General features: G+C 27.2%; 2 protein-coding genes across 2 annotated transcripts in view; both read left to right on the top strand.

Annotated features, from left to right (window-relative positions):
- Positions 1–13322: 13322 nt before the first annotated feature.
- LOC135931681 (broad substrate specificity ATP-binding cassette transporter ABCG2-like) lies at positions 13323–52764 on the top strand. Its single transcript, XM_065468948.1, has 17 exons — positions 13323–13450; positions 13489–13548; positions 13592–13709; positions 13749–13901; positions 20643–20800; positions 21948–22099; positions 22234–22311; positions 22784–22908; positions 23601–23837; positions 31891–31956; positions 32000–32085; positions 32514–32603; positions 32656–32780; positions 39643–39797; positions 51547–51636; positions 51778–51878; positions 52562–52764. The coding sequence occupies exons 2-17, from the start codon at positions 13520–13522 to the stop codon at positions 52707–52709; spliced, it is 1911 nt and encodes a 636-aa protein (XP_065325020.1). The 5' UTR covers positions 13323–13450; positions 13489–13519; the 3' UTR covers positions 52710–52764.
- Positions 52765–69987: 17223 nt separating this feature from the next.
- Positions 69988–72089, top strand: part of LOC135922573 (atrial natriuretic peptide receptor 1-like) — a 16300-nt gene continuing 14198 nt past the window's right edge. Inside the window, exons 1-4 of the mRNA XM_065456976.1 lie at positions 69988–70744; positions 70801–70967; positions 71017–71151; positions 71200–71335. Of these exons, the coding sequence (XP_065313048.1) occupies positions 69988–70744; positions 70801–70967; positions 71017–71151; positions 71200–71335 (1195 nt within the window). The remainder of the gene's footprint in view (positions 70745–70800; positions 70968–71016; positions 71152–71199; positions 71336–72089) is intronic.

The raw sequence follows: 72089 nt of genomic DNA, 5'->3' as shown, positions 1-72089 counted from the left end.
AATCATCTCTCAAACCTTTCCTATCCTACAAAAATAGTTGGTTTGGTAGAATAAATCGATCATTATCGGACATAGATTTATCTTGGGAATTCATAAAACGCGCTTCGTTAGATAGAAAAACTTACAAATCGTATTAAGACTTATTTACGAACATTTGACGAATAATTGCTAAGAATGTAACAAGTAAAGATGATTAAATTAAATTTAGTTTAGTATATTATTTAAAAATACAATTTCATATATTACTTTGATATATAACAAGTAAAGATGAGTAAGTAAAGTTATTTTATTTTATTATTTAAAAATACAATTTCATATATTGCTTTGATATATATCTAAGAGTTGAAGTTATTTGAATAGGGCTATAGTAAATGAAGGCAGATTAAATTAGTGCACATTGTAAGATAATTTCTAAATAGATTACATTACATTATGAGATTTAAGGTCTAATAGATTAAATAGATAGATATTTTTAACTAAATAATTATAAAAATTAAATATAATTATATCTTCTAACTAAATAATTGGGAACAAATCGTAAATAAACTAAATGAAATTTAATAATCATAATAATAATAAAAATTCAAGACTAACAATAAAAAAATAATTTTAGATAATTAACTTATGACTAATAATTTGTATTGGATGATACAGTACTACTATTTTTTCCTTTTAAATATGCTCATAATCTTATTCCCTACGCTATTATTATTATTAGATTGGGTGAGTTCCACTCCTCTTAATAATTATATCTGGGTTACAAGGTTTGTTGGTATCCTTGAGGAAAAAATCGGCATAATTATTATGGAGGATAGGGCCTCTATAGTAATTCACGTTCGCTCATTTTGGACAGGTCCATGACCAACGTGCTAGATAAGATAAGATAAGATAAGATAAGATTTATATATTTTCATTAAAGTTTCGAAAGTTTGTGAATTTAATTTTTGTTAATTTAGGACACAACCCAATGAAAATATTTTGCAGTTTGATAAATAATTAATAAAAAAGATATACAAAAAAGTTGTTATTTAATTGACATCTGGTAGGTAGTGAGTTCCGTCAGAAACTGTTTTTAGGGATCCCATTTTTCTGAAACTAGCCGGCACTAGCAGTTAGCCAAGGATTATCCTGAATTCACAGTAAGCGCGAATTCGTGAAGTATACAAAAATATGCTATATAATTAATGCATTTTTTGTCACGTGTTCAGAGGGTTATGAGCGGGTAAGCCTCCCACCCATAACTATAGTTGGGTAATGACTAAATGTCCGCTCAATCTATAAGCGCCTGCCGGAGAAAGTCCGTTATAAGGCGTTATAATTTATATTTATTTCTTTCAAATCTGAGCCGCTATATTTCAAAGAAAAAATCCCAAGGTCAAAGTGATAGCTTTAGGCTAAAAACTAGGTTTAGCCGATTTTTTTAGCCTGCTAAAAATTGACTTAAGCTGCTATATAATTATTACTCTACAATCCACCGCTAACTTTGAACTTTGAAAAATCCTGGATACTCCTATTGTGGGCTAGGATAAGTCTGTATAAAATTTTTGGATGAGTTGACGGTAAACCTATTTCATTTTTTTGGCGAGTAAATTTTAAGATTGATTTGTTTTTTTTTTAAATAAATTTTTCCATACCTTGACATTTCAAATATTTTCTTAACAATTTTAAATAAAATTCTTAAAAATCATTTTTTAAAAAAAATAATGATTAATTTTTTTAACCCCCTTCCAGAAAGATCATATATCAAAAAATAAATTATTTTTAAAAAATTTACCAAAAATAAAAAGGGGGAAATTTACGAAATTGTGGTAGAGGAGGGAATTTTTTTTATTATATTAATATTTTATTATAAAAAAATATAATTAATAAAAAGTTTAAAATGTGAGTTATTTATTTTAGTAATTGTAAAAAAAAATATACAAAAAATTAGTGGTGCCAGCTAGGCGCAAAATCAAACTAATAAATAACAATAAGAAATATAATATTTAAAAAAAAATAAGCTTAAGAATAAGAATAATAACAATAATGGGAGAGGGAGACGGAGGAAGGAGGGATTTAGAGATATAATATATAAAAGGGTAGGTCTATAAGTCGAAAGGCTTGGTAATACGAAAGGCTAAAAAATAATATTGAAAATAAAAATAACAAAGAAAATGTTTAATGAGATATTTGATTGATTTATTGCTTTTTTTAGAGAAAATATATTATAATAACATTACATTATAATATATTAAAAATATGGAAATTTTAAGATCTTTTCAATTTTTTAATTTTTTGAAAAAATTTGCGGTTTTTAAAAATTAATTTATTATATTAATTTTTAAATTAATATTTTTAATTAAATTAATATTTTTAATTAAATTAATATTTGGTGATGATTTTATATTTAAGTATGTATAAATATATTGTAATTACTTGATAAAGAAGTAAATGAGAAACATAAATTTTTTAAGGTATTTTTAATTTGAGAAAGCATTTAAGAGTGGAAAGGCTAACATCTTAAACGTAATTTTGAATATAATTATATCATTGAACTCAGAATTTAATTCTCTATCCAAAACCGCTTAGATGTATTTTTTTTACGTTTCCGGTTCACAAAATAAATATTTTGTCGCCAAGACTTTTATAGGGGAAAGGCTAACATCTTAAACGTAATTTTGAATATATTTATATCATTGAATTCAGAATTTATTTCTCTATCCAAAACCGCTTAGATGTATTTTTATACGTTTCCGGTTCACAAAATAAATTTTTTGTCGCGAAAGACTTTTATAGGTGAAAGGCTAACATCTTAAACTTAATTTTGAATATAATTATATCATTGAATTCAGAATTTAATTCTCTTTGTGAACCGGAAACGTAAAAAAATACATCTAAGCGGTTTTGGATAAAGATTTAAATTCTGAGTTCAATGATATAATTATATTCAAAATTACGTTTAAGATGTTAGCCTTTCCCCTATAAAAGTCTTTCGCGACAAAAAATTTATTTTGTGAACAGGAAACGTAAAAAAATACATCTAAACGGTTTTGGATAGAGAATTAAATTCTGAGTTCAATGATATAATTATATTCAAAATTACGTTTAAGATGTTAGCCTTTCCCCTATAAAAGTCTTTCGCGACAAAATATTTATTTTGTGAACTGGAAACGTAAAAATACATCTAAGCGGTATAAAGAATTATAATTATATTCAAAATTACGTTTATGATGTTAGCCTTTCCCCTATAAATGTTTTTCACGACAAAAAATTTATTTCGTGTACCGGAAACGTAAAAAAAATACATCTAAGCGGTTTTGAATAGAGAATTAAATTCTGAGTTCAATGATATAATTATATTCAAAATTACGTTTAAGATGTTAGCCTTTCCACTCTTAAATGCTTTCTTAAATTAAAAATACCTTAAAAAATTTATGTTTTCATTTACTTCTTTATCAAGTAATTACAATATAATTATACTTACTAAATATAAAATCATAATCAAATATTAATTTATTTAAAAAATATTAATTTAAAAATTAATATAATAAAATTAATTTTTAAAAACCACAAATTATTTCAAAGAATTAATAAAAAAATTGAAAAGATCTTAAAATTTCCATATTTTTAATATATTATAATGTAATGTTATTATAATATTTTTTCTCTAAAAAAAGCAATAAATCAATCAAATATCTCATTAAACATTTTCTTTGTTATTTTTATTTTCAATATTATTTTTTAGCCTTTCGTATTACCAAGCCTTTCGACTTTTAGACCTTGCGTATAGTGTTGTTAAAACGCCGCGAGTCGCGACCCCGACCCAAAGCTCGGGTCGTTTTATTCGACTCCGACTCAATGTTTGGGTCGTTTTTTTCGACTTCGACCCGAGTTCAAGCCGAAAAAAACGACTTCGACCCAAAATATGGGTCGTTTTTTTCGACTCCGACCCAAGTCCTAGCTGAATTAAACGATCTCGACCCAAAATATGGGTCGTTTTTACGACTCCGACTCTAAATTTGGGTTGTATTTTTCGACTCAAACTTGAAGTTTGGGTCATATTTTTCAACTCAAACTTGAAGTTTGGGTCGTATTTTTCGACTCAAACTTGAAGTTTAGATCGTATTTTTCGACACCAATCAAAGTTTGGGTCGTTTTTCTGACTCAGACTCAAACATCAGGTCGTTTTATTCAATCCGACCCAAAATATGGATCTTTTTTTTAAAGACGACTTAAAGTTAGGGTTGCTTTTTTTCACCCCTAACCCAATATCTAGATCATTTTTTTCGGCCAAAAGTCAAATAACATTTAGTATATATTAATATTATAGGCGGGAAAGTTACTTAAAGCTTCTTTAAATTATAATGCTCTGATTAACTATTCATCATAGTTATATTTTAAATTTTTTAAGTGAAGATGTACCATAGAAAAGTGCCATTTGTCATGATGGTTATTTTTGAACTTTTTTAAATGAAATAGATAAAAATATATATTGTAGACATGTTAAATCAAAAATTCAGTGAGGATGTATCATAGATAGGTGACAATTGTCATAATCGCTATTTTTGAACTTTTTCAAATTTTTTCTAAAAAAATATATTCTAAACATGTTAAATTAAAAATTCAGTGAGGATGTATCATAGATAGGTGACAATTTTCATAATCGCTATTTGTCACCTATCTATGATACATGCTCACTGAATTTTTAATTTAACATGTTTAATATATATATTTTTAGCTATTTCCTTTAAAAAAATTTGAAAAAGTTCAAAAATAGCGATTATGACAATTGTCACCTATCTATGATACATCCTCACTGAATTTTTAATTTAACATGTTTAGAATATATATTTTTTAGCTATTTCCTTTAAAAAAATTTGATAAAGTTCAAAAATAGCGATTATGACAATTGTCACCTATCTATGATACATCCTCAACTGAATTTTAAATTTAACATGTTTAGAATATATATTTTTAGCTATTTCCTTTAAAAAAATTGAAAAAGGTTCAAAAATAACGATTATGACAATTGTCACCTATCTATGATACATCCTCACTGAATTTTTAATTTAACATGTTTAGAATATATATTTTTAGCAATTTGCTTTAAAAAAACTCAAAAAAGTTCAAAAATGGCGAATATGACAATTGTCACTTATCTATGGTACATCTTCACTGAAATTTTGATTTAACATGTCTACAATATATATTTTTATCTATTTCATTTAAAAAAGTTCAAAAATAACCATCATAACAAATGGCTCTTTTCTATGGTACATCTTCACTTAAAAATTTTAAAAAATAACTATAATATTTTCCTTTTTCTATTTATTACGTCTTATATTTTTATTATATTTTTTTCAAATTCTTTTTCTTTTTACATCATAATAAATTTTCTTCTGAAAAATCGATAATCAAAAAAATAATATATATAATTCCGAGAAAAAATAAATTACATGAAAAATATTGATAAATTTCAAAAATCGATAATCAAAAATAATATTGATAATTCCGAGAAAGAAAGAAAAAAATAAATAAAAAAAATGATGAACATAACATCTCTCCTCTTAGAGAATGTCTGTTCTATTCCGCATTTGATCTTGGTGTCTTCTCCATCGGCCCTTGGAGGTATCCACAACTATATGCACCTCCCAGCACGAGCCACTATTGTTCCCTTTATCCATTTTACCTTGTCGTTGTACATTTTGGCCCACACCGGTTGTCCTATCCTAATTGACCTCTCTGTTCCGTTTGTGTATCGTTTGATCGGCTTTCTTGGGTGGTCTCTTTAATCATTTCAAGATGATTCCGAGCATTCCGTCCGAACATCATCTGTGCTGGGGTTTCTCCTGTAGTCGTATGCTGGGTGTTTCTATAAGCTAATAAGAATTCGTTTAGTATTTTATTTTTTTATTTTCGTATCCTGCTTCCATTTCCTTCCCCTTCCGAAGTTGAAGATCTTAAATGTGAATTTAGTCTTGTTGGAATTCGTAAATTGTTCCCTCTTCGGTAGCTCTATTTGTTGAATTATTCTGATCGTGAGTCTCTTAATCTTTTTGTTGCCAATTTCTCCTAATTTTATCGGAGGTGCTGATACATCGTCGTCCCAGATGTTATATTGAAATATTTTTAATTTACATATATCGAATTTGTATTTTTTGATTTTGGGTGAATATTTTCCCTTATTTTTGTCCTTTAAAATATTTTTCACTTTTATATTGTCATTATTTAATTTGATTTTTTCACTATTTTTATCTTTTAAAATATTTTTTATATCTTGATAATGTCTAGTTGGAGACTTGGGTATTACATCAATTTTATTACACTCATGTAAAATTTTAGTGGTTTTAACGTATAATTTATCTTTTAATAAATACTTAGAACATATCTTTCGTTTTGACGGGACTTGCTCTTTTTTCTCGATACTTGATACAAGTGCTAAACTGTAAGAATTTACAGAATCGTTAATGGAAGTCATATGACAAGGCATAAAATCTGGTAATTTTTTTGAGTGGGGTGCTTTTCCCGGAATTTTTTATCGAATATTGTTACGTACTTCTCCGTTAGGGCTTTTAATTCTTGTTCCACATAATATATTTTGTTATTATTATCGTATGTGTTTTCTGTTCCTGCTAATATTGATTCTTTCCATACCAATTCTCTGAATTCCTTTATCCAGTTTATACCTACCAATGAGGGTCCATCAGCTTTCACTATTATTAAGGGTAGATATTTTATGGTTTCTTTTATTTGAACTTTTACGTCCACGCTGCCTATGATGGCGATTTCGTTACCTTCGTACGTCTTTAATTTTGTGTTCGAATCATGAATTGTTTTATTGGAGTTGATTTTCCATGTCTTTAATGAAATGATTGATACTGATGCTCCTGTATCTAGGATCATGTTTGTTTTCTTACCTTCTATATTTAAATTGATTTTGAATTTTTCTTTACAAGATTTGATATCCATCGAGTATATATACGATATATCTTCCTCTTTGTCTCTTTGATCGCAATATTTAATCAGATGTTTATCGCTACCGTATTTGAAGCAAGTTTTTTTTGTCTGACTGTAATATTGATTGTCGTTGTATTTAAAGTTATTATTGTTGGTGTTGTAATTTCCCCTTGTCTTATCGTAAGAATATTGATACTTATTTTTATGACAATAATTATTGTTGTCGTACCAATTTTTATGTCGGTAGTTATCATTGTTATTATATTTGTTGTCATTATTATTATATTTGTTATCATTATTATAATATTTGTTATCATTATCATATTTGTACCGCGGATTAACGTTATTATATCTTCCATAATTAGTTGTCATAATTATTATATCTAGTAAATCTGTTATCGAATCTCGTTTGTTGGGGATAATAATTGTCACTGTAGCGTTCCTGAACTCTGTTATTATTATTATTACTACTATTATACCTTTTATTGTCTTGTATATAGTTTATTTCCTTATTTTCTATTTTATCTTCCTCTTGTTCCTTTCCGGCTTGACAATAAAATATACCTTTTGTTTTTTCCTTTTCGTCTATCAAGTCCATGGTTCGAAGGAGTTTTTCAATTTCCTCTATACCCATATCTTCTTCGAGTAATAACTTTGTCGTGATATCTTTGCTTTCTAAATCATTAATTATTTGCATTTTTAAGTTCTCTTCATATTTTTCTTTGAAGTTGCATTTAAGTGCCATTTTAGTGAATTTAGAAATTCTAAATTGGTTTCCCCATCCCTTTGGGTACGTTTATAAAATTGAAAACTTTCCAATGGTGCAATTTTTTTATCGTTGTCTATTAGCGAATCTAGCATATCGTCGTATTTTATTTTATTAATTGACTTCGGAGCGAATTTTAAAATAACCTTATTTAAGTCATAGGTTGATAGTGCCTTTATCAATGCTGCTCTCTTTTTCTCGTTGTCCGATATATCATTTAGTGTAAAGTAGGCTTCTAGTTTTATTCTAAAAGTCGTAAATGAGTCATTATTTTCTTTAACAGGAATTGCTGATGGTATTTAGACAATTTTATATCAAATTTAAATTTTCTCTTTTTTTTTTATATATATTTCTGCGCGGGTTCTTCCGTATACATAGTCGCCATTATAATATTTTCCTTTTTCTATTACGTCTTATATTTTTATTATATTTTTTTCAAATTCTTTTTCTTTTTACATCATAATAAATTTCTGAAAAATCGATAATCAATTGATAAATTTCAAAAATCGATAATCAAAAATAATATTGATAATTCCGAGAAAAAAAAATAAATAAATAAAAAAAATGATTAACATAACAATAACTATGATGAATAGTTAATTCAGAGCATTATAATTTAAAGAAGCTTTAAGTAACTTTCCCGCCTATTATATTAATATCTACTAAATGTTATTTGACTTTTGGTCGAAAAAAATGATCTAGATATTTGGTTAGGTGAAAAAAAGCAACCCTAACTTTAAGGCGTCTTTAAAAAAAACGATCCATATTTTGGGTCGGATTGAATAAAACGACCCGATGTTTGAGTCTAAGTCAGAAAAATCACCCAAACTTTGAGTTGGAGTCGAAAAATACGATCTAAACTTCAAGTTCGAAAAATACGACCCAAATTTTGAGTCGGAGTCGTAAAAAACGATCCATATTTTGGGTCGAGGTCGTTTTTTCGGCTTGGACTTGGGTCGGAGTCGAAAAAAACGACCCATACTTTGGGTCGAAGTCGTTTTTTTTGGCTTGAACTCGGGTCGAAGTCGTAAAAAACGACCAAAACTTTGAGTTGGAGTCGAAAAACGACCAAAATTTTGGATGAGCTCTGTTCGAGCCAACTAGGCTAAGCCGATTAACAACACTACTTGCGTATATAAATATTTTATTTATATATATATTGTATCTTATTTATTGTATTATGTTAAAAAGTTATTTTATGTTTACAAAATAAATAAATATTGTGTAATACAAAGAATTATTTTAAAGAAAATATAATCGTTCCTCGTTTTAGAATCATAAAGATTTCAAAACCCCTATTTTTTTTAAATAAAATTCTGTATTAGTATATTGGATTCGAACTTTAATATCATCATTTTCTTTTGTAGAAAATTGAGTAAAATTTAACAAAAAAATAAAATTATACCTAAAACGAATTATTCACTATTCGATTTTATTTCATAAGATTCGTATTTTATGAATAAAAAAATTATTTGATTCGAATCGAATAAAGAAAATATATTATCTGTGGAATATTTTTTTTATCTATTTATTATTCGATCGAATTATTCTTATTATTTGAAATAATTTATAAATATTAGAAATTATTCGTAATTAAATATTCCAAATTATTTGTTAATATTTCAAATTATTCAGAAATATTCAAACCCAGAAATATTTGACATGATTCTTAATTATTTAAAAGTTCCTTGAAAAGTTTTTACTTTTTTTTCAACATCTATAAATCACTTATTAAATTTTAATATCCTTTTTGAATATATTTTTGAAGAATTTAATTTTTGGCATCGAATATTCGATGAATCAAATCCAATAATGTTTTCATTATTCGAACGGATACGAATAAGGAATTATTTAATTCGTACTAATACGAATAATATAATTATTCGATTCGAAAACACGAATTATGTAAATATTTGATTTGATTCGTATTTTTGTAGGAGATTCAAAGAATTTTTTATTTTTTTATGTAAAAAATTTTAAATAAGAATATTAAATTTAAAAACTTTTTATTTGTTGAGTTAGCAGAAGAAATAAATTGTGTCCTAAATAAGAGTCTTCTTGAAAATTAAAAAATATTAGATAACTTTTTAGCTAAGTTCTATATCTCTTTTAAATTATTTAGGAATAATTTTGATCAAATAAATTTATGCTCGAATTTAAGCTCTTCGCGAAAATTAGGTATTAATAATAAATTTTTAGCTGTTTTATATTAGCATTGTTGAACGGCCCAATTAAGATTATAACCAAAATTATATTTAGTAAGCCTGTAGATTTTACACATATATGGCAGAAAGGTTTTTACCTCTATTTGCCAAATCTCCAATCTTGCATAATATTAATTTGGCCAAAATCTTAATCAGGCCGTCCAAAATATCACTATTTTATATATCTCTTATATTATTCAAGAATTTGCTGATCAGACCATAATTACTTCTTAGATTTATTAATGTTTGAATCTTTGAATTATAGAAAAGCTTTTTTTTAAATAAACAATATTATAAAAAAATAATACAATAGCAACAACCAAAAAATGATTTCTATACCTAAAAAATAAATTCTCATCATGTACATAAAAAAATTTATAAACAAAAAATAAAATATTATTTGAAAAAAAACATGATCAAACTTAGTCTGTTTATAAAATAAATAAAATAAAAAATGTATCAGACAGGACTTTGCAAAAAAAATAATTATATAAAATAGTTAAAATTAAATTTTATCCACGCCTTTATTTCATTTTTTCTGGAATTATTTAGAAGGGTAAATAAATGAGAAAGCCGTTTATTTTAGCTCGCAATAACACCTGGTTCTTGAGATATAGGGGCTCAAATCTGTAAAATTTTTAAAATGCTTATATCTCAAAAACTAATTATATATCATATTGTAAGTAAAAATATTCTCTAAAGGGCTATCAAAAAATAATAAAAATTGGCGCCAAATTGAGTCTTTAACATTCGGTTTACCTATAATGCTTTAGCTGTATTTTTAAGCAAAAAAGGGAGTTTGTTTTTAATGATATAATAAAATATATATTTATTAAATAATGTGAACAGGATTTCCATTAGTATTGTTAAACGGCTCTTTTTGAGCCGATTTTTAAAAAAGGCTCAATCAATATTTTAACCAGAAAACAAATGTCTAAGCATCGAGTTTTCGATAATAGATGTCTAAACCTTTGTGCCATCTATCCGGATCTGGACCTTGGGTCTGAACGCCGGGTCTATGCTCGGAATTCGTGCTCAGAGCAGGTTTTGTCGATATTTTAGATCCAAACACCGGGTCTGGGCTCTAGACAACCAACCAATTAACAACACTACTTATGCAGGCAAAAATAATTTTATATGTAAATAGGAAAATATCAAGTGCAGAAAAGGCTAATATGTAATATTAAAGAACTTTTCATTCACTTTAGAGAGACTCATAACGATATACAGTTAGGTCTGAGTAGATTTGCTTTCTTACGACCTAAAAACTGTGTTTTAGCAGGTGGTCCAGGTACACATACCATGTGTATCTGCACATTACATTAAAATTTTAAGCTTATTTTAATAGGTGGAAAATTAAAACAGCTAACAAACAATATTGGTTATTATAATTATCCTGTGTAAAAACAGAACAAATGAATTAATTAATAATAACTAATTTGAAATATTCGTCCTTTAGTCGACTCAATTATATATTTCGTATTCATGGTCAAGTTGAAAGTCTAAAGTAAATAAATGTAAAAAATAGATCACAAATATCTTAATTAATAAAATTTGAAATATTCGTCCTCTAGTCGACTCACGTCCATATCATATAAGTATAACTATTCGTCCTCTAGTCGACTCAAATATATATTTTGTATTCATAACTCAAGTTGGAAGTCTAAAGTAAATAAATGTAAAAAACAGAACAAATATCTTAATAAATAAAAACTAATTTGAAATATTCGTCCTCTAGTCGACTCAAGTTCATAGAAAACTATTTGTCCTCTAGTCGACTCAAGTATATAATTCCTATTTGCAACTCAAGTTGGAAGTCTAAAATAAAAAAAAAGTAATGAACAACAAATATCTTAATTAATAATAACTAATTTGAAATATTCGTCTTCTAGTTGACTAAAGTATACAATTCCTATTTAAATCTCAAGTTGGAAGTCTAAGATAAAAAAATGTAAAAAACAGAACAAATCTTAATTATTAATAATTAATTTGAAATATTCGTCCTCTAGTCGACTCAAGTATATAGACTTGAGTTCACGACTTGTTCACGACTTGAGTTCACGACATGAGTCGACTTGAGTTCACGACTTGAGTTCACGACTTGAGTCGACTTGAGTTCACGACTTGAGTCGACTTGAGTTCACGACTTGAGTCGACTTGAGTTCACGACTTGAGTCGACTTGAGTTCACGACTTGAGTCGACTTGAGTTCACGATTGATTCGACTTGAGTTCACGACTTGAGTTCACGACTTGAGTCGACTTGAGTTCACGACTTGATTCGACTTGAGTTCACGACTCGAATTCATAATTCAAGTCAGTTTGGGTCGATTTTTTCGACCCAAAACTTAGACTCAGTCGATTAACAACACTAAAATATATAGTTACGAGAGTATAATGTAATTTTATCCAATTAATAAAGTGTTAATAAATTCAAATTTAGCGTATATTTTTTACTTTCTTACAGTTAATAATCATTGGGAAATATCGAATGGAGCGGCTAAACCAAAAACTGAAAATGGATAAGGGTGAGCTCAATATTGGAGCAATCTATGTATATAGTTGTAATCAACACCGGTGGAATCTATGGATGAAGCAGTCGATCAATATTGTTATTCTTGACTCAGGCGCGATTTATATTACGTGGGGGATCTACAACTGGAGGAAACTCACGGAACTAAATAGCCAATGCTATTAATGTTAGTGATAGAGCTCGAAACTTAGAAAGAACAATAATTATATGAAGCTACCAGTGGTAGTAACCGTCTTATGGGATGGAAGTTATAGTAATGAGTAGGGATAAGGGGAGTGTGACATTTGATTTCAGTGTGATTTATATTCCTTATATTAGAATATTAATTTTGTTTGTTCATGTCATATAATATAACTACTTCTGTCAATTCATTCATTTATTTATGTTGATAAATATTTTTTGATTATCATGCGTAGTCATTTGTGTTTTTAAAAATCCCAATTTAGGTAAATTTTTAAAAACGGTTCGATTAAGATTTTAGCCAAAATATTATTATGTAAGGCTCGAGATTTGGCAAATAGACCTTTTTTTATTTGATAAAACATTTTAGGATCTTTTATTTTACAATTATTTTAAAATTATGTGATTTATTACAATCATTGAGAAAATATAAATTAATAAAATAAAAAGGTAAAAGGTAAAAGAAATGATTGTATTGAATATATATATAAGTAAAAGAATACCATTAATTTACAATAAGGGTAACCGGAGCGATGGCCTTTAATGTCTATGTGTTAAAAAACATGAAGTATATAAAGACAATTAAATAATATAATTTTACAATTTAAAAAGATATTTAATATATAAATAAAAACTATAAAAATGAAATTAAATAAAATATTGCATAATGCAAAATAGTTAATAATCAATCCTATAAAAATGGATTTAAAAAATTTAAAAAATCAAGATTTTAAAAAGATAAAATTCAAACGCAAAAGACTATCATTTTTTGACATTTCTTTTACAATTCATAAATTTCACAAAAGTCCCATTACTTTATTGCATAATATAAGGTATATTTATCGTATAATTTAATTTAATTTACTAATAGTGGGTATTTTGATATTGGAATTAATGCTATAATGGGACCAAGTGGGTCAGGAAAAACTTCGTAACATATTAATCAAATTTGTTAAGGCATTATAATTTTATAGATTAATAAATTGCTTAGCTTTTAGAAGCACTGTTGCAGGAAAACTGACTGGGAATATATATATAGATGATAAACCTTTGAATAACAATTTTAAATATGAATCTGGTTATGTTGTTCAAGTATATAATTTTAATTAAATATAATTTTATTAATTTTAGGAAAATATTTTGGTTAGCACTCTTACTATTAAAGAAAATATTATGTTTTCTGCATCATTACGGTTGCCATCATATCTAGATAATAATTATAAAAAACACTTGGTTGATGAGGTGATATCAGAATTAAAATTAAAAAAATGTGCAAATTTAAAGGTTTATTAAGTTTATAGATATATAACATATATTTGATAAAAAAGAAATACTTGTAATTTAAATGTTTAATATGCTCTTATTTATTAATTTTGGGAGTTTATAATGTATTTTGATCTTGATTTAATAATTTTTTAAATTGTAATTTTTTACTATATTCTGCTTTATCGTAATTATATTTAAAATATGAGTTCTATATTATGTGTAGCATTGCCCAGCCTAAACTAGCTCATGGAAATTTTTTTAAATTATTTTTTAACTGGTCCAAGCTCATGAAATAATTTAAAAAAAAATTTTTAATAAAAAAGGCACAAATATGTTATTCTTAGTTTAAAATTTTTTTTGAACTTCTGGCCTGTAAAAATATTTTTTTTGTAATTTATCCAGCCTAGCCTGAAAATATTTCTATGCTCCTTGTTGGTTTGAATTCAGGTTGGGTTATATTGGCCATTCTAAAAATAAATTAAAAATTTTTTGCAGGACTTAATTTTTAGTATCATATTTAGCTTGCATTAATATACATATAATATTATAAAGATACTAGGATTATTTATTGGGTCATACTTATATTATTTGTTAGTATCATGGCCAATACCTTCAATTTTGACTGATACTCAAAAATGAAAACTAACCTTCATAAATATGTATTATTTAAAACTACCTCAGTAGTGATTGGGGGGGGGGATGCAGGGTTCTGAAAAATTTAAAGAGCCCCTCAAAATTTTAAAATTTTTTTATACCACTAAAAAAAATAATTTAGGATAATGTTAGCTTTAAAAAGGTTAATTTTGGATAATGTTAGCTAAAAAGGTAATTTTGAAAATAATTTATTTTTTGGGCCCCCTGAGATTGTAATGGCGAGTGACACCCATGGCCTACCTACATTATGCATTTTCTCGTTCTGTCAAAAATATATTCCATTTCCGTTTCATTTTGAATTTCAGAATGTTTTAATGGTAAATATTAAATTTTTATTTTATTGCAAATTTTATTTATTATAAAAAAAATTATTACATCTTAAAGAAAAATATTTTTCAACTCTAATTTGATAACAGAATTGTTTGTCTATATTAAAAACTTTTGCTATTATATCATTTTTAAAGATTATATAATTCTAAATTAGATTTTCAAAAGTTTTACGATCTTAATTAAACATTACATAATACTAAGCGGACAATAGTATTATTATGTGAAGCAAACTAATCTAAAAAAATCAATTATGAGCTATTATAAAATGAAAATTAACCAATCATTTAAAAAATTCAAAGTTCCGTTTGAAGTCTCTGATTTATACGAATAGTAAACCACTTCAAATGAATTGAATATAAATAATGTACTTATTCGATTCGTTTTTGAATAGGCCTATAGTCCAACTTTTACTATAATTTATATATATATTTCTAAATCGTTAAAGGGGCTATTTCTTTTAATTTAATTTACTTTTATAAATATAAAATTTTTTATTTTCAAATGCAATGTTAAAGAATTACAATAAGATTTTGATTATAAATATTGAAAAATATTTATATCTAAAAATATTTACCATATCTAGACTTATGCGACGTTAGCTTATTTAGCGGCGATGGTTTTTTAATTCGGTGATCATCGATGCCGAATTATCTTCCGCCTAATGTATTGGCGGTGGTGCCGACAGCGATACATATTTTAAAATATGTTATTATAATTCATTGTATTACATTTTTTTATAATTTACTTGGGCACTCTTAATTCCAAGATTGTTGGTATAAATTAATTCTTAAATCCTTTCCTGTCCCACATTTTAATTGATTTGCATATTTTTCATTTTCGAAATAGACTAAGGAATTTTATTTTTACTTCAGTCACGTATCACATCAGCAATATTCTATCGTTTTTTTTAAATTAAATTAGTATAAAAATTTGGAATGAACAAAATATAAAGTAAGAAATTTAAATAAATTAGAAATTAAATTAAGTTAAATTATAATTGTCCTAATAAATATTATTTTCTGGAGAATTGTGAGGCATAGCTAGCTTCTTTTAAAATTGAGTAATAATCCACCGATATAAAAGGATATTATTTCGTTAAATATACTGGTTACAGCTATATAAAGTACTTCCCCAGCTAAATTAGCAATTCCAGGAAGTTCCAGTTGCTTTTTCAAAAGGCATCCTATTCTGGTATATTATGTTGGCCGATTAAATTTGGCATTTTTGCTCTAGATTGCTAGTGTTGCTATAATCTTTCTAGGAAGTACATGTTTATGAGCTATTTTTGCTATATACAAATTTGATGTTTTACCATTAATCCTCAATTTGGATCTCACCCTGCATTTCCATGTTGCTCTATAAGTTTTAAATATCTAATTAAAAATTGCAAGAATTTGAATTTAAATATTCTGAAACAATTTAAAGGATCAAGTAATGTGATTGATATCTATGCCCATAATATTTTAAATAAATTTTTATTAATGAAAATATTAAATAAAAAAATTATTTTATAAAATATAATACATACAGTTAGGTAATACCTAACATCAAGCTTTTTTGCTTTTCTTCTATACAAATGATATCTGAGCCAGATTCATTGATTTGCATATATGTTTCTATTTCACTATATGAAATAAACTTAAATTAACTCTCTATCCCTTTTGAAGAAATTCCACAGACTCTCTGAATGGATTTAGTAGATGCGAATATTTCTTTAACTAGATCCCGTTTGTTATTGAAAAGTTTTAATGATTGTTTCCCTATTTTATATAACATATTATTTATAGGACTCTTGTTGACACGGATACTTTCTGGCATATTTAATATTTTCTACCAACGTGTAGAGCAATTTAATTTTAAGGTTTTAATATTAATTCGATCTGGGCATTTTACATATTAAATTATTATTTTTTTGAATTTGAATATTAAAATCAATAAAATATGAATTGCATTGGTAAACATTTTTAGAAATTTACACTCCTCGCCGCCACCATATAAAAATCGCCAGCCACCCTGGCTACACGACTCATCTTAGGCGGCTTTCCCGTGTAGACGGCGGCGCACACGTATAACCACACCTATAAAAAATAAAAAAATATTTAGAAAGAAATAGAAAACTATAAATGATTTTAGGGTTTGAGGTACAAATGATCACACATGTCTGAAACTACTGTAACGAACAATAGATTATTTAGGTGGCTATATTTATTTGTCTATGTTTTTTTTGTTTTCATTATGGTTTTAACAGAAAAGGATATGGCAAAACGATCTGCACATGTATAATACCAAGCTAGGAGATGCCTTGGTTTCATGGGATTAGGATGGGGTATCACATTGGGTCTGGTTTGATTGTCAGGGGCGAGGTTAGAGGGTTTTAGCTTTAAAGGCATGTGTTGTTCTCATGGTTCCAATATTGATCGAATTGTTATAAATGATAATATAGAATTTATTTTCCTTTTTTGATATATAAATAGCATTATTTTTTTTTGTATCTTGGTATTATTAGCCGATATCATGTTATTGGTTTGGATATTGTAATCGACTAAAAAGGTATTGGTGCATATCTAGGGTTTTTAAAAAGCCCGATTCGGGTCAATAAAAACGACCCGATTAAAGATTTTAACCAAAATAATATTATTTATGTAAGCCTAAATATTTTGCTCATAGATGGCAGAAAGGTTTGGACCTCTATTTCCAAATCTCGAGGCTATTTAAATATTATTTTGGCTAAAATCTTAATCGGGAATATTCAAATATAATATCTGAATATTATTTTATAAAATTCTATATTTTTTTTATTCATTTGATAAAAAAATTTAATATTTTTTTTATTAAGCAAAAACATTCCCAGAGGTGACTAATTAATTTTAAAAGGGCAGGGCAATAACCTACTTAGACAAATAAGGTGTTTCTCGATAATTCTGATATTTGTCAACTGGATCTAAGTTTCATGTGTAAACAATCTGTTATTATTCCACAAGCTTAACAAAAAAACATTCCCATAATCATAAAAAAACTTTTAAATTACTTTTAGACAAATTTAAATCAGTTCATTTTTGTTTAGAAATTCCCATCAGTTTTTTTTGGTTCGCATAAGCATAGTCAAGATTTTGCCAATGGAGAGGGGGGGAGAGCACTATTGATCGATTTTTTCCTCATAAATTTTATTTAAGGTGATTACGCACCTTTTAACCGCAGTCAAAATAGGCGGCGTAAATCGAGGCACCGTTATAAATTTTTTTATAACATATTTTTTTATTTGCTAATTAATTTTATTGAAAAGAGAACTCATTATAAATTCAAAATCATTTTTATATAAAAATAATTTTATTTAAATTTTTCGGACATATTGATCCTCTCCTTGAAGTCAACGTCAACCAAACGGTAGAAGTGCTAGTTGCCTGAACATGAAGAATTCTTTTTAGCTGCAGTGGAAAGATTAGGAAGTTCGATTCTCTTTTCTCTCCAGAAATATAGAATATTCATATGTTGTGAATGACGTTTTCCGGATGGCATTCTTTTTAAATCACTTATAGTGGAATCACAATTTGTAATTGTTATTAAATGTTTAGTTACTAATTTTGTAAAATAATTTGAATTTAGTATTTTCTCTTGATTCACAATCGCTATATACTACCCTAATATCATCATACTCTATACGTTTAAACTGGTTTTTAATAAATTTCAGCGCCGAGTAATTTTGTTTATATAATTTGACACAATTTTCGATTTTGAAATAATGGTTTTAGAAGGGAATTCTACACCTTGTTTATTTTTGAAATAAATTAAATAAATGAACATACTTTATATTACTACTTTTAGATCACAAACCGGAAATCATAGCGCAAGTATTTTTTTAGTTTTTCTTTAGGATATGATTTCTGAGCTATCATTTTATTTTGAATTTATTTCAATTTCACTTTTAAAAAGTGATGCCAAAAAGATAGGTCTTTTTGTGCATATAGAAATTCAAGTGTTTCTTTAAATTTTGAGCAAAAATCTAATAACTCTTCTAGTAGATCTGATTCAAAGTTTAAGAACTTTTTAAAACGTTATTAATTAAATTTCATCTGTTCGGAACATTTAATTTTAATGTTTTCATATGTATGACATTGCTATTATATTATCATCATTGGAATGCCAATTTGAAATGGGGTATCAGGATATAGATCAGAGCTATCAATATCTAGCATATCTGATGTTAGTTCTATTGTAACTAAGCATTTTCTTTGATCTGCTTCAAACTCAAATTTAATTTCTGAAGTTTTATATCTTAAAGCAATAATAATTTATCTTATTCTTTTGATAAGATTTTCAACAAAAGTGTGCTTTATACCGCCCACTGTAGCCAGATTATGTAAACCATGACCCAAGCATAAGTGGTGTTCATATTAGCGTTATTAAATAGTTTTCTAACATTGGGTCTTCATTTAAAAAATATTAAAAATTATGTTAACTTCTGGAATTTTAGATTTTTGATTGATTGAATTCTATAATGATGTCAAAATAATTATGTTAAAATAAATATAAAATAAAAATTCATCAAAATTCTTTGACATAAAAAATTTACAACAGTGATGTTGACCAATTAAAAGAAAATATGGAAATTATTTTACAAAAGAATTATTCTGCTTTGGCCATGCCAGCGTGATTTTCATAAATCAATGTCCTTCTAAAATATTTATTCATTACCTTTACCATATTTTTTTCCTTTTGAATATTACTCGTTATCCAACATCTAGTAATATACAGTAAAACCTTTAAATGTGACCATCATTATAGTGACCATTTTGCTTCTATGCTAATGTACAGGGTTGGGCTTTAAAGGTATTTGAATTTAAATACAAAAACATTCCATAAAAGGTATTTAAATGTAAATACAAATAGCTTAGAAAATGTAATTACTAATAATAAAAAAATTTCAAAAAGTATTTAAATACAAATACTTTTATGTATACTTTTAAATTTTAGGATATTTATTGTTAATCATTTTATAAATTATGTAAATAATAATATCATATCAAAAAATTCGCTATATTTTACAATATAAGTCTATGGGTATAGCATGCTTAAATTAGCATGGAGGTTGATATTGTATTACCCATAAATTTTTGTTTAACATGAAATAAAATGTACAATTTCATAATATTTAAATTCAGAGGCAAAGATAATTTTAAAATAATTTTTTGCTTAAGACCTAAAGTAGGTTTTCTTTTAATTAATTTTCTATTTTTTGGCCCATGTAACTATAAATACTGATGTTAAAATTCTAATAAAACAAAGAAAAAAAGTTTTTTTTTCAATAAAGTTTTGAAAGTTTTCGAATTAAATTTTTTGTTATTTAGGACACAGGCTTATGATATGAATTGGACCTATAAGAATATATCCCAAAAAGTAACTTTTTTTGAAATCGCCTTAAAAAACAAATTTAACTCGGCCAGACCTTAAAATTTTTTTAATTTTTGGACTCTTTAGCTCAGGTTTTTAAAAATTTGGTACCTTGGTCCTATTTTGAAAATAGTTTCCAACAGGAAATCGGAAATATCTTAATGAATGTTTAAATGATCATGTGATTTCTCACTTAACTGACAGATACAATATATTAAATATTTTTATATTATAATTGGCTTCATCTTCTTTTTTTTAATAGGCCCTATTATTAGTTATTTAATTCTTGATCGACTCAGGTTTTATAAAAAGAAATTGGCACTTGTTTACGATTAAAACGAAATAAAAAAAATATTAAGTAAAAGGTCATCCATTTAAAATATTTAGGTAGGTAACGCACTATCGAGAGGAGTATCAGGAGGTCAAAAGCGGAGGTGTAGCATAGCAATGGAATTGGTAACGAATCCCTCCATACTGTTTTTGGACGAACCAACTAGTGGTCTCGATGCCTCAACTGCCATAAATGTCATAAAATTGTTAAAAAGGTATACCAATTAATCAATATATATTTCCCTTCCTTGCTTTTTAAATATAAATCATGTGTTCCATATTACTCTTCTCAGATGACTGCTAATTTTAAATATTAATCGATGCAAATATAAATGTTTCTCACTGTTCATTTAACTGATGATAATCTAAAATTAAAAAAAATTATCCAGTTTTTTTGAAACAGGCTACGATTAATCTCAATTTTATGGTCTATTTTGAATAAAATATTAATACACCAATACATCATTTCGTTTTTAATTTTGTAATATTAAATAGAAACTTTTCTAGTTGTTTGTGACAAATAACTATATTTTAATATTTTTGAAAATATAAATTTTTTTTGTAAATGAAAAATGGCATTCCTTTTTAAACTTTATATTTGTGTAAATATTTTTACATTATTGGACTGATTAACTTTTATGAAATTGTTTTTCTTGAAATAGTGATGGATAGTTTTGTTTTCAGTTTATAATATAATTTTTTGGTTTTTTTTATATGATCTTGATTTAATAATATTAAGTTTAAGTAAATACACAAATGCATTTATTTATATTATCTTTAATTTTTTTTATATATAGGCCAAATTTCCTCTTTAAATATATATTAAAAAATGGCCCTTGGTCTATCTATTTACTTTATAATTATATTCATTAAGATAAAATAATTTATTGAATCTCAAGGTCTACAAAATCTATTCGATGTTGACTATTTATCTAAAACAGATATAAAAGTTATACTGCTCAGTTGCGTATTTAGGATTTTGTTTCGGGAGGAGGGTAGGGGATAAAAATATTTCTAAAAACCGAGATTAGTTTTTTTAGACTGGAATAAATTCGATTATAAACAATTATTTTATTACACTTATAAAATTCCTTTTATATTTATTTTTTAAATGGGGGGTGGGGGATAAATACGCCACGGATTTATTTGTTTAAGGATTTTTAAAACTATACTTTTATAAATCATTTCGAACGAATTTCGCAATTGCAAGAGCCCAATAATTGTAGTTATGAGATCTTTTAGACATGGATTATAATTGAACTCAAACCTGGAGATGTGAATTCAGTTCAATGCAAGTGACCGAATTAGAATATTCGATTATTTTCTTTAAAAAATTCTGAATAAAGATCATTTTTATTTTAGATTGTCTGACAAAGGGTGCAATGTCATAATGTCTATTCACCAACCTCGATATGGCATCTTTAAACTATTTACAAACTTATTATTATTATCGGAAGGAAAAATTGTGTATCAGGGACCATCCGATCAGGCCTTAAATTATTTCAGACATCTAGGTATTTATATTTGAACCTTTTTTTACAATTACTAAGATATTTTATTACACTTTTATATGTAAGTGTGAATCATCACGTCATAAGACAGTGAATGGCAATAATATTATGTTTAAATATTTATTTTTTAAATCAAGGATTTATTTGCGACTTGCATAACAATCCCGCAGACTTTTTTCTGGACGTTATCGAAGAAAACGTAAACCAGAATATAGGTTTATAATTATGTTCAAATTTATACTCCAATATTTGAATTATACATGTGAGTCTTTCTAGAATAACTATTTACCGGAAACATATTCCATCATGAGATTGCCTACTCTGTGAATTTCAGAAAATTTTGCTCCACACTTTTTAGCTAATCTTAATTAGCATATTCAAATTTTTCGTATAAATTAACAAAGTACATACAAAATAATGGCGAAATTGTCTAAAATTTATAAGATAGGTTAGGTAGTATTCTACTATATTGGAATGCATTTCCAGCATAATCTGATTTTCCAAATTTAAAAATCGTCCATGTTGATGATTTAAAATTGGAGGATTCCAAAACCTCCGATTATTCCATAAAAATGTACCACATATATATGTTGCAGGTCACTAAATAATTAAGGGCATGAACTTTGACTTGAGAATTGAATAGTCAAACAATAAAATTAATGTGCATAATTAAACTAATACAAAAAGATCCCGAACAAATTGAGGACGATGAAGAGGAACTAGATCTTTCTTTGAATGATGATTACGAGTTAAAAAACAATCCAAAGCTCGATTTATCAATGGCGTATATGCAATCCGAATTTTATTTAGAAGTATAAATAATGTATAAATTATATTCGATCCAAAAACTGGCTTTTTCGTTGGGATTTATTCATTTTATCAAACATAATTATGCCTGATTATTTTGGGGTTTTATGTCCACTCAGACCAATTTTATAAGAGAGCGACCTTTTTAAAAAAATACATTCCTCACAACATCTAAAATTTGATTTAAAAAAATAATGTTTATTTTCCTAATTAAATTCTAGTAGGGCTAAGAATAATTTTATTGATTATTTCCTTTTCAGATAACTAAGATCATTAACAAAAAATTATAACAAGACAAAAAATATTACTTTTGAAGAAAACAAAATGTTATAATAAAAAATTTACCTGATTCTAAATACTTCGTTTGAAGAAAATAAAATGTTAGGAAATATTAATGTAGTGAAATGACATTTTATTCAAAAAAATATCGAATTGCTCCCTTATGAACGACCATTGAAAATTGACTAGTAATTCTCTCGCTTCAAACGGGCACTCTTAAAGTAGAACTGCAAATTCTCAAGCTCTATCTTTTTCTATTCCTCATATGTCGCTCAATTTTTTTTGTGGTTTTTTGAAGGTAAAGGGATGGAACTCTTAAGAATAATATTTCGACCAAAAATGGATATTGAATCCCATAACCATCATGAATTTTTTTAAATATTATTTTAAACAAATATATTAATATATATCCTAATAGTTAGCATTAAAATTAAAATTGATGCTCTCCAATACCCGTATAAATTCTCCGGCTCGTTCTTACTCTAACAATGATACAACCCGCTCACAAATATTGGAAAATGGTGTATTAGAGTTGACAACCGATTCAAACAAAACTCGCCTAGTAAAGAAAAAGAAACTTGCAGAAGGGATCATAAAACGCGTAGCCAATCAATTTCATAAAAAATCACTCTATCCTACCTCATTTTTTAATCAGGTTATAACGCAAAAATTGATGTGACTTATTTTACAACTGCTGATGAATTGACAGCGGATCTTAAAGATTGAGATCAGCCTTAATAATGTAACATTTTGAGCCCGATATATTTCATCGATTACTTGAAGTTATTAGGATTGTTCGATTCGCAATTCCTTTAACCTATTTGATATTTAAAATATTTTTTGAAAAACCGATCCTATTTTATAATTAAAAAGTTGCTTGATATTTATTTATTTTGATTTTAAGTTTTTGAAAATGTAATTAAAATACTCCTTTCTTTTCTTATAAAATAACTATTCCAGCTTTTCTATTTTAATTCCAAAAATGTTCTCTTCTTAATTAGAATACTAGTAGATCAAGATTGATGTTTATGGTAAAATTAATAATTTTTGAGAATTCATTTCAGATAATATTAATCTAAGTCTTACTCAAACAATGCATAATCGAATTAATTAGGATTAATTATTCATTACAGGGTTTGCCATTTTTTTCGTACAGAAACTCATTATTAGGGCACAAAATACGTAAACAACATTTTTTTATATTTTGTTCCCATAATTCTAACATCTTAGAAAAAAAATAATAAAATGTCGTTACCCTAATTTTTACCACTTTTAGAACACATTTCCATTTAAAACCATATGATTATAATTATTTACACTAAACTTATCATTTATTCAATAAAAATAGACTGAATATATATACAATTATTTAAACAAATTTCTAAATAAATTTATTTTTTTGAAATTATTTTAGGCATCAATGGTATTACATAAAAATATCTTATAAAATAATCTCGATTTTAGTAAAAAGAATTTCAACTTATTTTAGAATTAAAAGAAAATTGTGATTTTTATAGAAAAGGATACTCAAATGTCCTTATTTTTTACGAGGACAAATTTGCCTTATAAGATTTGAAAAGTAACATAGAATCAAATTCTTTTAATGAAGGATGTTTAAAATTAAGTAATTTTCTTTCTAAAAGGACCATCACATTTTTAAAAAACTAAAAGAAAATTTGTTCATTGATATAAAAATATTAATTATAAATTGCATGTGCATAATTAGTGGAACTTGGAAGGAACATATTTTATTGATGAATATTTACTTTTTATTTTTTTGAATGAATGGTGAATAAAGAAAATTAACTATCAAATTGAATATCTGTTCAAGTGAAGGATATTTTTCTCATGTGAAGGAAAATATAAACTTGCTTAGCCATGATGCCCATTAATTATTAAAACAACAATAAAATAACTTTTTTCATTTAATGACAAAGAAAATCGATTGAAATTTGCCGATCCAACTGTATATATTATATACATAGGTCATTAAGCCTTCAATTGTTGTTTTAAAATATTTTTCTTTTTAAATGTTTTATTTTTTATACAATTTTTAGATATATATATTTTTCAGTATTTATAATAAATATTATATTATTTAGTTATAAATTTATCTTTTTAAGATTATTTCGATTTTTTATAATATATTAATATGCAATACCAGTGACGCACAAAATTATTTTAAGCAAATAAATGTATTTAGTTCAGCTGATTTTTATTGAATTAATTATAAGTTTATTATAAAAAATTGTGTACATTTAATAAAGACTCGTTTTAAATATAATATATTACGTGATAATTAAGCGCCTAGTCCTATTAAGTTATACACATACAAGTATATGTACAACAGGCAACGCTTGGTTCTCTTAAATAAAAAATAAATTCTATCATATTGGATATCAAGAATTTAAGGAATTGATAATGAGAAGGACCATCCATGTTTTTTAAGCAACTTGCTATTTAAACGTCTACAGGAAGAAGGAAAGGTAGAAAAAACCCGCACCTGATTAAATAAAGGGATATCAGGGAGGGGTTTGGGTAGGTTAAGTTATTTATATTTATATATGAAGAACCTTAAATTGTAATTTAGAACAGTGTTAATATAGTTTATTAATAATTATGTAGATAACCAAGGAGAAATTTGTTAAATTAAAATATAAGCAATATTGGTATTTACTAATCGAGAGTAATATAGGAGGATCGAATAGGTATGATATTGAGGTTTGTATAAGGGGGTGGATGATGTTGTAATTCAATTAGAAAATAAATGTGTTGTAAAATTTGGAATTCAGAAAATGGGAATTATGTTTTATTATATAATTCTTTTATTTTAAACAATTTATTTATTGAATTTTTATTATTATTCAGGGAGGTGAATTGGGCTAAGCTTATGTTCAAACTCAGAATATCTTTTATAGTTTTATTTTGCAGTACGTTTTGTAATTAAAGGATTTTTTATTCTTGTATATATGAAGGCAATTAGAGCTACGCTAAATTTCGTTCAGAATTCCTCATAATATGGCCAAGGAGTTGAATTTTTCTTCTCTTAAGAGAGATATCTACTAGTGTGTTTTGATATTTTCCATAACCTTATATTTGATATTATTTTAGGATATATGTAGCCACTTATCCTTCATATGCACCTACTCATAAAGTATATTTGACATTTGTTTGTATCCCACGTATCACTTTTTTATAGAAGTATTGGGATAATCGTTGATAGGAAAATTTTATGTCTGTTTTAATTGAAATTTCCTTCGTGCGCCAAAATTTGAAATATTTGAACAAATTTAGCATGTTTCAGTCTTAATTCATTTCTTTTTTATTTGGCCTTTATTGTTTATAGTGACACCAAGATATCTAAATTCTTCTACTAATTTAATTCCCGACAAAGATAGGGGTTGGTTTGAATCTACTACAGCCCATGTAGATGGCATAATAACTATTTTATTAAAGATAATGATTAGTCCTATCTCGCCACTATACTATTTTAGTGTATCTAGCATGTTAGAAGTTTCCTCTACTTATTGTATAATCATGGCTTTATCATCTCCATAACACGGTGTGCCAGGTTTAGCTTATCATAGGAGGATAGATAAAGTAGGTTGAAGGCACCAAAGGTATTGGGAATGATTTTGTTGATGACAATATTGAATAAAATAGGTGATAGAACGCAACCCTGCTCCATCCTTTTGCGTATATAAAAGAAAGGAGAATGAGTGAACCTGACCTGGAATTTGGATGATAAATTACCAGAATGTTTACTTAAAATTTCTGTTTTTATCTACACCACTGACTGTTAAGATCCATAAGATATCATGTTTGATGCTGCCAAATGTTTTAAATCGGCAAACGTTAAAAATGGATAATTTATATCTGAAGCATTTTTATATGATGATTTTCATTGCCAGTTATTGAAAGTAAGTGCTTTGTTAAGTTTAATATGCGATTTCTTATTATGACCATAAACACTTTCGAAGCTATGGACGTGAGTGCGATAACTCTATAATCGTTTAAAGTAGAGGCATTGGAGATCTTGGGAAAGTTACAAATCAATGAGAGATTCCATTCTTTCGGAGTAAGACCCGACGCCCAAATTTTGTTAAATATGGTTAATAAGAAAACGGAGATGTAGTCCGGAGAGTGTTTGGCTTCAATTTTGTCCAGGCCCGCTGCTTTATTGTACCTAAGTTTGACTATCGTTCTCATGATCATAGGCATGGTAAAGTCCGAGTTAGGGTTTGTTCACTGGCCAAAATAGGTAACAGGGATTTTGAATCAAAAATTGTCATGTAATGATCAGGGTTGCCAGGTCAAAATTTTCAAATTGTGGGAGAAATTAGGTATTTTGTGGGAGAAATATAAAAATTGTGGGAGAAATTGCTAAAAAAAATTTTTTTGCAGGCCATTGACTTAGTTATCCACTTATTATTTTTTATAAATATAAAATCTAATCTATTTTCCAAAATAAAATAGGTAATTATTTTTCAAAATAAAATAGGTAATTATTTTTCAAAATAAAATAGCTAACTTTTTTTAAAATAAAATAGCTAACTTTTTTTCAAAATAAAATAGCCAACTATTTTTCAAAATAAAATAGCCAACTATTTTTCAAAATAAAATAGCCAACTATTTTTCAAAATAAAATAGCCAACTATTTTTCAAAATAAAATATCCAACTCTTTTTCAAAATAAAATATAACTATTTTTCAAAATAAAATATCCAACTCTTTTTCAAAATAAAATAGTTAACTATTTTCCAAAATAAAATACCCAACTATTTTTCAAAATAGGTAATTACTGTATGACACAAAATTTCTTAGAGTACTATCTTTATTATTAAAAAAACATATTGATTTATTATAATATATTAATTTTGTTTAAAAATAATAACCAACGATCTTTTTTAAATACAAAAGAATGTAAACAAGATAAAATTTTATAAAAAATTGTAATTTTACAATGTAAAAAAAAAAATGGGGGAAGGGAATATGATATTTTGAGGTATCAAAAATCTTCAAAGCATAAATCAGTACAGGGCATTCTATCAACATCTATTTCAAAACAAAAATATTCTTCAAAAATAAGAAATAATATAGATGCAACTACAGTTGCGGAAATGGTAAATACCTATCATGCAGTACAACATTCAGAGAGTTACTCACATCTCAATGTTGGTAGAATCTTTCCCCATAATATTTAACGACTAATATAAATGAATAGAATACTTTGTAGAAAAATGAGCAAGGCTATCAACAATGTTTTAGGATATAAATCCAGAAGGTCAATTCTTGACGATTTGAAAGATGTGCAAACATATGCAATTCTAACAGATGCATCTAATAAGGAGATATCAAAACATTTCCCTTGATCCTCCCCTATTTCAACAAAATTAATGTCATTTTAATAAAACTATTAAAAAAATTTTCTCCAGATATGAAATATCCAAAGACATAGCTAACCATATATAATGGTAAATATGGCAGATTTGGCATTACCAATAGAGTGTATTTACAGAATTGAGTCAGCATAATGTTGGTTGACAGGTTCCTCCTAATACGCGCTATCGTAGAATTTTAAAATACAAACCTTTAAAAAATAAATAGATTATAAAAGCTGTCCTATTTGAAAATAATTTTCAAAAATAAATGGCAGAAGTATATTTAGGAATTTTACATATAGGAAATCTACTATATGCTGTTAATATGCAGTTGCAATCAGAAGAATATAATTTAATAAAGGCTCACTAAATCTGCAGAAATACCAAAGTAAGAATATTACTATTATCGGATAATTATTAATAAGATTTAATATGATGTCATGTTTGAGGTTTGAGGAGATTGTAATGCTTCTTTATTTTTATGATTTGCCAAAATATTCAAAATATTAATTTTACAATGTAAAAAATAAATTTATTTGATTTTATGCAAATGTATAAATAAGATTTTATAAAATATAGAAAGTCAAATAGTTATATTTAATTATATTTTATATGAGATTTAAATAATGGAACTAAACGTTTACCGTCGTTATTAAGATATTTATAAAAATCCTGGCATTACATTTTATAATTTTGTTTAACCATTAACTCGGCCTCTTAGGATATCTTAAGCTTAGATTAAAGATGATTAAGATAATAATATTTTCTAAGATGAGTTCCACTTTCATTGCTAATTTTTAAAAATATTACTTCTAATATTAATAATATATTTTTTAATATATAATAGTACATAAGCAGTTTATATTGAAAATAATTTTTCTTTTTATATATTTAATTATAACATTTTATTGTCCAAAAAACAACATCAGTATTGGAAACTAATGCTTTAACCTCAAAACAATCTAAATCTCACCTAGAAGATAACTATCATGGTATATATAAATAAAAATATAAAATATGTATAATATTTAGGATTTTTTAAGCTTAGATTAAAGATGATTAGGATAATAATATTTTCTAAGATGAGTTCCACTTTCATTGCTAATTTTTAAAAATATTACTTCTAATATTAATAATATATTTTTTAATATATAATAGTACATAAGCAATTTATATTGAAAATAATTTTTCTTTTTATATATTTAATTATAACATTTTATTGTCCAAAAAACAACATCAGTATTGGAAACTAGTGCTTTAACCTCAAAACAATCTAAATCTCACCTAGAAGATAACTATCATGGTATATATAAATAAAAATATAAAAAAAGCACTAGTTTCCCATACTATTCTAACTTCAAATTTTGAAAATGTCGAATGGATTGGATTGGATGGAGAATTTAAAATTAGCGGAAAAATAAAATAAAAGAACTAGACATATTTTTCGAATAAATATTTAAAATTTATTTTAAAAATATAAAAATAATCAAATACTGTCTCTCAAAATTATTATTTATATATTAAAAATTAAAATGCTAAAAAAAAAATTGTGGGAGAAATTAAAAAATTGTGGGAGATTTTTGTGGGAGATTGTGGGAGATTTCTAATTGTGGGAGTTTTGTGGGAGTGAGATGTATGTGGGTAAACTAAAAAATTGTGGGAGACTCCCACTGATGGGGGAGGCATGGCAACCCTGGTAATGATCCAGCCATAGCTCCATTTGTTCTTCGGAATATCGTATGGTATAATTGTTATAGGCTTGCAAAACATTTTTAATTTCTTGTATGTTTCGTGTAACCTAATCGCTCTCTTAGTTCAATTTTAACTTCAGTGGTAAGATATCCATATTCTAATTGATCGGCCTCTGACCTCAATTTAGTCTTTACATACCTCTAGATGTTGAAATTTAAAATCCTCCCAACATTTTTCCAGAGAAGAATCTCCGTTAGCAAGAATAAATTGGTTTATATTTAGGGAAAGCCTAGTTGAGATAAGATGTTTCAGATTATTGTAGTTGTGTCTAATACTGGATTAAGTTTCCAAAACCGCACATCTAGTTTTTTTATTCTCCATATGTCGCTTTTGATCATATTGTGAATTTAACTATGCTATGGTTAGAGATGTTAATGGTGGTCATTGCCTTTATGTCATAGAACCAGCCGTGAATGTTAGAGAGGATCAAGTCGATCTGTGATATGTAGTTACTTCTATAGAATGTGAAGAGATGTTGTTTTTTTGTGAAAAAAATGGGGTATTCTCAAATTCTTGTTCAAACGGTATCATTGCCTATTGTGTTATTTCTGAATATAACTCCTCACGGCCTCCTTCCTGCCCATTTAATTATCGTGGTTCCAGAATTGTATAACGTATTCCCTAAAAACTGCTTTAAAATCGTTGCTCATGCAAGTCTCCTGTAAAGCATTGATACTTTATATTAAGTGAGAGACTTGTTTTTCTTGAACATTTGGAGAATGTAGTTGACTCATTCCCTAAGATTTATAATTTAGTTATTGTAGGAGATTTCAATATCAAAGTAGGCTGTGAGGAGTTGTATATCAGAAACAACAAAATAGGCAATGCTACCTTGAAAAACAAAAACAAGGCTGACGGTAAAATATTATTACTGTCACAAGAAATAATATCTCTTCACATTCTATAGAAGTAACTACATATCACAAATAGACTTGATCCTCTCTAACATTCACGGCTTGTTCTAGGCCGTAAAAAAATGACCATCATTAACATATCTGACCATAGGATGGTTAGGATTCACATAATGATCAAAATAGACATATGGAGAAATAAGAATACCAGATGTATGATGTTCGAATTAAATTGGAAAAAAAATATTGTTTACGTATTTGGTTTTGAGTTCGAAAACAACGGCAAACTATGATTTATGAATATTTTATTTAAATCATATAAAATTAAATTCAAAATATCTTTATTTTCTAATTTTTTATAAAAATATATTAAAAATTAAACAAACTTGTTATGAAAATTGCTATGCCAGCTTATTACACAATTATTTTAAAAGATCGGATCGGTTTTTAAATGATACCAGGCCGATCTGATCTTTCCCGAAATTGACCAATTCGGACTACCCTGATAGTAGTTAGATTTAAAATAAGGTTCGAGTTAGATTCATAAAAAATTTAAAACGTGCAGGTTCGATAACAAGACATGGAGTTTTTTTGGCACACTTTTTAATCATACGATTCTACTATATCGGTTTCCAAAATTTAAATATTCTACACAAATTTTTTATATATTTAAATTAAATTTTATCTTTATCTTATAATTGATATTCTAAACAAAACCGATTTAGTTTAAAGTATTGACGAAGAGGACAATAATCAATTACGCCAGGAATCCTCAAATCATAATGTGGCATGTTATTTAAATGTTTTTAATACTAAAGTAAAATTCCTTATTAGGCAATAATTATGCTTCTATATTCATTAATGTTGGGGTGGATATATTTTCGAATGGACAAATCTGCCAAATTTGGAATTCAAAATAGGTTAGAAATATCAATTATGTTTTTTCATATTATCGATATACTTTTTGTATATTTGGTAGTGGGTTCAAATAATGGGTCTGGATCGGACAACCAATATTTAATTTTCTTTGATATCCTATTTTATGTGCTTAGACTTGTTTGGCAATATAAAACACGTTACAGTAATAAAATTCTGTTTAAATTTTATTGCCTTTAATCTTTGGTTTTCTGGAAATACTGTTTTTTGGATACTAAATGCTATGATTACCTACGAAACATCCCTAATTTCTGTTACTATTCTTTAGATATTCTGAAATTGGGGTTTAAAGTCCACTTTCTGGATCGAGCCCTGCTATTTGATCCCATATCAGGTTTAGACTCATCTTATAATATTATTATTTTCGTTTTAAAATTAAATTTTACAAATTGATTTTAAAAAACTTTTGCAGGGTTGGTGCCTTGTATTTTATACTGATGAATGAAGTCTTCATATCTCTCTCAGTTATAGACATATTTATTTTGGAAAGATCTACATTCCTGTAAGTCTTTTATTACTTTATAAATATAATGATTTAAAAATTAATTAATTAGTTACGAAGTTAGTAATGGCTTTTACAGAATCTCCATGTACTTCCTATCCAAAGTTTTAGGAGATTTGTTAATTATGAAAGTTATTTCGGTTTTTATAGTCTCTTTAGTCGCCTATTGGATGATAGGTAAAAACTATTTTGATATTATTAATATATAGAGGGCGGTGAAGCGAACAATTTATTCAAAATAATTTTAAATGCCGGGCCGAAAATCCCGATAAAGAATTTCCACGGTTCGGGCCAGCCGACATCTAATTATATTTATTCAATATGAGTTTCAACCTGATCCCCTCAGATTTTTCTAATTTTTTTTACTAGAGATTGCATATAGTCTAAGAAAAAATAAAATCTTAATCTCCAACTTCAAACTACGGCTGAGATAAGACCCTTTAATTATCGAAAAATGGGCCATTTTGGGCAAAAGGCATGCCCTTTAATTTTAAGTATCTGGATATAATTAAGCTAGAAGCTTCATTTAAATTTCTTCATATAGTCTCATGGTTGGCCTTTAAAGTAATATAAAATATCAAAAACCGTAAATGATTATATAATTAAATTGGCATTTTTTTTCTCTCTCAAAAGTATAGCTATAGTATTACATAATAAATTTACAAAATTTCAAGTTGGACCGAGCACATATTTAGATAATATGGTATTTTGATCATTTGTCAATTGTAAAATTCTTTATAAATATTTTATATATCATTAATTGTAATTTATTTAAGCCAAGCTTTTAAATATTTTATGTATTTAAATAAAAGTTTGAAGAAGATGTGGGGAGGGGGGGGGGTCATTGTTAATTTGTGTAATATATTTACTTCATTCCTAAAATTTATATTTTTTTTCAATTTTGATAAACATACACGTTATGAAGAAAATTAATTCCTTGGATGATATATCAAAATAAATCATTAACAATTAAAAACACAATTCCTTCAACATTTCACGAGGAATATATTAATGTTGCCTTTGCCAAAAACTTACCATTAATGGGCGAGACATAATTAAGAAGTAGAGATATCATATTTAAAATAATTGAAAATCAAAAAAATTATCAAGATATTTGAAAATTATTCCGGAAGATAATTTTGATATTAACGATGAATGTGAAATTATTAATAAGCAATTGAAAAATAAATTTGAAACAATACATTCTCAGAATGAAAAAAATTCAGAAATAAGACAGTTTTACTAAATTCTAGGACCCTAAAAACATGAAGAATTTTTTTACAACTGAGAAAAGGGTGTTTTATCAATCTAAATATTACAAAAACTGGGAGTTTTTCGAATATTATAAATATAATTGGAAAATTTCATAATTTCGATTGAAACAGTCGTGTGCCTGGTAAAAACAGTTATCAATATAGGTAAAGGGGTCATTCCATGTCAAATCAATCACTTTTCGGCCGACCCCTTTCGATTTTGATGAAAAATCGTAGGCTGGTTATATATGTTCCCATTAGATTAGAAACAAAATTTTAGCGGATTAGCAACTATATTAGCGGAGATATTCGGGGTTAAAGGTCTAAAAAACGTCTTTTTTTGCTTTTTACTGATGTTAAATAAGTAGTTTTTAATTTTAAACTAAATATGATCAAATATTGAATATAATATCAATAGCTAAGTTAATAATTTATGATTATGGCAAAAACATCAAAATTAATTTTTGATAAAATATGGGTCATCTTATGGTCAGTTGAAAACTTGAAATTAATATTTCGAAATGTATATGATCTCCGATTTTTAATTTTTTTAAGAAATATTATCCGTTTACTATTTTTTTAATAATTTCTTCAACAATTAGCATGGCTGAATATTTATTTTAAAATTTATTGCGATTTTTATACTTTAGAAAAAATAGATGGCGCTATATATAATAGTTTTAATATGTTAAAATTCATTTTTTTATTGATTAAAAATATTTTAATGTATATATATCATACTAAATCGATTACAATGTCCATTATATATATTTATTTGTAACAGATCATAAATTTTTAAAATCTTCACAAATTTAGCCTAATTAAGATAGTTTATAAATTAATTAAATCTTACTTCATCTAAAGGAACACAAAGCCTGGCTAGCTTGTGAGATTTCTTCAGAAGATAATATATATGTTCGACCGGTGGGAGTAGAAGGATTGACCAGTGAAAGAATATGAGATTTAGGTAACACTAAAATATCATTCAGGGGAAATTTAAATGAGGCTGAAGGTCCACAAGGGTGTAAAAATCGGATTTTTACTTCTTCATTTGTATCATATTTATCGATTATATATCCTAACCACCATTTATCATCATATACACATGTTACATATCCATTAATATTTTTAAATATAATTTTTTCATTTAAAAACGAAACTTGTTTTATATTATATTTTTTAGAATTTGAATATATTTTGGTTTTTAGTCTATTTTGATCAATGGGAATAACCCCGTGAATTTTTAAGGTCCCATGTATGGGCGGCGCAGAATTAAATCTTTTGCGAAGGGCTAATTCCCCTTCGATATATTCTTGATTGGATATATATTCAAATTGAATTCCATTAATATTTTCTTTAGCATAATTATATAATTCTAATGGGGTTAGGATTTGATTTTTATTTGGTTTTTGAAGACTAGCTCTGGCAACTAATCTTTTGACAGTTCCCCCGATACCGTCACATGCATTTTTGCCGTGAGCAGTGGCAAAGAAATGCCATTCGGCAGGAATATTAAAATCGTATTTATGAAGACATATGTTCAGAAAATTTTTGCGATTCTTGTATTGAGACGCGGCTCCATCTGAAAAATATATTATTTTTTCTGGTTTAGAATTAAATTTGGCTGTTAAGAAATTAATAAATTTTTTTTGGTAAAGGTGGACTGCACTGGTATTATGGTTTAATGATTCGGATATAATAACAAAATTTATATTTTTTAAATCTTCTCCAGATTTATAATATGCTACAAATGGATGTATAGTGTCCTGCACGTTGTTCCAATGAAATCCCTGAACTTCATCTTATTAAATGAAGGAATAATTTTCAGAATAATCTAGAATTGTTAAAAATTCCCCATCTTTTAATTTTCTTTGGAATTCTTCAAAAATAAACTTTGTTGTTTAGCTATAAACGAGTGACGCAGTAAAATTTGAACTTTTTCTAATAAATAATCGATGAAATCATCAACGGACTTTATAATAGTTTCAAGATTTGTTCTATCCACCGTGATCCATTGTTTAAGTGACATATTCTATACGATTTCTCTGAAACAATTGGTATAATTGTCCCTTAAGAGATTCTATACCAGGGCATTGATCACAATTTGTTAAATAACATTTTGGCTGAGATGGATTACAAATAATTTGCGCCAATAGATAGTTGTAAGAATTTATACAGTAATCTTCTCCTGCTGTAATTTCAGCTATTACATTTGTCATTAATTTCACATTCTGATGAATAGCGCAGACACAAACAGTGTGTGTGCCACTAGCTCCAACTAAATACAGTTTTTTGGTCTAAGTTCGGCAAATTTAGAGAATCCTATTGATATATTTGGGTATTCTTCCTTAAACATCTTGAATATTTCTTTAAGATTATTTAATATAAGTCTTTTTTGAACTGGTTCTTTCTCGCCTTTAACAGATACACAATCTTTTATTCCTGGCATGAGTCGGCTTATTTCATCAGAACTATAAAAATCCTTGACGAGTTTAAATGTTTTTTCGTTTAGTGTCTTTCCTGCCTTATGTTTTGGAAATGAAAGAATTCCACTTTCTTTTACCATCATTTTAGATTTTCTTGCCATGTATGATGTTACGTTGAATTCCTTTTGAATTTTATTTACACTCCATCTTTGAGGCAAAATTGTAAGAATTTGATATTGTTGATTTTTTGATAATTTATCAAAGTTATCCTTTAATATAATAAGAATTTCCTCTTTCATTGGACTATCAATCTCGGAATCAGATATTTCTAAAACCTTAATCTTTATTGCTTTTTCAATCTTTTGAATTTTATTTTTAGGATATTTTTTCTCCATTAAACGTTTTCTTTTAATTGGTGATTCTCCAATATTGTGTAATGTTTCATTAATCGATTCAAAGGCATCCTGATTATGGGTTATTGGGGATATAAATTCTTCGGGAATGTGTGGACCAATTTTACTTAACTGGTATCGGCACGAATTACATATTTTTTGTTGAAGATATAAATGATTATTTATATTAAGCATCCATGGAAGAACTGATCTTAAATTTTTTTTAAAATTTTTATGATTCACTTTATTCAGTGGATTGCAACATTTTATCTTATCTTTTAACGGTTTCATTTAAAAAAATTTATTTATTTTTAAACGACAAGTAAAAATATTTATATGTAAAAGATATGAATCGGTGTTTGTGAAAAAATATTAAAGAAATCAATTTGTATTTTTAGCAACTGTGATTTATCGATTAAATTCGCTAATTAATTTTGCTAATCAGTTTATTTTTAATAATTTTAAGAAAAGATAAAAACAGCTGACTTACTTTTATTAATTTTTTCAGTGTTAAACATATGCTCAAAATTCAAAGACTTTGATCAAAAATTTTATAGAGAATGCTCAAATTTATTTGATACCCAAAATTTTATAACTAGTTTTTTAAAAATCTTTGAAATTTTCTGGTTAATGACAATTTTATAACATTCTTGGTCTTGATGGGTATGACTTAATCTGGAGGGGGGGGGGGTGGGGGGTAGTTGGGTAATTATATGATTTTCGATTTTTCCCTTAATAATTTTCCTGCACTCCTTTAATACTGCTTTTTTGTTCGCATGTTAGTCGGATTTTTTAATTATTTTTAATTTACATTGAAATATTAAAAAAATTATTAAAATTTTTTATCCTGCGAATATCTCAGGGGAATAAGGTTTACAAAGTTATATAATCGAATTTTATGATATATTATACATTAAAATATTTTTAATCAATAAAAAAATAAATTTTAACATATTAAAACTATTATATATAGCGCCATCTATTTTTTTTTAAAGTATAAAAATCGCAATATTTTTTAAAATAAATATCCAGCCATGCTAATTGTTGAAGAAATTATTAAAAAAATAGTAAACGGATAATATTTCTTAAAAAAATTAAAAATCGGAGATCATATACATTTCGAAATATTAATTTCAAGTTTTCAACTGACCATAAGATGACCCATATTTTATAAAAGATTAATTTTGATGTTTTCGCCATAATCATAAATTATTAACTTAGCTATTGATATTAGATTCAATATTTGATCATATTTAGTTTTAAATTAAAAACTAATTATTTGACATCAGTAAAAAGCAAAAAAAGACGTTTTTTGGACCTTTAACCCCGATTATCTCGGCTAATATAGTTGCTAATGCGCTAAAATTTTGTTTATAATCTAATGGGAACATATATAACCAGTCTACAACTTTTTATCGAAATTGAAAGGGGTCGGCCGAAAATTTTGATTTTTTTGTTCATTTGACATGGAATAACCCAAAGGAGAGAACCAATTGAAGAAAAAACTTATTTTATTCAAAGAAATATTCAAATTTTAAAGAAACTCATATTTATTTAAAGAGCTTAGTAAATTTGCAGTTATAAGTCCAATTTTTTAATAAATTTTCTGATGGTGCAGCAACTAAATATAAGAATAATATTCATAAGAAGCCATATTCAACTTGATTTTGAAATCAAAGCGAAATGACATTTCTTTGTACATTATTAAAAGACTAGCAGACAGAGTTACCTTCAGCATCCATATGAGGATTAAATATCAAAGACCTTAGATTTATTAAATTTTTGTAAAGCAAATGTCACTGGAATTAATTACTCAAAGAATATCAAAAAAATTTCTATTCAAAGGACCAGGCCCATTCCTGGAGTACAAAAGTTTTATGCTTTTATGCCTCTTAGGAATAATTAATTTGAAGTTAAATTATATTCATATGGTAAAATTATTTACATTATATAAAAATTAAATTTTGTCTTCAATAAAATTATAAAAAAATTGATTTGTATTTTATAGTTATTTTTATTTGGAGAGAAATTCATCATGTAAATTGACAAAACCCCTCTTCCCTTCTCCCCAATGCTTTTACAGATCTAAAATAACTTTTTTAAATATTAAAATAAAATACTTGATAGCTTAGAATTATATTACAATTAATGATTTATCAAATATTTATTAATAATTACAATTGACTAATGATTAAAATACAATGCTAAATGTGCTTGGTCCAACTTGAAATTTTGCATATTTATTAACTAATCCTATAGCTATATTGTATTAGAGATCTGACGAGCCGAGCCTACTTTTTAAAATCGGGTTCGGGCTGGGTCGGGCCTTATATTTTTGAAGAAGATTCGGGCCGGGTCGGGTTGAGCCTTAGAATTTTTTTAAAATATATCTAAATTTATCAATTTTATGTTGAATTTTTTATGTAAAATAAAAAATATTTGATTTTATTTATAGAAACTAGACGCCATATAACATATATCGTTTAATTTGAGTAATTATAAAAATTAATTTCTATATTTAAATAAATTCGGGACGGTAAATTTTTTCAAAAAAAATTTCCAGCAAAACTTTTTAAAAAATTTCTGGCCGGGCATGAAAAATTAGGCCTGATGCAGATCACTATATTGTATAGCTATTTAAAAAATTTAAGAGAAAAAATAAATGTTTATTTATGATGATTTCCGGTTTTTGACATTTAAATTTTTCAAACAATATTTAACATTATATTATAAAAGTCTACCATATAAAAAAATTTAAATTAGCTTAATAATATCCAAAAATATCTAAAATTAAAGGGAATGAATTTTGCCCAAAATGCCCTATTTTTCGACAATTAGAGGCTCATATCTCAGCCGATGTTTGGAGTTGGGAGGGTGAAATATATAGGAAAATCTGAGGGGGTGGGGTTAAACCGAGTTTTTTGTAAATTTGTCATGGAATTATATGTTGTTCATATATATAACGCAGGTTTAAGAGCCGAAATTTCAGCTTATCTAACATTTATTGTTACCCTGTTTATTGTGTCATCATCATCCAATTCGGTAGCTTATTTTTGCAGCGCCACATTCAAAAATGGGACCATAGCCAATAATTTATGTAGCCTTTTATTCGTATTCATGATGGTAATAAATTATTTAATATTCATTAAAATAATTGTTCATATTATATTGCTTACATTTTATTTCATATGGTAACCCTTTTAACTTCCAATTTTATCACTTTCTTCCAAATTTTAAAAATTTAAGATGTCCTAGTGAAATACATAATTGCGCAATTTTTTTTGCCTCCACGAAAATGTGGCAACTCCATTTTTCACTAAATAAAATTAATTGAATTATTTTAATAAATTAAAAAACTGATATAAAATAAGGTAATCCAAAATTTCATATTAATTAAAATTTAATACGAAATCTATTCCGTAATTATTTCGCTCTGTTTCTATTATTTATATATTATTTTAATACTTTGATCAAAAAAATCGCTAAAATAGCTCGTTAGGACGTAGGCTTACAATGTTTATCAGTTTTAATCTGGGACCTTTGACAAAACGTTGCAGAGCGTCTTGAACAGAACTTTGAGTAAATTTATGGGGCGGAACCGCTACCTCCCCGGAACGCTCCTAAGAATATATTAAAATTATAATATGGAAATAAATGTTTTATTTCAAAATTTTACTTAGTTTTCTTTAAAATATTTATATTGAATTAATGAATAAAATTATAATTTAGTAAAATAAAGTGTAACAAACTTTTAAAAGATAATATTAAATAAAAAAAAATCAAATATGTAATAATATAAAAATCTTATTATAAACGAATAAAATATCACGGCCAACTATTTTTTAATGAGTTCCCCAAAAGAAGCCATGGTAATTTTTATTATCTATTAGTAATTGTTAAATTAAGAGATAAAAAATATATAAATTCGAATTGCTTCAATAATTCATATTAATGATTATAAAGATTAATGAATAAATGTTTTGATATAAAATATATTAAATCATATTTTTCTAGGAACGTTCCATAACGGAACATTGTTTAATTGCGAATTTTTGAGTATCATTGCAATCTAAATATAAATGATAATAAAATAATTAATATAAATTTTACACAATAGCAGAATTCATGGTTTCCTTTATTCATAACTATTAATTATACAATAATAAATTATACAGTAAAAACATTATAAAATTAAAGTTAAAAATAAAAATTAAAAGAACTAAAATAATTAAAAAGATTAAAAATATAAGCAAAAAAATAAAAGTGAATAACTCAATTGTTAAACCTTTAAAGTATGAAATAACTACAATTATCACGCGTTTTCATCTCATTTATATAACAAACATTTTCAAATATATAAAAAAAACTTTAGCCAAAATAAATTATATATAATTAGCTTATAGATAGCCCGTCAAGAATGACAGGGAATCAGAATTTTCTCATTATGGATAAATACATTTTACCTTCATTTGACGATGGATGAATTAGAATAGTCAAATGAGAGGAATAGATTATCCGCATTCATTTCTTCCAAGATTTTTATAAATTTTTAGGAGATAAGGCGAAAATATGGAATAAAAAAAATATGATTTGTGATTTATGATATTTATCAATTCTTTTAACAAATTTTCCACATCCAGACGCAATGGTTTTTGCCTTTTCACTTCGTATAAAATCTATATTCATCTCAAAGAATCATTTAAAGGCTTTTAAAACATTCCTAAATATTCTTTTAAAAAAAGACCTGCCATCATAGATTCGAATCAATTATGGGGGCAAACCTGATTATCTCACAAACACTGTGGTTATCCACTCCATTGCAAAGGTCAAAACCCAGGGTTTCAACTTATTAAGTATACGTATCAATTAGGATTTGGTGTTAAGGGAGAAGGCAAAATAGCTTCACATGCTATTTGTAATATATCCACATCCTCCTCCTAACATGGCTATTATCAAAGTAGACTTTAAAAATACTTTCAATAGCAAATTTCATGAACATTTCACAAATTGTTTTTCCCAAATTTCCTGTTTATTCAAAATTCCTAGAGACATACTGTAACATTAAAACTCTTTTATTCAGCCCACAAGTCATAGATTCTGAAGAACGTTATTTTACCTTGATATTGATTATCTCATCCATTATCTTAAATCAAAATTTGATTTGGATATAAATTTTTGGTAACTTGATGATGGAATAATCTGTGATGCTCTTCCTAAAATATTAACTTTCAATTTCTTGAAGCAATCCAAATCCAAAATCTGTTTCCATGATAACAATATACAAAACCCTCATCTAACAAGATTAAATTTTTTATTGAGTACAGAAATAATAAAAATTAAAAAAATAAGGAAATTAATATAATAAAAAAAAATGTATATTCAAACACGTTCCAAATATTTGTTCATATTGTATGCAATAAGTGTATATGTATATATATATACTTCATTAACATTTATAAGAATAATGAAATTTTGGAATTAACTCTCAGGTTCCATGTCAAATGAACCTAAAAAATGAGATTTTCGGCCGACCCCCTTCGATTTTTTTAAAATTCGGTAATCAAAGAAAGGTTAATGTAGTTAAGAAATAGCCAAAATTTTAGCCTCGTAACATTTATATTTTTGGAGATATTAGGTTCAAAGTGGCAAAAATGACGTATTTTTACCATTATCTGCCTTCATTCAATTAAGCATATCTTAAAAACTACGTAATTGTAAATAACAAATTTAATATCAAAATTACGTACAAAGATTATACTTTTAGATAAAAAAAAAATTTATATTTTTTTTCCAATTTCCGGTCATTTTATTTAATATGCAAGGACTAAAAACGATTTTTTGGAAATAATACGACCTTCAATTTTTTTAAAAAATTTAGTAGACATTACTAACTCTTCCTTTATATTATTGGTCTGGGATGCGGCTATCTTCATTTTCAAAATCGATAAAAATGTTTAGAAAAATATATAAATATTTTCCCGAAAGGGGGCGTCTTTGTATAAAATTATATATTAATCAGTTTTTAATGGTTTTTCTTGAACCATTTGATATAATTTAAAGGATTATTCATCTTGTAAGTGAAAATAACAATAAATGGGGCTTTCATTCAATTATAGAAATTGTCTATCGATAAAAGAAATTCAATTTATTACTTTATTTATAATTTATTATAAAATTTTTGCTCATATAACATCTATTTAATGAATATTAATAAAATATGTCCAACCAAGTTTCGAGTTCTTGATTATATGAAATCTTGTACATTTCATATATGATATAACGTCAAAAATAATATAAAAATTTTCGCTACTCAATTTTTTTGAAATAATTTGATATTTTTAAAATATTACAAATATGAATTTATTATTATTATGAAATTATTATATACAAAATAAAAGTATTATCTTCATAAAATAACCCAAATCAATATAAATATTGGATCGGATTTTCTAAAATCGGCATACCCTTACTTGTAAATAAGAATAACAATAAATGAGTGCAATCAATAAAATAAATTTATGGGCAAATGTGATAATTGACAAGGGCCAACACATTTACGCGATCAAATAGAAGTATTGTTTCGTTCTAAGGACATCAAATTTATAATGTACAAATAATCGCTATCCGTAGATAGAACCACTATTGAAACAATAACCAAGCCAGTAGATGAATTTATCAATGCCTTTTTTGAAAAAATGGAATCTTTATTATCCCATTCTTTTATTTCAACGCAATAATCGTTGTATTAAAACAATCTAAAATTGAACTTATACGAAAGCCAATATTAAAAATCGCATAAAATGTGATTTTTCAGAAAACTATAGCTTTATACTTCAGGATGAAGTACAATTATTATTGGAATAAGGCTTAATCTATTGTTCACCCACCCTTTTGTTATATATTATAAAGATAATTTTGCCAATATTTGTTACCTAAATTATGTAATGAAATCCAAATGTACATTATTTCCAAAAAACATTGGTAAATTTTTTAATTAATAAAATTTGTATGTCAAATAAAATTTTTTATTTTTCCGATGGATCCCCTGCACAGTATAAAAATCGTAAAAAATTTACATATTTACCATGAGATGGATTTAGGGGTACAGGCGGAATGACATTTTTCTGCTACAGCACACGGGAAAAGTGTTTGTGATGGGATTGGTGGCACTGTTAAAAGATTAGCCTCTAGAGCTAGTTTACAAGGCCTTACTCAAAGCTAATTATCACATCATATGAATTGTACGAGTTCGCTAAAGAAAATATTTATGGCATATATTTTGAATATATGACCCAAAATAATTATGATTCCGAAAAACTATTACTCAGGGAAAGGTTTTCAAACTAGACCTATACCTGGAACACAGAAAATTTACACCGAGATTCCAACAGGTCTACATCAATTTAAAAGTAAAATGTATTCCAATTATATAGAAAGCACAGAGTATTTATCATATAATTATGAAAGTATAATTTTTGGAGAAATATCAGGATACATAAGTGTGTTTATGATTCTAATTGGTGGTTAGCTTGTGTTTTAGGGAAAAATTAAAAGCAGGAAGAAATATATATAAAGTTTTACACCCATCCGGACCTTCTGATTCCTTTACATTTCCAACTATAGACGACACTCTTTACAATGTTATATCTTAACATTAGTTTCACCGTAAACTGCTACTGGCCGTAGTTATACATTGTCGTCACAAGAAAGTAAATGCGCTACCGAAAAATTAGAATTTTTTAAAAGTGAGTTATATAACTATAGACGACACTCTTTACTTTCCAAAATGTCATATCTTAACATTAGTTTCACCGTAAACTGCTACTGGCCATAGTTATACATTGTCGCCACTAGAAAGTAAATGTGCTACCGAAAATTAGAATCTTTTAAAAGTGAGTTATATATTAGATTTTTAAATTTATATTATATCAATTGTTTTTAATATTTAGGGTGCCATATATGAAATGTACAAGATTCTGATTCATATATTCAAGAACTATAAACTTGGTTGAATATATTTTATTAAAATTCATTAAATATATGTTAAATGGGCAAAAAAATTTATAATAAATTATAAATAAAGTAATAAATTGAATTTCTTTTATCGATAGACAATTTCTATAATTGAATGAAAGCCCTATTTATTGTTATTTTCACTTACAAGATGAATAATCCTTTAAATTATATCAAATAGTTCAAAAAAACCCAGTAAAAACTGATTAATATATAATTTTATACAAAGACGCCCCCTTTAGAGAAAGTATTTATACACTTTTCTAAAAATTTTTATCTATTTTGGAAATGAAGATCGCCGCGTCCCAGATTAATTTTTTTTATAAATATAAAGGAAGAGTTTATTAATGTCTACTAAATTTTTTTAAAAAATTGAAGGTCGTATTATTTCCAAAAAATCGTTTTTAGTCCTTTTATATTAAATAAAATGACCGAAAATTGGAAAAAAAATAAAAAAAGTAGAATATTTGTACGTAATTTTGTTTAGTGATCTGCATCGGGCCTAATTTTTCAAGTCCGGCCCGGCACGAAATTTTTTTAAAAAAGTTTTGCCGTCCCGGCCCGAACCCGAAATTTTTTTTTAAAAAATTTACCGACCTGGCCCGAATTTATTTAAATATAGAAATAATTTTTATAATTACTCAAAATAAGACATATGTTATATGTCGTTTAATTTCTATAAAAAAATCAAATATTTTTATTTTACATAAAAAATCCAATATAAAATTGATAAATTTAGATATATTTTAAAAAAATTTCAAGGTCCGACCCGACCCAGCCCAAAATTTTTCAAAAATATTAGGCCCGGCCCGGTACGAACCTTAGTTTAAATAGAATTAGGCCCGAAGCCCGTTTGGGCCGGGCCTAACTTTGCAATTTTGATATTAAATTTGTTATTTACAATTACGTAGTTTTTAATATATGCTTAATTGAATGAAGGCAGATAATGGTAAAAATACGTCATTTTTGCCACTTTGAACCCTAATATCTCCAAAAATATAAATCTTACGAGGCTAAAATTTTGGCTATTTCTTAACTACACTAACCTTTCTTTGCTTACCAAATTTTAAAAAATTCGAAGGGGGTCGGCCGAATCGTGGTTGATTTGTCATGGAATTACCCTCTCATCAAAATAAGGTAAATTTTTGATTCACACCTCATATAGGCTTATTTCTGATTTATCCATCATCAAATTAAGGAGAATACCAATTCCTATTCTTGTGGGACATCAGCTAGTAATCATATAAAATGCAACTATTTATTAGATTATGGAAATGGATCCTTCTTTGAGGGTTTTTTATTAACAATGGAAGTCACAAAGCACTCCTTGGTAAATTGTTATCCACAGAGTTTTGAATAAGTTTGCATCTTCTTATGATATGGATCCATTCTTCAGGATGATCTTAAGAAAATATATTTTGATACAGGTACAGGGTTAAGCCATATTTTAATTTTTTTAAATATACCCAGGCTGGGCCTAAAATTTTTAGAGATAACCAGGTCGGGCTATATATATTAAATAGCCATTATTATTTATAAAAATTGAAAATAAATATAATATATTTTAAAAAAATCCGGGCAGGCTGTGCAAATGGTACATACAGGTCTCTTATATACTAATTAGCTTCAATATAAATATATAATTGGAACATATGAATTTTCATTATATTAATTTCATAAAATCTGTAAAAAATTATGTTTATGTTGCCAATAAAAAATTATTCCTAAATGAATTTTTATACATTCATTTGCAATTTAAAACCTAAAAAATTTATTTATTCTTGCTAGATGTAGGTTTTGCCTAACTCAAACCCGCCTATTCTGTGGATAAACTGAAAGATATTGGTTGTAAGTGGAAGGGATAAAAAATATTTTTAAAACAATGTATAGGTGAATTTGAAATATATTTTAGTCAAAATGAGCAACTGACTTCTATTTATTATTAGATATTATTTTTTTTATATATCATAATTTATAAGTTTAAATAAAAAACATTAAAATAATACATAAAGAGCCAAATCAACCAATATAATATTTTTAAATATTGGACAGGCAAGTTAAACAAAATTTTTAAATAAATGAGCAAGCAGGTGCACCAAAACCTGCCATTACGGATCTCTAGTCAGGATGACATCGGATACAGCAGATCTAATGGATTTTACCTCTGCCAAAGAATCCATTTATAAATGATATGCTTCTGCCACTTTTATATTCCCATGCATTTATCACTAGAGGTCTGCAAATGACATAATTTTCAGGCCCATGGGAATTTAGTTAATTCTTGGCCCAATATCAATTTTTTTTTAAGATTGTAACAAAGATATATAATTGTATAATATGCAAATATTTATTAGATTGTGGGAATATTTATAATGGAAGGCCCAAAGCACTCCTTGTACAGTTTTCTCTAGAGTTTTGAGATTTTATTTATCTAAATAAGATTTGTTAAAAATTATACTTTTGAAAAATGAATATTTCTCCTGCACTTAACTTGACATTTTTTGCAGTAGGAAGAAAAATTGGCAAATTAATGAATGACAAAATCATTATTTTCATAATTCATATTTTGTAAAATAATTAGGAGAAAATTCTAATTCCCTATATAAAACCAAATATTTATTTATATAAAGAAATTCATGATTGATAAAATAATGCATAAAAATTGTATGTTCAGAAATTTAAAGATTACATAGATATATAAATTGTATAATGCAAATATTTATTAGATTATGGGAATATTTATAATGGAAGGCAAAGCACTCCTTGTACAATGTTCTCCAGAGTTTTGAGATTTTATTTATCTAAATAAAATTAGTTAAAAATAATACTTTTGAAAAATGAATATTTCGCCTGTAAGAATTCTGTTAATGATAGATACTACCAAATCATCGTAAAGCTTTTCTAAATTTCAACCTAATTTGCTAATTACCGACCATAATTTATTAAAATGTAATAAGACCCTTATTATTTAACATATATTATATCGGAATCACATGGTTGTCCGGCCTCCTATATGTCATCCCCCCAAAGACTAAACCACCAAGTTGGATTTTAAATAAAAATGATCTTTGCTGGGATTCGAACCCAAAGTCATCGGATTTGTAAGCGACGCTCTTGCCGATTAGGCCATCGACATTTTCAAAATTAACGATTTTTTAAATGTATATTATAAATAAATTTGCCCAAATGAAAAATAAACAAAATACAAATACTTGAATTTCTTCAATCCTATCTTCTGTTGCTTGTCAACCCATTAAAAGCTATTAGCTATTTATCTGTAAGTTAATAACCCACCAGATTAACGCTTGCTTTTCAATTTGTTTCTTCTAAACTCCATCTTAAATTCTATTAATAAGTTGTCCTAGTTTTTGCTTGTATCTAACGTTCTCTTGTAATTAATAGCTCTTTATAGCGGTAATTGATTATGATTACTTGTAAACGATTCGATGGATTATAGTCTCTTTTTCAACTTTTGTGTCTTTTACTATCTGTATTTCTTGATAATTTATCCTAGCTAGTCGCTTTTTTCTAACATTCTCCTCTAATAAATGATTAGCGCTTTATCTCGGTAAACGATTGACTATAATTGGCCTGCTATTAACGATTGTTTTCATTAATTCTTGTTCCTATGATCGTCGACTTCCGTATCTTACACAAGTTTCGGTAACAATTGGCGATAATTGGTCAGCGATTAACGATTGCAGCATGAACGTCTTGACCATTTGTTCTATCTAGTCGCTTGTTTCCAACTTTCTCTTATAATTGATTACTTCTTCTAATTCTTGTAACTGTATAAATCTTTTAGACTTCCGGGTCTTCTACGACAGTTTGCACTTGCCAAAATATTGAATTTGTCTTAAGGTCTCAGGTAATCACATCTAATCTACTTCTACCTAAAATAATCTATTTACTCCTTATATTTCTGAAATTTTTTTTTACCTTTTTTTACATTCATTCTCAAATTTAAAATTCCTACTTAATATATCAATAAAATATATAATTATGTCAACTTCATCTTAATGTATAAGGTTATCGCCTCTAATCTAATTCTTCCTTACATAATCTATTAAATTGCTTAATTTCGAAATATTTGCTCACTTTCTCTAAATTAGATCTTAAAATTATAATACATAGTCAAAATAGCTCACTTTTTTCTCTAAATTAGATCTTAAAATTATAATACATAGTCAAAATATACTAAATAAATTATATAATTATGTCAAATTCTACCACCCCTTTACCCCCATTAAGCCTAGATTCATATCTTCATTGAGCCATTTGTATATAGTCGTCCTTTACCTATCAATCCATATCTTTTGTTAACCATGACTAAAGCTGCATTTAAATCTAAAATTCTCTTGAATATCTTGAATCTAAAAATCTTAGTTCTAAATTTTTATCCCAAAATATTTTTTTATTCTTGTGGCATTACGCATTTATTTCATTTTACTAATGAATCCTTGTACTCGCATGTTCTTTTAAGCAACATAAAATATCAATTTCTTTTTTCTCCTTTATGCGGTTCGCATCCATTGTTCAAAAACAACTGTAATAAATATCATTTTTCTTCTTTTTCGTTCACTCTCGTTGTTGAAAAACAAATAATCCTCATAATTCGCACCCGTTGTTAAAAACCAACTTATGTTTATAATCAGTTTTCACCTTAATATATGATTCTCATAATAGCACCATCAATTATGTCTATCATTAATTTTACAACACAAAATTATGATTCTGATAATTCTAACACCACTTGTTAAAAAACAAATCAATTATATTTCTAACCCACTTTTTTATTTCACAATTATATATCACTATTTTACACTCAAATTCTTCTTTTTTTTAAACCTTTTAAATTCTAATATTTTTTTTCAATTTTACACGTTTGTAACTAGTTTTATTTTAATTAAATATCAAAATCTTTTTCTTTTTCTCTTCCGAACTATTTCATATCCATATATCATTATTCAAAAAAATAACTTTCTTCATTCTGCTTGGATCTTTTATCTACAAGCTCTAGGGTAATTTTTGAATTTCTATTTTCTTATATCTAAAACCTCATTAAACAATTTAAAATAGCCTTTATCATTTCTTCTTTAGTATTTCCATATTTTTCGCTTGTTTTTCTTTCTGGTATTATTAGAATAATGTTGCATAATTGACCTCAAATCTTATTAATGATTCAAATAAAATTCCGATCTCTAATTGAGCTCGTTTGCGGCCTGAATTTTCTAATGATGAAAGGCGTTTCTCTTTACGAATTTGGTTAATCAACAACCTAATATTTTACGAAATATTATGAACTTATGCGTATCTTATTCACATTCATATCATTGAGGCTGTTTTATCTCTCGCAACCCTTAAAATTAAAGTTAAACGTAAATCTTTAATAAGAATGTAATTACAACATCAACATATTATCTAACAATCTTATTCTCCGAATTTTTTAAATTATCGTATCTTTATGCAAACTATTTGTATTCGAGTCTTTAATTTAATCTTCGCATATTTTCAATTATAATATATTTTTACAAATAAATTTATTTAATCTCAATTTATGTTCCTTTTTCTTTATCATAGTTATCTCCAGTGATCATTTTTAATAACTTATAATAATTTCTAAAATCTAAATTATCTTATAGTCTAAGTTAGATTTAGTTGGAAGTTTACTTATAACTTTTGTTAATTTCATAAATTATCATCTTTAAATAACTATAACACAGCTATAAATGATACCTTTATAATCCTCTTTTTTTCAATTTATTATATTCCTACACCATTTTGAATCTTTATCTAACAATTTTTAAAAATATAGTCTGAGAAAATGAGCTACTATAAAATAATTTCCTTCTTTTTCAACCTACGTCTTCAAAATTTGATTTATATAACTCTAAATATTTTTCTTACCCAATTATTTTTGGAATTTTTGCATTAGAATGCAGTTTGACAACACTCCTTGTTCCCATGTGACCATTGCTTGGCATTAGACTGAAATTTTCTGAATTGCCCCCAGAACGCATTCTTCCTTTGACACCACTGTTGAATTGCGAATTTTTGAGTATCATTGCAATCTAAATAAAAATGATGATAAAATAATTAATATGAAATTTAACACAATAACAGAATTTATGGCTTCCTTTATTCATAACTATTAATTATACAATAATAAATTATAAAGCAAAAACATTATAAAATTAAAGTTAAAAATAAAAATTAAAAGAACTAAAATAATTAAAAAGATTAAAAATTATAAGCAAAAAAATAAAAGTGAATAACTCAATTGTTAAACCCTTAAGGTATAAAATATCTACAATTATTACGCGTTTTCATCACATTTACATAACAAACATTTAGAAATATATAAAAAAAACTTTAACCAAAATAAATTCTATTTGTAAATTATATATAATACATCAACACAAAATAATCCAATCTATATCATTTACATATTTAGTGATTTAGTGTTGTTAAATGGCTCGATTTGAGCCGATTTTTAAAAACGGCTAATTCAAGATTTTAGCCAGAAAAATTTTGCCAAAGCTTTGAGATTTCGCTAATAGATGTCCATACCTTTGTGCCATCTATGAGAAAAATCTTCAGGCTTACGTTATTTTCTTTTAGATAAATTGAGTTAGCCGTTTTTAAAAATCGGCTCAAATAGAGCCGTTTAAAAACATTATAAATATTTCTAGATATCACAATAATATTTTAACTAGAACGGAACAGGAAGGCAAAAATGCTTTTGTTCCGGGTCCCTGGTTAAAATATTATGAATTTCTAATCCCTTGCAAAATATTATAAGCATTTTATACTGTATTAATAATATAACATTATATCTATTTATTATAAAAAATACAAGGTATTTGGTGGTTTTTTCGTCAATATAAGAAGCATATCTCCAGTTATAATGTGGCTTAAATATTGTAGCATATTTTTGTACGCTAATCATGTAAGTAAATTTATAAGTCATTTAGATAAAATTTTCATTCAGTATCTCTCAATTTAAGAATATACATTTATTATTATAATTATTCATATGGAAAATATAAATTATTTATTTATTACATTTAAAACCAATATATAATATCAGGCTTTCCTCACAAATGAACTAAAAGACCAGATATTTTGCGACGATCTAGTAATGGAAACAAACATGAATACATCATTGACACCTGATAATAATAATCATTGGTATTATAATACATTATGAAGTTATTGATTGAAAAGAAAATGAATCGATAATATTATTTTTAATACGAAGATGATATTTCATAGTAGCCAAGCCATTTAAAGCTCTAGTCTTTATATAATACTAAATTTTAGACAAAATATTACTAGTAATTATATAGTTATTTTTTAATAACTTACTTTATATAAAATTGAAAGCAACTCGTTATTTGTTACAATTATGTGCCCTACAAGCAGACCTGCGTTAGGCCCGAAACCGAGCTTGGACCTACCATTATATTTTTTTAAATTGGAGCCAGGAATTTTCAAAAAAAATAAACTTTTCTTTTATCACAATAAATGAAAATTATAATTTCTTTGGTAATAAATAAAGCAATTCGCGATTTTTACTTCATTTTACTATTTTAACAATGTGTTTAATATATATTTTTCAAAAAAAATTAGGGTCCGGGTCTAAAATCAAAATCTGGGTTCAAAGCTTAAAAATAAATTTAAAAAAAAAGACATTGCAAATAAAATAAAGAACAACGATGATCATGGGTCGGTTTTTTTAAAATACCTGTCCGATCCGATTTAAGAGCAGTAAGTATCGGCTACAATTCGATTCGATATTTAATATTGACCATCCATAAATTTAATATTAATAAAATTATCATTAGTCTTTTTAAAATAATATAAATATTCAGTATAACCGGTAATTCATATCTAATCAACCAAGGCATACCATTTAAAAATGATTGGGATTTTTGGCAAAATCATGTTGCATTAGTGACAATTACTCTTATCTTTTGGATATTAAGTTATATTCAACTAAGAAGAATGAAAAGAAATTGACCGGTCTTATTAAATCTTAAAAAACTATAATATTTTAATAAAATTGTTATATTCTATTTTAAAATTATATTTATTAGAAATTTTTGCAATTATTTATAAAAAAAAATTTTTAATTTATAATTTTTTTATAATACTTTCCTACATTTTAATATTTTATTTAAACTTTTCCCCATCTATTATTCACGGAAATAAATTATAGTAGAATATTTTAATGCTAAAATTATATTTATAAAAATAATCACAATTATTTATAGATATTTAAAAAGGAGATATTATATTAATTGTTATATAATTTATATTTTATATAATCTCTTCATTCTTATTATTTTTTTAATACTAATTTACGGCCTGCACTTCGCCTAATTATATCAAAATACAAATTTTAAAATTAATTTTTATCATTTTATTTTCGTTTATTTTTATAATTACCGTGCATTCACAGTTAGCGCGAAGTATCCAATATTATAATAATTTTAATTCATTTTCGTGTAATTCGCCGCAATTAATGTAAATCGATATTTTTTTTAAAAAAAAATATTTCACTCTTTTGAATTTATAAATATTTTGGTAAAATTTATTGTCCAAGTCCATAAAACTAAAAGTATGAATTAATAATAAATAAAAATATCATAATTCACATTTATTTAAACAAATTTATTTTGTAAATTATTTTTTAAAGATTCAAGAATTAGAGGTTATAGTTATCTATTTATTTTTTTAAACTCTTAATTCCAAATTATATAAAAATAAATTATATAATGTTTGATAGATTTTAATATGATTTTATTTATTAATAGATTTTATGCATAATTTGATTTATAAAACGAATTATGAGAATAATGCGTTATTCGATTCATATTCTTTTATACTCCTTTTCTAACTTAAAAAATTACCTCCTATTTTAAAAATTAAATTTACTGAATTTTTCATTATAAAACATTATTTATATACTAGATAAAGGTAGGACTAGATATGCAAATATCCCAAGAAAACGAAATTCGAGGTAATTTAATTATAGGGGTATCAATGAAAAATTCTTACAAATAAGATTTTTGTGTCTATATCATAATTTTATAACTTTATAAATATTTTATTTGTTTATTATATTCAGAGTTGGGCAGGTCCTCCGGAAAAAGAATATAGATACAGATTCTTTATAAAAAAAATGAATCTTAGATACAGATACTCGTATCTTTTTCAAAATATCAAAAAGATAAACACCTGTCTTAGAGCTCCCCAGTCTCCCATAAATTTATATAAAATACGTTATTTCTCTATTAAAGGAAAATGGAAAGAGCTGTAAACTCGATATTCACGAGGTATATTTAAAATTCGATTTACTTAAATTAGACATTATGTGAATCCCCAAATTTAAAGAGCATGTTCTAAAGTAGTTTTTAAAATAATTATACTGTAATATTCATAACATTCTATATTTAAAACTAGAAGAAAACTAGAGGCATCACTAGTCTTTAAAATCCCAGGGGGCTCAAAAAATTTTTTAAAATTAATTTCAAAATTACCTTTTTTGAGGGGGTTCTTTAAATATTTCAGGGGGCTTCGAGCCCTCTAATGACGCTACTGATGAAAAGAATGATTCAAACGATGACGATGTGAAGGATCATATGAAATATTAATTGCTACATTCAGTTAAAGGATTCAATTTTTGATGTGATAATGATATGCAAATTTATAACCTCATTTATTAAGCTAAACAGAGATCTATAACTTATAATAATTTTAATTAAAAATTTGTTAATAAAATTCAAAAAATATTTTTTTTATATGTTATAGATCTTTTTAGGCTAGAAATATATTAAAAATTTATTTAATTAATTGGTATCTCATATTCCGATATTTTTTGATTTTAGAAATTACACTGTTTAGATGTCTGATTGTTGAAAAATATATGAAATTATCGCAACAATAAATTATCAGAACTGTTTATTACTAAAACTAATAAGTTATAATGCTAAAAACTGTAGAAAAAATTGATTGTTATTTTAAAAACGAATTGGGTTACCTCTACTTCTTATGATAAATTTAAATATTATTGTAAAAAAATGCGTTAGTAAGATATGGAATAATATCTCAAATGATACTACATTTATTTTTAAGTCTATATGCATCCTGTGAATGTGAAAATAACAGATTATAGTTCCTGTGAATTGAGGAGACGGATTAATATATTCTATATTTAAATATTTTTGATTTGCTACATTACATGGTGAGGGTATGTTTGTTTAAATTTATTTAGATTATTTTGTTTCAGATCTCTTATTTGGCTTCAATTTGTTAGCTTGGGTTTGGAATGATTTATTTTGTTTGCCTCCATTTTTGTTACGCTTTATTTATTTCACTCTGGTTTCTTTGACAGCGTTTTGTTTCTCTTCGTAATGTTTTTTAGCGATTTGTTTCACTTCATTCTGTTATGCTTTGTTTTGTCTCACAGAGTATAATTACTCCTTTATTCTGATTTTGTTAGTCTAACAAAACCAATGCTGACTAAGCCAGGCGTGACAAATCAAAGTCTGATTACGCCATCTGATAAAGTAAAATCTAACAAATTCTAGCCTAGCATGGCCTACCTAAACTAGGGCCAAACAAAACCAGGCTAAGGAAAACAAACCCGATTCAAATTAAGTAGTACCTAGCCGAAAGCCTTCAAGCCTGAAGTAATTCGAATAAAGCAGAGACAACCAAAACTAAGAGGATGTACTTCTGAGATTAAGCTAATGGTTTATAAGCCTTTCTAGGAATTAAGAAATAAAGTTTGACTCTTGTAGGTTCTATCTATCTTTTCTATTTTGAGGTATCTGACAGGGGCGTCGCTAGCCTTTACAATCTCAAGGGGCTCAACTAAAAAATATTTATGGGGGAGGGGGCTTCGCCCCTATGCCTCCCAATTTGCGGGCCTTCGGCCAGCTTTTGCTCGGCCTTCCGTCGGGTTTTATATAAATATATTTTTTAAATTTGTTAACTGAACAATTATTCTGAATTTTAATTTTCTCATTTATTATATTTTGCATACAAAATAAACTGCTATATAAATAATTTAAACAATACAAGACATTTCTAAAAATAAAATTTTTTAATACAAAATCTATTTATTACAGTATAAAATATTTTCGATTGCTGATATAAAAAAAATTTGCGTCTAAAGAATTACAAGTGATAAAAAAGATTAATTAATTCATACATATGCCTCAATTGATAATAGTTTTTAAAAACCACATAATGCAATAATATAATTCTTAGCAACTTACATTGACAAAAGGTTATCAAACTAATATAACTCTCTGTTACCATTTTACACATTTATAGAATGGACTAATAAGGAAAAATTTATAGGCCTAAACCAAATCAGCAATTCTTGAAGAAGAGAGTATAAACGAACAATCCAAATCATAAAACTATTAAGTGGTTAGAGCTACCTTTAGATGACATGATGGTAGCTAGAAGTAGTCGAGAAAATTATTGTGAGATATTAAATTTCTAAAAGATTATCATCCATTTTAAATGATATATAAACGACTACACAGTTGACCATTATTGTTTATCTAAAATATGCTCTCAGCCGTTATAGTAATAATCTTAAATTACATAGCAACACAAATAATAGATGCTGGTTAATTTGCAGTAATAGTCATGGCACTCACGTTGTAAACTAGTATCAGAATTTATTATGTTGGATAAATTGATAAAATAAAAACAATAAAAATCTTTGGAAGAAATAATTATGCAAATATATTGAAGCCTTGAGTTATTTACATGGCAAGGATGCCATATCAGAAATGAAACATTTTTGAACTATAAAATAAGGACCAGAATGATATGATGAAACAATTAAGATTTAATATATTGTCGCACCACCTCTAGTTGGTATATTATATCTTAAAATAATCGTAGTTTGTAAAAATATCAAAAATATACTTGTATTAAACATTTAACTCAAAACTGTTTTTTGAAAAAGAAAAAAATAGCTTTCCTAACGTAAAAAAGAAATCAACATCTATTGTACGTGATACGTGATAAAAGCGTTTTCGCCCTCTGGTTGAGGATACAACAGAGCTATGCTAGATTTTCCTCAAAAATCCATCAAACTGGATAGTTAATTAAGGGGAGAAAAATGAGGAGCCCTTCACACATTTGTGGGCAAGCCGCACGTACTTGTACGCGCAACAATTCAAGAACTGTTGCTTAAACGTCTATAGGCTAATAAACAAAAGAAATGGGCAAAACAAAAGCCTATACCCAAGAACTGCAAAAATAATTTAATTACTTTAAGGGTGGGTGGTGGCTAATTTTAAGTTTAACATCTAATGTAAGCCTTGATAATTACTATCAATAATTGAGAATGTGTTCAAATCAATTGAAATTAGAATTTATTCATGAAAATAAGAAAAAGCTAATGGGTTTACCGCAAATTGTTTAAATGGGTGAAAATTCCAGTGAATAGGCAAAACTAGTCAGTAATAGGTTTATGACTATCCAGCAACGAACACCACACAACAAAGGTTTTTTTTTCTTTTCCAGAGAAACAAAATACTCTATGGAGTGATAGATAGATTATATAGAGAAAAAGGTTTTTGATATTAATAAAGATATGAGAGAAAGGAACTACGACGCAGAAATAGGAACCAGCTCAAGTTTTAGGAAATAGAACAGTAATTGTTGGCCAGGATTTACAAAAGGCATTATGGCTTGATTGTTATATGATAGTCTATCACTCACGGAAAGACTCTACAAACAAACATAATTACAAACCTCGCCACCCCCATCCCTGTCGACTGGTTTCTCCATAAATGAAATAACAAGTGGTCAAAGACTAAGGGAAAACAAAGCTCCGGGGCTAGATAATATCACAGCAGAAAACCCAAAAATAGCACCTATAACAATATCTCGCTACCTATTAGCCCTCTTTCAATAAAATATGGGAGAGCGGAACTATTCAGTGGGATGGAACAAATCCTACTTAAGTAACTACCCAAAAATCTAAGACCACAGTAATTAAAGGGTTACTGAGCTATAGCCATCACATACTGTAGCATGGAAAAAAAAATATACTGGAGCCAAAAATTAATTCAGAAAAATAATCATGCAGAAAAAGTAGTACAAACCCCCTTCTACTTTACATTTGTAAATTATAGCAGAGCTATTGATAATGTTAACCATGCAGCTTCGTTGTCAGGAAAGAGAAGACCCCAACATCTTCCAGATCCAGAAAACCACTAATACATGTTTGGATGCTTCGAAATCAATGACAAAGAAAATCCCCTACCTCCAAGGTAAAAAGGAGTAAAACAAGGCTAAACTCTTGCCACTCCTAAATAAATAAAAAAATAATAACAAAAGAGAAACACTGGGAACGACCAATGTATTATATGTAGACTGCAATTAAGATGTAATGTTTTGAAAAAGAAAAAAGTTAAAGACGTTAAATCTAGTTGACTAGCAATAATAAAGAAAAATATTGAAATGAATATAAAAAAAACAGTTTTCCTCCTTATTTTTCCCAAGAAAAACAAGTAACCACTTCAAAAACTTATAGTTAGAACAGGGTAAATGTAGTCACAATGTATTTAGGAAATATATTTAATAATAAAAGTAGTTGCAAAGAAGAAGAAAAAAATTAGAATACAAAGGCGAGTGGAAACTTTTAAACGTATACAAAAAGTATGGAAGATAAGAGAGAAATCGGTATTTTCTAGACTGAGGGCACATCCACTATTCCTATATTAGTCTATGGAGGGGGCGGACATGTTAGAGAGACCAAAGAAACTGGGGAAGAAAAAAATAAATAAAAAATAAAAGAAATAGATGACTATAAACAAATAAATGTCTCATAAACAAAAGAGGATACCCTCTACCCCAGAAACATTTCGAACTCAAAAACTATGGAAAAATACAAAACATACCCAAAAACTAAATTAAAAAGAGCCAAAGATTAATTCTAGTCCACATAAGAAAGGCAAATCACAAACTATTTCTCAAATGCCATTAATATATCTTAACTCATATAATGGGAAATGTATAGAAGTACAACAACACCTAAGACATTGTATATGTAATTAAAAATATGGGACGGACTGATTTAAATTAGTACATTAAGTCAATAAGATAAATAAAAGCTAATGTCAGTGAAGTAGGTAATTCACAGAAAAGGTGAAAGACAAAGTCAGGAGGTAAATTGAGAAATGAAGAAATTAAATAACCTGAAATACAGAAATAAAAAAATTAAAAAAAAAAAAAAATTATGAGAGGTTTAGGTAGTTTGATTTAATTTTTAGTAATTTCTTTATAGATTTTTTGTTTTTATTTAGCCTTAGGAACTGCTTCAAATTTGTTTAGATCCATTATTTCCTTCAAGGCTCTGTAGAACCATAATGTCTTATATTTGCAATATGTTTTCCCATTAAAGGAGTATAACCAATTAATGGCATCAATAACGAGGCTATTGTTACTATGGTTTCTCAAAATATGGGCAAAGAAAGTAAGACGCTTCTTTTTTAAAGACACGTGAACTTGGGTATGGTTAGACATCTTCCAAAGGTTTTCATTTGAGATAATATTAGGTTAGAAAATTCCATTTATTATTCTTAGGCATTTATTTACAAACGTTTGTAATTTCCTAGTTTCGGTCTTTTTAATCTCCCATGTATCACCGCCATAAAAGAGAATCGGGATGATGGTTGAGTTGAAAATACGGAGTCTTGTGAAAACGGATATCTCTCTAGCTTTCCAAAAGCCGCCCTAGCATTTTGTATACGAATTTTTAGTTCCTCTTTACAACTACCTTTATTGTCAATGGTTACACCTAGATATTTAAAGGATTTCACCATCTTAACCAACTTTCCCCCAACCACCAAATTATTCAGAAGAGGCGCCTGAGACGAGGGCATTATCACTGTTTTATCAAAGTTTATAAAGCCAACCTTAAAACTAAAGGAGTTTAATATAGAGATCAAATTTTGGGTTTCTTCCAAACTTTTTGTTATCAATACTATGTCATCAGCATAACATATCACCCTATTTTCCAAGAAGAACGACTGACTGGACCTTAATTCTAAGAGATTCGCAGTAGCCAGCGTATCTACTATGATTTTATTCATAAGTATATTAAACAATAGCGGGGAAAGAACACACCCTTGTTTTAGCCTTTTCTTTGTCCTAAAAGATGGAGAAACCTTATTATTGATTTTTAAGGAGGCAAAAAGACTACTATAATGTGTTTTAAGGATCCTTATAATATTAGAGTCAATGCCACATTCGGTTAAAATCTTCCAAAGCGCATCATGGTTAACATTATCAAAAGCACGTTTAAAGTCGATAAAAATAAAGTAAAAAGGTAATTTATACTTCTCACATTTCTGCATTATAATCTTTAAAGCTAATATTGGTTCGTTTATATTTCTACTTGGACGGTAAGCACAAATGTATTTAGACAAAAGGTTTGGTATAGAGGAAAGAATGCGGTTTTTTAAAAGAACCATAAAAACTTTTGATGCAATAGACGTGAGAGCGATGGCTCTATAATCCTTGAATTTAGATGGATTTGGAATTTTCGGGAAGTTGCAAAAGATAGTCCTATTCCAATCCGCTGGCATCATCCCAGTAAACCATATCTTGTTAAACAAAGGCAGTAGGAACCGAGAGATCGCTAAGGGAGCTGCTTTCAGATGATGATATATTTTTTTATCGTTTTTGAAAAAAAGTGATTTTTTTTACATCATTAATTTTTTATGAAAATGATTATTAATATCTTTTTTGAAATTAATTGTAATTTTTCTTGTTGAATTACTAATAAAGAAGAAGATTTTATTATATTTGTGATTTTAGTGATTTGAATAAATTATTTCTATATTTAGATCATTGCCTAGATCTTTTTATTTGGTTCTCTATTTTGTCATTTACATTTCTGTTTTTTGAATTTTTGTAATTTCGTCTTTTTTTGACAGTTGTTGACCGTGAATACAGGATTGTCTTGATTCCAGGGTTATTCGTTATTATAAGGTAAAAACAATATTTTATATTTTGTATCTCTCCTCCGGACACAACGCAATCACATTTTTGTTTAAATTTTTTTAGAAATTTAATTAATAAAATAGTTTTAAAAAAAAATATATTTTTTTAGATTAGTTTGTTTAACACCCAATCTTTATAATATTAAAATATAAAAAAAAACAAAAACGTTAACTATTCTAAAATTACTTATTTCACACGGCCGATTTAAAATAATAGAAATTTTCCATATAATGAGATGGGCTTTATGTTTAATTTTGATATTGAGTCTGACTTAGTTAATAAAATTTCGGAGTATCCGAGTATTGCTTATCAAGATTTGTATCAAATGGTTGATAAATTTGATGTAAATAATGCATTAGTGACAATTAAAATTTTTGTTTGGAAAATGTACTCTGGTTGCGACCAAGGTATTTGGAAATTGGAAAATAGACACTCCGGTGTCGGCTGATTGTTGGAAAAAGATTTCGGTCTTGGAAAGTAATTTAAATGTGGTTTTAAATGAAATCAAGAACGGCAGACCAAAAATGGTAGAAACTTTGGAATGTAATAACGATGATCGTTTGGATATTGTGGAGAGATCTGTAGTTATCCTCCAAGAATTGAAAGAATTAAAAGAAATGATTAAGATTATGTATCAAGATATAAATAAGTTGGTTATTGCGAATAGTAATGGTAATAAAGGCCAAATATGTGGTCCGACATGGTCAAATGGGAAAAATATCTCCGTTGAAAAAAATGGTTTTTCTGGTCATAAGAAAATTTTAGAAGATTTGAAATGTACCCGCTGTGGGTATAGGACCCACAAGGTAAAGACCTGTGTGGTCAAAGAACAAAATTTTCGTGAAGGTTTTCCGTTAAAGAAACTGACATTAGAAAATTCTAATGTTAGAAAAATTTCTGGTACCAACACGAATAAATTTGAGGTTCTACAATCGAATTATGGCAAATCACGTTTGTGTTTTAAATGTAACAAACCGGGACATGTAGCCATAAGTTGTATCGAAAATTGACTATATGATTGCAAGTGTAATCATATAGTAAATAGGAGATTGGGAGGGAGAAATAATAATAAAGTAAATAACCATGCTGAAATGAGATATGATTCTCGTAAAAGCAGTGGTTTTAACCGAAATTTTTTTTATCCTGATGATAAAAATAAAAATAATGAAGATTCTAATGATTTTAAATGGGAGAAATATCATAAGGGTATTGTTAAATATTCCGATGAAAGAAATGTTAATACTTTCAGATGGGAAAAATATCCCAATTATATTGCAAAAAAATATATGAATATTGTTAATGAACCACTAAATTCCGAGTTGAATTTATGTTCAAATGGGAATTCTCATGAAACTGATGTTTCAAACGAAATTAATCTTGATCAGTCAATTAAAACATATGAGATTTTAATGACTGAGAGATTAGTCGAACCTTGTCCTTGTCCAAGAGTTACTGTAAGAGTTGATTCGAGGGACATCGACATGTTGTTCGACACAGGGTAGCATTTCCATAATGTCTAGAAGAAATTATTATAAGTATTGGCCTGGGGGTAAACTTGAAAAAGAATCTATGGGTGTCAGACAATTTGATGGGTCTGAAATAATAGTTTTGGGAAAAACTAAGTTGGGAGTAATTCTCCATGATACCACATTTTTCCTAAATTTATGGATAGTAAAGAAAGATGTGGAAACCATCATGGGGTGGGATTGGATTGTTCAGTGTCCTTTCAATAATTATTGGAATATTTTTGCCATACATAATGGTTCGGCCCTAAATGAGACTAAAAACAAAAATATTGCTAATAATGCTCGAAAAAATATTCATGAAATAGAAGGGACGGATTTAACCGTAAAACAAGATAATTCAACCCTTAATTCTGATAGGTGTGTAAATTCCACGGAATTAATGGTTACAATATTAGCATTGATGAAAACCCAATGGTTGCTATTGGTATTCATGAATTATATAAAATGCGTGAAAATATTTCTCTTTTAATGAAGAAATATGAAATAATTTTCGAAGACAAGTTAGGATGTCTTAATGATTATCAAGTGGATGTAAAATTAAGGGAGGGATTTTCACCTATTTTTCTAGCGTGTCGACGAGTTCCTTTTGAATGGGAAAAGGAAATTGACGAAGAGTTGGATCAATGGGTTAAAGATGGTATTATTGTTCCAGTGGAATATAGTGTATGGGCAACCCCGTTGGTACCGGTTAAGAAATCAAATGGTAAATTGAGGCTCTGTGCTGATTTCAGAGTAACCGTTAATCGATGGGTAGCACAGGTTAAATATCCGTTGCCTCGAATTGAAGAAATTTTGGCTCAGTTGAAGGGAGCAAAATATTTTTCAAAGGTTGAATTTTCATCCGCCTATCTACAATTACCTTTGAGGGAGGAAATTCGTAAATTATTGACGATCACGACGTTCGCTTTTTGTCGATTACCATTTGGGTTGAGTGTGTCTGCCCCTTTTTTTCAGTGTACCATGGCGTCCGTTTTCCAAGGACTAGAGGGGGTATTTTATTATATGGATGATGTGCTAATTACAGGGATGGCGCCTGAACAGCATAACCAACGTTTGGAGGAAGTTTTTAAGAGAATTCATGGTAAAGGCTTGAGAGCCAGTAAGGAGAAAAGCATTTTGGGAGTAACGGAGGTAAAATATTTAGGCCATGAAATAAATGGGATTGAGGTGAAGCCATTACAAAAAAATTTGAAGAATATGTTAAATTTGAAGGAGCCCAATAGCAAGGCTGAGGTGCAGTCCTTTTTGGGTATGGTAAATTACTACCATCGTTTTATAGAGGATTTTGCGAAGGTAGCTGCCCCGTTATATGAGTTATTAAAAAAGGGTGTTCATTTTGATTGGAAAGTGGAACAACAAGAAGCGTTTGAAATATTTAAGGTAATCATGATATTATTAAATTAATCAAATAAAATCGGACTTTATAATTTTACAAATCTATTATAGCAATTTAATTGATCATGCAACACCGTTATATATCGACCATTTTTTTTTGTATACATGCCATTGGCCCATAAAGGGGTGGCATGTCATAAATGATACTTTTTTAATATAGTTAAAATGTCAATCATTTTAAATGATATATTTTTTTATCGTTTTTGAAAAAAAAGTGATTTTTTTTACATCATTAATTTTTTATGAAAATGATTATTAATATTTTTTTTGAAATTAATTGTAATTATTTTTGTTGAATTACTAATAAAGAAGAAGATTTTATTATATTTGTGATTTTAGTGATTTGAATAAACTATTTCTATATTTAGATCATTGCCTAGGTCTTTTAATTTGGTTATCTAGTTTGTCATTTACATTTCTGTTTTTTGATTTTTTGTAATTTCGTCTTTTTTTGACAATGTTCTCCTGTAATGTTATCCGTACCCGGAGATTTATTATTCCTAAGCTTCTTAGTAGCGGCCACAATTTCAGCCAATGAAAAGTTTGCATCTAATTGTCCAACACTTTGACTAGTGTATGGGATTAAGGTAGGCCTCCTAGAATCAAAGACTCCCATATAGTGATCCAGCCATAACGCCATCTGTTAGTCGGGGTCAGTAATTAACTTATTATTATCCAGCCTTATAGTTGGAAGTGTCTTGAACACTTTAGCTTTCCAAAAGTAATTTCGTTTCTTGTAGGCGTCGAAAGTTCTATTCTCCCTCATATACCTGTCTATCTCAAAAGCTTTTTTAGCAATAAAAATCCTTCTATCTCTCCTTAGGAGTCTATGAATTGAGGTCCATAAATGACCATCGCGCTCTCCTTGTAGCTTGAGTTGAGCTATCATGCGAATGGTGTCATCGGATAGCCATTCCTGTCTTGGTGGAGAATTGTTGATGTTAGGGAGATGATTGTAGGCATCAAACAAGTTGCTTTTGAAAGACGCCCAACATTCTTCAACAGACTGAGACTCCGATGAGGATAAGAAAGTTGCCTCCCTATCATTTAAGATTAGATCGAGCTGTAGTTTGACTGCAGGACGTTGCAGGTGTGTTGCATTCCTTTTCCAGGAAAGGTATCTAGGCTGGGGTTGAAGAGAAGGACGCCAAGAGTTTCCCCATAAATTTCACAGTAATACTGGCTCTGATTAAGTTATGATCAGAAATATTAATATTAGGCATTGCTTTTACATCGATGAACCAGCTATGCATGTTCGAGATGATAAAATCGATCTGAGATTTGATATTATTTCTTCTGAAGTTTAGGGTGTTAGATTCGCTGTGTGAAAAGAAAGTATTTTCTACCTTGAGGTTTATACTCCTGCACATCTCCAATAACTTCCTACTGTCATCACTGTTTAATTGAGAGAGAGCTGCATTCCCAATTACCCCATCTCTAATAAAGGAGTCATCTTTTCCGATCCTAGTATTTAAGTCCCCAAGGATTATCAAATTACGACTCCTAGGAAGAGAGTTAACAATGATATCGAGGTCATCAAGCAGTGGCGTAGCTACGGGGGTGGTTTTCGGGTTTTTACCCCTCCCAGAGCAAAAATTTATTTTTAGATTATACGTTCAAAAGACTTATAAGTGGTGACTTTATATCAAATAAATACCAATAATATTTATATTTTTCTGGTTTTGATGTTTGTGGAAGGATATTATATTACTATTGAAAATCAGGATACTATTATTATAAAGTCATTGAGAATTATCTACTAAATTATAAAACAAATTATTGATGCATAAAAATTTATTTTATTATATATTATCGAAGATATGGTTATGATTTGTAAGATAAACCCGGCCAAAAGCCTGGCAAAAGGGCCGAAGACCCGTTAAACGCCCCCCCCCAGGCTTTATATGTATGGACCCCCTCTAAGGAAAATTCCTAGCTACGCCACTGTCATCAAGGAATGAGAGCCGTTCGTTTCTTCTAGGCAGGGCATAGACATTAATTAAGATTGTTTGACTGAAGCAGGTATTCAGGTATAGTAAACAGCATCTCTCAGAAATGGGTACAAATTTATCCACGTATTTGCATAATCTTTTTCTAATAAAGAAAGCAACCCCCGATCAATTATTGGAAGTGGTGCCAGAACTATACATTTCACAGTTATTAAAGGTAGCCAATTATTATCTTTTGAGTGGGCCTCTTGTATGCGATCACATCCATTTTTTCGTCGACCATGAGTCTTAGAAAAATCGTTAATTTACTTATTTAACCATTAATATTAAGCGAGAACATGATAAAATTTTCTTTAAAACCACTCGGGTGCTCCATACAATGATATATATATAATTGGCTCCATATCTCTGTGCCCATTTGGAAACCGAGTTGACAGACATTATAATAGAAAAAGATTTAAAATTTGAAGGGAAATAAAATACAGCTTAGCGTATAAAAGAATAAAAGTAAAACTTTTCTACATCTATTGTAGGATAAATAATAAAATGTTTAATTTTCTAAATTATTTTTAACTAAATAGATGGAGTTAAATATTTAAAAGCAAATTGTTACTATATTTATTATTAAAAACATTTATTAGTAAAATTTATTATAATATTAGCTGTAATATAATATAACTGTCAAATACGTCTATAAAAGTGGCATTTTATCTAATATTTTATAATCAACTGTATATAATAAAGGATTATAAACTATATATCTACTTACTTTTTATTATACTTATTTGGGCCTTGAAAATATTTTTAGGAATAGGTATGATAATAAAATTTAAAAATAAATATACAGTTGATTAGTCATTTTGAACTATGCTAATTACAATATTAAATTTTTTAGTTCTCAATTAATAAATGATTATATTTATATTAGGGTTATTATATAATTTAAATAATAATAGTCAATTAAGCTTCAACTGTTAATGCTAAATTAATATTTAGTGAGTGATATTTATATTCTATTTTTAACACAAAATTTGATTGCTAGCTGACATAGTGAAAATATAATTTATATGTATTAATTTAATATAATATTTAAAATAGTATTCATTTAATAAATATTTAAATAGTCTTATTAATTTTTAAATAATAAAATTAAATCTATATTTTACTTAATAGAATTATAAAAGAAATCTTTCAGGAGGCAATCAAAAAAATTTATTTTTAGTTCAAGTGGTTAAGATTCCATTAAAAAAAAATTTTGCTTCAGGGGGCTATTCAAATTTTCCAGGGGGCTCGAGCCCCTGAGCCCCCCCTAGCGACGCCACTGGTATCTGATGGAGTAGATAATAGGATTTTGTCAGTAGTCTAAATTTGACATGACCAAAATACTTAGTTGCTTTTCAAAGATTGAATCGGTAAAGTGATTAAAATAGGTGAGCGCTGGTCCGGAGGAGAATCTCTGATGGACATGCCGTTTTTCAATTGGATGAGGAAACGGAAAGAGCAGAAATAAACTTTTTAGTTAGCGATAGCCTCGCACTTTATTGGTTTTATTATAGGGATACCGCACTTCATTTCTGGCGCAGAGCAATATTTTACCTTTGAATTTTTTAGCCGGTTACGAATTTTAAATATAAAGTTTTTTACCCCCCTCCTCTTTTCAAAATAAAATTGAACCATATAAGTAATAAAGATAAAATTAAAATTAATTTTGTGGTAAAATTATGTATCAATTTAGCATTAATATATTTTAAAAAACCCTAAAATTAAGATATTATTTTTACAGGTTTAACAATTTTTTATTTATTAATTATACTTTATAATATAATAATTTTCCCAATATTTATATTACCATTTGGATAAAATTATGAAAACCATTACAACCATTGCAAATCTGAATACAATTACATCCCCGGCGAAAGGTTGCAAGTACACAATATCCATTTTTTAAAACAAATATTAACATATTTCTATATCAGTAGCTAGTATTTATACGATACCTCAGTTTAAGATAATTCGTTTATCATTTTCTAAATCACAAGGAACAATTTTAGATTACATAGTCTACGCAGGTCCAGAGGAGAGGGGTTTTATATTTCAATAACAGATCTGCAAAAGCCAAAAATTGTAGAGTAGTTTACATCAGGATAGAAACTTAATACAATAGACCTTATAAATATTATGTGCGCCTTTTGTTTTCTAATATTATGTATAGAGGTCTGCAAAGCCCGGTCAATTTCGACCCGTGGCAATCATTTACATTAGTTGTCCGGCCTACCCGAAATTTTTTTGTCAGGCCCGGTCCAGCTTCTTGTAGTTCTTTTTTGGAATATACGCGTTCGGCTCAACCCAAGCCGTTATTTTTTTTTAATTTGTCCGGCCAGGCCACTAAAAACTTTACGATGGGTTAGGCCCGTCCCCTTGTTTAGAGAAAAGTTCACCCCGATGTTTTTATAATCATTTTCCGGTCATCTGATTTTTTCCAAATGTAAATTAAGGCACTTATATCTTTCCTCTAAATCTATCTTTTTACCCGGCTGTATAAATCAATTGTGTGTATCTGTATTATTGTACTTGTATCATATCATGTAAATAAATTGCTTAATTTTTTGTGAATTTAGTTATTATTTACATTTTAGCTAGCACTTAAAATATAAAGAAATATGCATATTAGAATTTATTTTCAAATAGTATTATCAAAATTAAAATATTAGCTTGAAATTCAAAAAAATTTATCAAAATTTTTATGTCTGGACTGGCCTATTAAGATTTAGGTAAATACAGATCTGCGAGGCCCTTTCGGATATTTTATGTATAATTGGTCTGGAAATTATTTATTCATGAATTGCCCGGGTTGAATTTTTTCCCGGGTTTGATATAATTTTTTCAAAAAAAATTCCGACCCTGCCCTTTTTAATTTTTTAAAAGATTTTCTCGGGATTTGCAAATATCTAATGCAAAATTTTTCAATTATTATAACATTTTATAAAATTTATAAAAATTTGTAAAATGTAAATTTAGATTTAGTTTCTTGCACTTTAATTTCAGATATGATAAGAAAAAATTAATATTTAATAATAATAATATAGAATAATTATAACCATGACAAAAAAAAATTTTTACCTGAAAGTTTGATCAATTTTATTTTTAATCCCAAACATTAAAAAAATAAATAAATTCAATTTTTAACCTAATTTAAACATAGTTTATTTCTTTACCTTACATATATCTATAGTAGAAATTAAAAAAATTTATGCATTAGGAAAAACATCCGAGGAATCTATTTTTTAAAAAAATAAATTAAAATTCAATAATTATGTCAAATGCACAAGATTTATCTAAATAACTTGTTACTTAAAACTATCGCATAATTTGTAAAAAAAACGTCAAACGTCTTACTGTCATTCGTGACCCTAGCTTATTTAAGGGGGCTTACCTTTGGAAATTTGCCTGTTTTTGTAAATATCATCAACCCCCCCCCCCCTCCCCTCACACTTCCCCCACCCCTATCTTCTCAAAATATTTATACAATCACTATAAAACAATAATTTGAAAGAAAAATAAGTAAAAGTTAATAATTTTTTCAAATATGACTAGAATTAAATTTTTTAAAAAGATAAGCATTTTTATATTGAAATAAAGCAACAAACCAAAAATATTTTTATAAAACCTACCTAAAGCCCTTCAATACTTACGGGGACTGATTAGTGTTTTATTTCTCTTAGCAGAATCATTGTTCTTGCTGAACTCGTGGCTTCCGGTGTTCTTGGAAATAGTTGGATTTGAATTTTTGTATCAAAAAAAATATCTTTAAAAAGGCCCATACCCCGTCAATGCATGTCCCAGATAACCAGATTTTATTTAAAGTTTTAGAAATATGAAGTTAGCATAAATATTGTCAAAATTTCTGTCGCAGCAGCACAAAAGCGCCAGAGAGATTAAGGGGCTTTTCATGTAAACGTTTACTATTAATATTAATTTCATTTAGTCAGATTATGTATGCCCAAAAATGGTTAACTCAAAAATTATCGAGGGGGGAGGTGGAAGGGAGTTTTTTATAAATTTCATTGAGAAGTAGGTTGTTCTTAAAGTTTTGCGTGTAACGTAGACTAATAGCCTCCAGTTCATTCAGAAATTCTTATCTCCATGATTAATAAAATAAATTGTGAGTTGAGATTCAGAGGCCAAATTAATTGTTTATGTATTAAATTTTTATTTGACATTGTTTAATGCGAAGTTGATTGTTAAATGTTAAGGAAATTTCAAAGTTATATTTTGATTATATATACATTAAAAAACACATGAATTATAATGCTATATAATTTGTATTTTTTGGTTCAATTAATTACATTAATAATGTATCATTTAAATAATATTATGCACAGTATGCATCTAAAAACATCAACGATAATATCAGGTTACTATAACGAAAGACCAAAAAGATTATTAGTAAATTCTACAAACCCTAAAAGTCTTACTCGTCTAACTACACCATTTATGAAAACAACAATTATCCCCGGTAAGACGATCGTCAATAGCTTCACAATAGCCATATTTATACCATTCTTTGGTCCACTCCCTTTCACGTTAGAAAGAAGCTACGCCATGTTATTGTTAGGATTAAAAAAGGCAAACGAGATACTAAAACCTCACGCATTGGATTGGATTATAATGGACACCGGAAGCGATGATTTAGGTGAGACTATGTACGAAAAATGTACCGAAGAGTTCACTGCATTTCAAGCCTCAAAGGTTTACTACACTTATAACGTTACAGCCTTTTTAGGGCCTGTTTGTTATAGCGAATTTTATGCTATAGCCTTTTTAGCTTCTCGTTGGAGAATACCTTTGATAACTCCCTTTGGTCCAAATTTTAATAATCCAGACGTGTGGCCCACAACTATGAGAACTGGTGTTAGCGTTCTGGGCATTGTGTCAGTATACATAGCTGTTCTTAATTATTTTAATTGGACCGATTATTTTATGATATATGATCTTGCCGAATATCCCTTATTCCCAAATTTTGGGGAACAAATAATCATGTTTGGCACTAAGAAACCAGTGGCCTATATTACTTTAAATTCAAATAGTATGAATCCAAATTATTTGGTACAGTTAATAGCAGGAAGCATGCTTTCAAGAGGTAAAAAAAATAATAATATTTAAAACTAAATATTTTTTTTTTGAATTGCCAATTAGTTTTTTTCCTCGAGTCTATGTTTACCAGTAAAAGAGATTTATTATTAAATGCGTATGATATGGGATTATTAGAAGAAGGTGAATATGTATTCTTAACTACTGAACTTTGGAAATGTAAATGTTTTGGGGGATCATTTTTTGATTTAGAACATGACCCAAGAATAGAAGTTCTATATATATGTATATATATAATGATATTTTTAAACTTTTGAATAGGATCTGAAAAAGGCATATGAATCTGTGTTATTGATAACGTTCAAAAGATCAGAAACTTCAGAAATCTTCCATAAAAAAGTCAAAAATTTAACCGCTAAGTTGCATGATTTTAATTATTATTTTGGGAATGAAGATGTTAGTAAATAATTTCTAATTTTTTAAAACATTTCTTTAATTATACAGATAAGTCCTATGATTCAAGGCTTTTATAATGGTTTGGTTGTATATGCAACAACTGTAAAACAGCAATTGATAGAAAAAGGAGATACACATGATGGTCGCATAATGGCAGCAAAAATGAGTGATCGATCAATTAAAAGTATTAAAATATATCAGTATGTATTTAAAACCTTTTTAAATTATTTATAGATTAAAAAACTAGAATCTATTTTTAACTTTCTAATCAATTTGATTTTTTTTCCTTCAAATATTTCTCCATATTTTTATCTGAAAAATTTTCATCTTTTATGGAATAATAAGAATTAACAATAAAATAAATACAAAAAGTAGAATTTTATCATGTTAATGACAAAATTAAAACGTTTTGAGCAAAATGTATTTTGAATTTATTATCATGATTGTCAACGTGATTGAAATGTAATTAAAGGTTAAGCATATCAGAATTTTTCCAAAAAAAAGTTTTAATTTAAAAAAGGGTTTTTGGCAAATTATATTTGTTAACTAAATAAATAAAATAATCTAGGGAGTATATATATATATATTACTATAGAATGAAACATTCTTAATGAATCAAAATTAGGGTTTCTAATGGAACATCTCAGGAAAGGACCTGAAAAAATAGACAAAGATAAGGGGGAAAATGGCCTCCATTTCTGATAGCTAGAAAAAGGTGAAATATTTCTTTATTCTATACTCCGCGTTTAAGGATATCCAATCCAATTTTATCAAAACCATAATCATGTGTAAGCCTTTCATACTTTTACAAATAATATTTTTTCTTTCTCCTGACCTTTTAACCTCATTTCCATCAGCAAAGGTATTGCTACTTTTTTACCCTCTCTTGCTTTCATTTAAGAATTTTATCCGTCAAGTCAGTTTCACTATTTTTCATC

Source organism: Gordionus sp. m RMFG-2023, chromosome 1, assembly GCF_954871325.1.
Source record: "Gordionus sp. m RMFG-2023 chromosome 1, tfGorSpeb1-WG-v2, whole genome shotgun sequence".
Taxonomy (NCBI): domain Eukaryota; kingdom Metazoa; phylum Nematomorpha; class Gordioida; order Chordodea; family Parachordodidae; genus Gordionus; species Gordionus sp. m RMFG-2023.
Note: the sequence above shows the minus strand (reverse complement) of the source record. Positions and strands in the feature narration are given on the sequence as shown.

Coding starts and splice junctions, on each gene's coding strand:
- LOC135931681 (XM_065468948.1), top strand. CDS start 13,520: ATGGGACCAAGTGGGTCAGGAAAAACTTC. Junction 13,902..20,642: donor AAAAATGTGCAAATTTAAAG/GTTTATTAAGTT, acceptor TAAAATATTTAG/GTAGGTAACGCACTATCGAG. Junction 32,604..32,655: donor TTGGAAAGATCTACATTCCT/GTAAGTCTTTTA, acceptor TTAATTAATTAG/TTACGAAGTTAGTAATGGCT.